General features: G+C 34.1%; 1 long non-coding RNA gene and 1 other non-coding gene across 3 annotated transcripts; both read right to left on the bottom strand.

Annotated features, from left to right (window-relative positions):
* Positions 1-25,991: 25,991 nt before the first annotated feature.
* On the bottom strand, positions 25,992-44,652 carry LOC120069267 (uncharacterized). 2 transcript variants are annotated; one of them, XR_016529486.1, is made up of 7 exons: positions 44,585-44,652; positions 44,414-44,478; positions 44,058-44,276; positions 43,213-43,277; positions 42,981-43,118; positions 32,274-32,443; positions 25,992-26,161 (listed from the first exon to the last, which is right to left on the bottom strand). It is a non-coding gene; the product is annotated as an uncharacterized LOC120069267 (long non-coding RNA). The 2 variants fall into 2 exon arrangements; XR_005479493.2 differs by lacking the exon at positions 44,585-44,652 and having other exon boundaries at positions 44,171-44,276; positions 44,414-44,550.
* LOC120069268 (U6atac minor spliceosomal RNA) lies at positions 44,500-44,627 on the bottom strand. The gene has a single exon (XR_005479495.2). It is a non-coding gene; the product is annotated as a U6atac minor spliceosomal RNA (small nuclear RNA).
* Positions 44,653-72,089: the final 27,437 nt, after the last annotated feature.

The raw sequence follows: 72,089 nt of genomic DNA, 5'->3' as shown, positions 1-72,089 counted from the left end.
TTATTCAATCTCCAGAAATGGATAGGGTTGCTTTAGCTTCATGTCCCAATCGTTTTTTCCCCTACGATTGATTAATTTGAGCGGTCTCTAGAACCTAAAATGAGGGATTACACTTACAAGAATTATTAAGTAGGTTATATATATTTTGCAAAAAAAAAAAAAAAAAAAAAAAAAAAAAAAAACCTTTTAAATCAATAATAACATGTAGTATAAGATTACTTGAGCTAATTCACACAAATCTAACGTATTTTAAAAACACTATGAGTAGAGGTGGTAAAAAATATTATATATCTTTTGTTGATGAATATTCTAGATATACAAAAATTTACCTTATAAAATCAAAGGATGAAGCTAATAGCATGTTTGTGAAATTCAAAGCTGAAGTAGAAAATCAATTTGATAGAAAAATAAAAAGAATTAGATCCGATAGGAGGTGAATATAGTGACAGTTTCCTTAAGGAATTCTGTGAATAAAACGGTATTATTTATGAAGTAATCGCTTCATATTCCCCTCAACAAAATGACATAGCAAAATGTAAAAATAGAACATTAAAAGAAATGATAAATATTATGTTATTAAGTTACGGACTGTCCGATAACATGTGGGGGGAAGCTGTGCTTTCTGCTTGTTTTATTCTTAACAAGGTTCCTCACAAAAAGTTGGATAAGACTTCCTACGAGTTGTGGAAGAGTTACCCACCTGACCTAGATTACTTAAGAGTGTGGGGGTACTTAGCTAAGATAACATATCCATAATTCAAGAAATTCATGGTAGGATCTAAAACCTTTTACTGTATTTTCATCGGTTATGTTAATATAGTGTTGCATATAGGTTTATGTGTTTAAGTGATAAATCAGTGTATGAATATATAGATGCAGTGTTTTTGTAGTATGTTTTTTTCATGAATAAAATTATTGATAAATCAGTAGATAATTCACTCACTTATCACATTGCTAGTACTTAAAGCATCGATCAAATGTCTGAACTCCCTCTTTCTATCCTTAATAACACATTTAAATTAGAGCATAGAAGAAGTAAAAGATAGAGGGTTAGTAAAGATTTTTTACCTGATTTTCTAACTACCTTCCTACTTGAAAATTTAGATAAAACAGACAATTAATTTGCTTGCATGTACTTATTAGATGAGGATCCAAAAACTTATCAAGAAGCTTTAAGCTCAGTTGATTCTAGTTTCTAGAAAGAGGTGTTCAATAGTGAATTAGATTCCTTAGTCATGAATCAAACAAGGGAATTAGCGGAACTACCTAACGAAAATAAACCCATTGGATGTAAATGGATCTTTAAGAAGAAAATGAGACCAGATGGTATAATAGATAAGTGTAAGGCTAAACTAGTGGTTGTGATACACACATAAAAGCAAGATACACATAAAACCAATGGATCTTCTAATGCATCAGATGGATGTAAAGATGACATTCCTCAAGGGAGACTTGGAAGAGGAAATATATACGGCACAACATGAAAGTTTTATTGTTGCTGGTAAGAAAATAAGGTATGTAAACTTCCTAAATCTCTTTATGGTCTAAAAGTTGACTGTGTGACTATATGTTTGTATGTTGATGATATGTTGATCTTTGGTACAAACATAGATATAATTAACGATACTAAGTTATTTTAGTCCTCACAATTTGAAATGAAAAATTTAGGTAAGGTTGACGTGATACTTGGTGTTAAGATAAGAAAAATCGAAAAATGATCTCTCTTTATGTCAATCCTACTATATTGAAAAATTGCTAAAGAGATTCGACAGTTTTGATGTTACACCTGTAAGAACACCCTATGATCCTAATATGAGTATTAAGAAGAAAAAGGGTGAAAGTGTCTCTCAGCCTGAATATGCAAAAAATATTGGTAGTGTTATATTTTTTTATGAATTATACTAGACCAGATATCACATATGTTGCAATTAGACTGAGTAGATATACACATAGTCTTTATAAAGATCATTGGACAACTCTTCATTGTTTGCTAAGGTACCTTAGAGGTACAATGAATTTTTGTCTACATTTCAAGAATTTTCCTGCAGTGTTAGAAGGATATTGTGACGCAAACTGGGTGATAGATAACAATAAAGTAAGTTCCACTAGTGGATATATATTTATACTAGTGGAGGAGCTATTTTATGAAAATCAGCTAAACAAACCAATAAAACATGATCCACCATTGGTCAGAGTTTATAGCACTTGAGCTAGCTGGACAAGAAGTAGATTGGCTAAGTATCTCTGCATTGTGATTTATAGGCTGCCATAGGTATTGCCAAGAATAGTGTGTATAATAGAAAAAGAAGGCATATTAGCCTACCTAAGACATGGAGTTGTGAGACAGCTGTTGAAAGAAGGAACTATCTCCTTGAAGTGTGTAAGGTCTGAGAGGAATTTAGCAGATCCTCTCACCGAAGGCCTAATAAGGAGAGTAATCCTAGATTCTTCAACTAGTATGAGACTCAAACCGTTAGTGCGATCCATAGCTGTTTACTTTGAGTGGGCTATTATGATAGACTTGATAAATAATTTGTGAGCGATCCATGGCCCTTTATGTTGGGTGGTCTATTGCGATAGATTTGATGGACAATCTCTAAAGTCTTCATAGCTTAGTTTTGAGTGGTCTATTGTGATAGACTTGATGAAGCATCTAACGTGAAAGTAATGGTGTGAGCTACCTTTTATGAAAGAGTTTGAGGGTCTCTTTCTAAAGCTTTCACGATGACCCAAAGTTTTATGTGAATAGCCCAAATAGCATATGATGCATAATTTTATCATGGAATCAAGAGAGAAATCAAAAGGATTAATTCGTATTGTGGGGGTCTCAACCAGAATTTACAAAAGTTCAAGAGGTAATTCACTTTGGTGAATTTAGTTGTTGCCTCACTTGACTATGCATCAATTCAAATCACAAGATATTGATGCTTAAGTTACCATCATTCCATTGCTTAGAATCGCTACTATCTTTTTAGTTTCTCAGTACTTGTAGGTCATTTGCGGGAGATTCTTGGGAATGACCCATATTTACCAAGGTCGAAGGCCCATAAGACAGTCATCCACCTTCTCTTGTCCCACATTGGAGAGTTAAGGAGTGACTAGAAGGTATAAATAGGAAAGCACCTCTAGTCACTTACAAAAGTAGATAGAGGGGTATTAGAGGGCCTTTTCCCACACACGCATGCCATCGTTGTCGAGCAATCGTGCTTGCGCAAAAAAGAAATAGTTTTATTTATTTATTTTTTCTTTCCAAACCCTTCGACCATTGAAACTTAATTGTTTTAAAATAAAAAAAGTTAGGGTTTTAATTGGGTAATTATTTCTAGATCTGGAATTTATTTTTCAAAAACATTCTTCCTATCTTCTCTAGTCTCTTGAAAAACCAGTTGTCCAGATCTGAAAATAGGACATTCTTGATATGTTTTCTTCATCTGCTTGCAACTCTTTTATTTCTTTTGATTCGAACCCTCCGTCTGACGAGTGCACGTCTGAAGGTGGGTATTGTGTAAACCTTGGGGAGCAACCGACAATAATGAATCACACCACGGTGGTTCTAGATCTGACAACTACTATCAAATTTTTCTATGATATAATGAGAATTTTGATTCACCCCTTCTGTTGATGTCGAACTCATGTGTATGAAAAAATATCAAGGTGTCAACAAAAATTTAATATCATGTTTGTTGTTCATTAAATGCATTTAATAAAGAATATTCTCTTCCATGTTTTTTTCCTAAATACATCAAGTCTAGGACTTATTCATGTAAAGGTAAACATTTATCAAAGAAAAAAGATTACCATACTTATTCAAGTTGAAGGTGTAGACTACAACATCTATTAATGTCTTAAGAAGTTAGAATTTGATAGAATTTGAAATTTTAGAGCAAAATGTGATACACCTTATGATGACAAAATAAGACAAAGATGAAGATGCCTTTTATTATTGTAAAAAAAAATGTTCTTTTATTTATTTATTATTTTTTTTAAAGTTCAAATTAGTTTATAGAAAAAAAATAGAAAAATAAGTCTCAAAGTTTGTTAACATTTCTAGATAAGATTTTAACCAAAACTCATAAACCCTTAAAATTAAAAGTACCATATCTGAAATAAAACAACCTGAATAGTATTTGTCTAAATCTTTATAAATAAGACATTAATATGAAATATATTTTATGTGATAGTAAAATTTGGATTTGTAATATAAATTTTAAAGCATTAATTAAATTAGATTAAAAAATAATTCGATCAAACTACATTTATATTTATTTTGACCCAAGATATAATTTTGTTTAGATCACATTAATAGATCTCGTTAGACCAATTTAGACATTACTCAATTCGTTAATATATATTTCATCAACCAAGAGATGAGACGTTCAAATAATCCTCTAACTCAAACTCAAATAAGTAAATAAAATAATAATTTTCTAATATTAATACAAGTAACTTTTTTCTTTTTTGACAATGTGTGGGTGAAATAATCAAATTTTTAATTTCGAAATTGATAATACAAATTTTTATGTCAATAGAGCTATGTTCATTTTAATCGAAAAAATTGTATTAATTCAATTTTATACAAGTTGATGTATAAATAAAATTGTCAATCATGATTTTATTTGTATTATTTTTCATGATGATTTGTTCATTCACCTAACCATTACAATATATAAATGTATTTTTCATAGGAAAAAAAAAAAAAAAAAGCAAACGTATCCTCAATTTTCTTTTTTTAAAAAAATAAAATGTAAAATGTTCAATAATTGGACTATTAAAGGATGAATTATTGTTCCTCTTCCTCGAACCCTTTTTCTTTTTTTCTTTTTTTCTTTTTTGAGTTGTCTATAAATCTGATTATGGAACAATTTTTTAATTTATTTTATGTTTATCCATTTTAATTTTTGCAACATGTACAAGGTCAACTAACTAAATTATACAAAAAAAAAAAAGAAAAATCAAGTCAACCAATTAAATTAAAATTTACGCAGACCGTAAGTTGATGATTCTAAAAGCCATATTATTCATTCATTTTCCGACGTGCAAATTTTAACCTTTTTTTTAATTATTATTAATTTCGAAAACCTAACTTTATTTCATTTCGATTAGTGACTAAAATATCAATGTCATTGTCGGTATCGAGATTTCAATTTTATAGATATATCAATATTATCAAATATTTCTGTAAATAAAGAAATTTATAAAAAAAAATTATTTAGTTTAATAATTGAATTGTTTTTACTTTCCAATTAAGTTATAAATCTTATTATCAACGTTTATATTTATATCGATTAATCGTTAATATCAATATCAAATTCTTTCAATTTATATATGTGTTAGACTAATATTTCAACTGTTGTTTTTTTTTTTTTTTTTTAAATTATTATTATTATTGACAGAAGGGTATAAAAATTATTAAACTTTGGACGTTGGATTCCATTAATCAAGCTTGACATTTTCTACTCTTCCACCAACTTCCCATTTATGAATTGGATTGGGATTCGAAATTTTTATTGATAATAAATGAAGACTTACGTAATGGTATTTTAAATTTATGTTGGCAATGACATACTTATAGATTTACTTCCTCATTCTATAAATATAAAACTATATTCAAAAGCAACAAAAATATATTTTATTAAATTAAAATGTTATTTTAGTTTCTTCATTTTGAAGGCTTTTCTATCTTAGTATATATATTTTCAAATGTCAATAAGACCTCGAAGTTTCAGTGAAACATGATTAAAATTTAGTTTCCACAATTTGAAGATAAAAACGTTGTTTTAAGAAATTCAATCTTTATCAATCTTCCCTTTTTGTTAAAATAAACTCTTTATATATAATTTTTTACAATATATAAAGTAGAAAAATCAATCCTCTAATCTTAACGTTGATAATATGCATTTTATGTCAATGGAGTATACTCATTTAACTCCATATACACATTTAAGAAACATATATTTACACGTTTTTTCTTTAATGAAACTTATTAGAAATTTTTTTTATCAAGTTAGATGATTAAAAGAATTATAATTTCAAAAAAAAAAATAATAATAATAACTTCAAACTAATTAACAATTAAAATCCTTCATGTCAAAATCTGATCTAGATAAATTTTACTTAATCTTCTACGTGTTTTAATAATAAATTTATAATTTGGAGAATAGGTGACCTCCAAAACAATGAAAATAGATTACAATACCATTATCAAAGAAGGATATAATTACGTAGGATGGAAAAATTATAATTAACTTCATAGCTATGTCATACCAAGTTATAATTGTATTTTGTAAAAAAGAGAGGGATGCCCGATTAAGATACGTGAGACTTTTCTACTTCTGAATAAGTTAAGAATGGTCGAGTTGATTTAATGAATATTATTAGATATCCTAGACTTATTTGAGTATGAGTTCACTCTCGAATCTGTTTTTTTTTTTTTTCTTTTTTTTTTTCTTTTTTTTTTTTCTTTTTTCTTTCTGGCATTTGGCCAATTTTGTAAGATCAATTTAAAGTTTATTGAAAGTAAGATAACTAAAAACAATGGCTAAAATTGAACGAGCCTCAAACTAGAAATTAAAATGGTATTTTAACCTCTTTATTTTCTTAAGAGATGTTTGACGTGCACATTTTTTTCTTTTTTTTTTTTTTTAAATTGAAAAATATTAAGGTAACGTTTTCTTTATCACATGTTTTGAAAATTAACACAAAAATGGTTCCTTATCTGTTTTCAAATTTAAAAAACTCGAATAAAAATGGATCTTTTTAAATATAAAAAAATATTTAAAAATATTTATACTTTATAGCAAAAAGTTTCAAAAAGTTCTAATTGGAACTTTTTTCTATAAAATGTAAATATTTTGAGGATTTTTATATTTATAAAAATTATAATAATTTTTCTTTATAAGAATTATCTATATTTTGTCATATTTCAATTATAAATTGTATAATAGATATTAAAATAATAAATATAACGTAATAATTTTGAACATTTTCTTCTTAAAAAATAGATTTCAAGTAGAATTTATTTTATTAAAAACTAAAACATAATAATTTTGAAGTTTTTCTTTTACAAATTTTGTTTCGAGTTCGAATATTATAATTTCTTTCTAATTTGAAAGAATAAAATAAGGAAAAAAAAAAAAGGAAATTTTTTTAAATGTAGTAATATAACCCTATGCTAAACTAAAAGACCTCATGTACAGAAGTTCCGTTAATTATTATTTCTTTTTAGCAGAAACCAAAATAGTCATTTTATACGTAAATCAAAGTATGAAAATTTTTAAAGCATAATGATTAAAATAAACTAAAGTTAGAGTTGATATTTTTTTGAAAAATAAACCACCCACTACTACATGATATGAATGAGAAGAAATTAATTGATAAATTAAAAGAAAACAAAAAAAACTATAAAATATAAAAATTTACGTGAAAATGGCCAAAACCAAAGAAAACCTACGTCCCACCAGAAATAAATCTACTTTATAAAAAAATTTTATAATCACACAAAATTCTTTCATTGATCTCAATTACAAGAGTATTATTTCAAATATTTTGTATTGTTCACATCATTTTCTCTCATTCTCAAACTAAAGTTAGCACAATCAAGGTTATAGTGTTTCTAATTAGGATTGTTCGAAACCAAAGTCCTAAACTGTTTTTACAGCGTTTGAAGCCTATCAATTCTCTAGACTAATTTTTTTGTTTAGAATAATTTCTCTTTTAATATTTTATCAAAACCTAACAATATTACCGTTATCAAAATAGATGTGTTGAAAGTACACCTACCAAATGAATAACAAAGATCAAGAGTATAGAAAACAAAATAGTTTTTGAAACATAGATATATACACTAGTAGATGATTTGAAAGTATTATGATGAATATGTTTATAGATTTAAAATTAAAGTCAATGGTACATATAGTTGATATCTAAACAAACTATTTATAAAGTGTATTAATAATAATTCTAAGAAAAAAAAATACCTATACAATTTCTAAATTTTGGATTTAATTCCTATTTGGTCACAAGTTTCAAAATATAATTATTCATTATTTTAAATTAATTAATAGTCATTAACACCTAAAGACTGAAATAAGTATTTAGTGAAAAATTGAGATTAAAAAATATAAATCTTGAAATTTATTGGATCAAATTGAAATAAAACTCAAATTTTAAGAGTAAATTTACAACATTTTAAAACCTAAAATTAAATTGAAATCAAACTTAAAACTTGATAATTAAACGTCTAACCTCTTGAAATTTAATGTAGAAATGGAAATTATAAATCTAATTCGTTTGTTTTTTTTTTCTTTTTTATAATTGTTGTCTTAAATTTTTGTTCATTTATTAAGAAAAACAAATAAACAACACTCATTATTGAATTTAATAAGAAAAAGAATTATCCTTCTGTTCTTGAATAGGCAGATAAGGAAGCATTTGAATTTGTTCCAAATAATTATTTATTTGTTAATCAACTTGACCATGAACATATATCTTCGTCAAACAATACCTACCCCCAAGATTTTTCTTTTATATAATTTTTTCCCCACTTTAGGTTTAAGATAATTAATTAAGAAAAAAATGTTCAAATAATTACTTCTTCAACAAGAAATGATTACTTCTTTCATGTTTCAAAAATTGAATATGGTTTCTTTGTTTTACAAATTTAACTACATCATTAAAAAACAATTAAATCAAATTAATAATAATCCAATCAAGAAAGCTATTTAGAGTTGTTGCACTACACCCATGTGTGATTCACCCCCGAAAAATTATTTAAAAGGTAAAAAAATGAAGTTGTCCAACATCATGGCAACACAGAGTGATAGATGTCCTTAATTTCTTAAAGATCTCTTTTCAGATGAGAGACTTGAATTCGCCACCAATCATTGTTGAGTGTGATTGGAAAAGAAGAATGATATTTATTTACAGTTGGGATGACGTACAATTACAATAGTACAACATTATCAATAATGTATGAAGCTGATAACTTGTTTGATTGTCTTGATAATGAATAAAATCAATCAGGGATGAGTTGAGATTAGAGGTTGGTTTAAGCACACTTTTCTATGAGATATAATTGTATAGTTTTATTTCAATAATTTCTGTGTACAATAGAGAAGTTGGAGAATTCGAACCACAAATTTTTTAATCGCTAATATATATTAGATGTAAAAATTGAACTATGCTAATTTTGGTACTTTGATAGAGAATGATTATGGTAAACATGTGTAATTATGTAAAATAATGGGTGACTCAAAGCATGTAATATGCTCATATTAAAATGTTCATAAGATATAATGAGTAGTGTGAAATCATAAAAAAAAAAAAAAAAAAGGTTTTTTAAATTAATTAATCAAAAAAAAAAAAAAAACTTAAAATAAGAAAAGGGAAGAAAAGTCTTTACCTACTATATGTCCCAATCATGTGAGAAACCCTAAAGTATAATGTTTTAAATTGAATATATAATACCTAAAGATTGATTATTAGTGGTTATAAGTAATTAATTAAGTAGAAGAATTGTGTTTGTGTGTGTTGGTGAATTAAATAAAGGAAATAGTCATAAAAAAAGATTATATTCATAATTAATCTCACTTCCTCTTATCTTAATTAATTTCAACTCGAATTTGCACCTTCTACGTGCATTCATCATTCTTCCATCTCTTCAAGCAAATGCCTTTAGATTTAGTCTCTTTTTTTTAGTTCTTTATTTTTTAATTATGTGTCACGATTTCTAATGATCGATTGATCCTTATTAATTAACTAAGTTTTCATCAACATGAGATACATAGTTCAATGTAAATGTCGTATACTTTTTATCAAAGATTCAAATCTTCATAATCTTGTTTCTGTTATACTAAAAAAGAGTTCGTTAGTTTATAACCCTCATGTTTTGGTCATATACCAAAATTTCATTGTCACATGTTTATCTTTTGTGAGAAATTTTAGCATTAACAAGATTAACAAAATGGCTTATTTTATTCCTTGTGCATTTTTTTTTCTATTTTTTCTTTTCTATTTTGAAGTTCGAAAATAGAGAAATAGTTTTCTTGAGAATAATCGGTCATTTTGCAATCGTTTTTATATATTTTTGGGTCTAATCTTTGTTAAGAGACATTTTTAAATATTTTCATCAATTTTTTTATTTAAAATATTTTCATTCAAATGCCTATTTTTGACACTTAAGACTAGGCCACATTAATCTTAATAGGATTGGGAGATTGATTAAGAGTGGACTTCTAAATCAATTAAAAGATAACTCTCTACCACCATGTGAATCTTGTCTTGAGAGTAAAATGATCAAAAGATCTTTTACAGGAAAATGTGTTACAACCAAAGAACCTTTAGAGCTAGTACATTTAGACCTTTGTGGTCCGATGAATATAAAGCGCAATGAGGGTATGAATATTTTATCAATTTTATATATGATTATTCTAGATATGGCTATATTTACCTTATGCATCATAAATCTAAAACACTTGAAAAGTTCAAGGAATATAAGGCGAAGTTAAGAACAAATTAGGTAAAAAGATTAAAACGCTTCGATCAAATCGAGGTGGTGAATATATGAACTTAAAATTCCAACACTATTTGATAGAACATGGAATTTCATTTCAACTCACAATACCTAGTACACCTCAATGAAATGGTGTAGCAGAAAGGAGAAATAGAACCCTGTTAGACATGGTTCGTTTGATAATGAGTTATGGTCAGTTACCAAATTCTTTTTGGGGACATGCAGTAAAGACTACTATTTATATTTTGTTGGGAATGTCTTAAAACCCATAGTTCATATTTTTAAACATATTCTATTTCGCAATAAAAGTATTATTAAGGCTTCATTCAATAAAAGTGTTATTGAAATTGCATTCTACTATAAAATCCAATAAACGAACCCATGGCTATAGCATGAAACTGAAACTTTATGTAGAGACATAAAAGAGGATCAAGTTTTAGTATATAGCCAAAAAGGTCTATAAGTATATGGATGAGGTTGGACACCTTATCTTGGGGACACCATGGATGAGGCCCACCTTGTATATTGAAACAAATGATGTGATCCCAAAATCGTTCATCTGGAGACATGCGAGTGGAGCCATCCTATGCAAAAGACATTTGCATAAGACCGAACCATGAAATAGTCACTTTTCTTTATAACAACAGTTTATTGTTAAAACTGACTATTTCAAATAGATGACCTAAGGTAACTCGATCTTAATCTTGAGCTAACTATGAACTCCTGTTTATTCGGGATTATCCTTTGATTTGCATAAGTGAGAGTGGTTCAATGTCACCGCTCAATAAGTCTCCTATTTTGGGGGTAAAATTGGATAAATAGCTAAGGACATAGTTCTGCAAGAAGGAATTCACTCTTACTCATCTTAGGGTTAGCAGATAGGTTGTTCCCTAAGTATTGATTCTTGCTCTTGAACAAAGTGGCTCCACCCTCTATTAGTAGAGAGGGATTTGGTTTATCAGTTGGACTATAAACCAATTGTTCAATAGAGGATCAGTGGAGACTTAAGGAATAAGATGTATTTACAGTGGTAAAACAGTAATTTTGACCTAACTGTAAATACGAACGACCGATGAGGGATCAACTTACTGATTATGGTTACATCAAGTAAACAGAAATCTATCTTCAGTGAGAAGAGCGCAACTACTGAGCTATAGTGGTATGTCTCGATAATTAACGAGTACTGATTATTTAGTTTAAAGAGTTTTGCCAATTAATCTCAAATTATTGGAGTTCATGATTTGTAGATTCATAAGGTCCATCTACTAGCTCATAAAAGATTAAACCTTGTATTAGAATATTGAGTGAATTTGAAATATTCAAATTCAATTTAGGGTATGGATAATTATATTCGATATAATTAACACTTAAATCTATTGAAATTAAGCGAATTTTGGAGAGTTCAATATATTTAAATAAAATTTAAATATTGATTACATGAATAGGGATTCATGTTTGAACTATGTATTTTATTAATTTAATATTTAATATTAAATTATCATTCTAATTTAATTAATAATTCAAAATTAAATCAATTTCAATTTTTAAATTCAATTTCAGAAATTGAATATACATTTAATTTAATTTTGTTTTAAATTAAATTATATTAAATAAAAAAATTGAAAATTAGTCTTGTAAGTGGATTTATCCTAAACTTTAAGTTTGAGTGGATTTTTCTTGAATTCTAACACCAAACCAACTAATTTAAGTGCTATTTGAAGTGTTAAATAACTTATTGAATTAGTGTTCGCATGTTTTAGTTGAATAAATACTTCAATTTTCTGAATTTGAAGAACATTCATTCTGAATTTTGAAAGAAAACTCCGCTGAAAATAGTTTTCACTCAAACCCTCTCCAAACCACTCAAAATTCCTTCTCAATTTGGAGAAGACACTCTTGGTGGTCTACAAAAGAAATTGAAGGTCAATTTCGTGGAGCTTGCAAGGAATGAGTGGAATTCTACAAAAGTTGTAAAACTAAAACCCTTTTATTTGAAATTTTGGTTTTTAGCATGTTTGTTACACAAATTAATGTAATTAGAGTGCTTAATGATTCTATTAGCTTCCGTGATTTGCATGTTTTCTCTATCAATTGGTATTAGAGCATGATTTAAACACTCAATTAACGTTAATTTGAGTATGGTGGGTGAATTTCATGAGATGCATGTTATGGTGACTAATATGGTTTTTTATCTAGCTTTGGCATTAGATTCTTCTTTGGTTATGTTGTTATAATTGTAATTGGCTCTTGATTGATGGGTCTTAATGTGTGCTTAAGGGTCTGTAATTTTATTAGAGTCCATAGAGTTGAAATTAGGTTATAATTGAAGATTGAAGCAAGCAAGGTTAACTGCATAAATTGGAAAATGAACTACTGCCTTCGCAACGTCGCAACACTGTTCTTAGAGCGTCACAACACTGTTCATCCTGAAGCCCGAGACTTGCAATGCTAAGATGGAGGGTTGCAACATTGCTCATCCCAGCCCAGAAACGTGCACATGAGGAGTTGGTTCGTGGGAGTGGTCCGGTTCGACTGATTTGGCTGCTTAGGGGTCCCGTTCAACCCGATTTGGTCTGTTTCAACATCTTTTGGAGCATTGGAGGGCTTCAACAAGAGTTGTTGATGAAACTGGTACTTCACATCCATCTCAAGAGATGAGAGTGACTCGATGTAGTGGGATGATTGTTCAACAGCCTGACCGGTACATGAATTTAATAGAAACTTAAGTTGTCATACCCGATGGTGATTTAGAGGATCCATTAACTTTTAAACAAGCAATGGAAGATGTGGATAGAGACCAACGGATAAAAACCATAGACCTCGAAATGGAGTCGATGTACTTCAATTCAATTTGGAACTTGTAGATCAACCAGAAAGGGTAAAACCTATTAGTTGCAAATGGATCTATAAGAGAAAATGAGACCAGACTGGTAAGGTATAGACATACAAAACTAGACTCGAGGCAAAAGGATTTACACAAAGAGATGGACTATGAAGAAACCTTTTCTCCGACTGCCGTGATTAAGTGTATTAGAATACTCTTATCCATTGCCACATTTTATGATTATGAAATATGGCAAATGGATGTCAAGACAGCTTTTCTAAATGGCTATCTTGAAGAGAGTATCTATATGTCTCAACCAGAAGGGTTTATAGAACAAGGTCAAGAACAAAAGATTTGAAAGCTTAAAAGATCCATTTATGGGTTGAAACAAGCATCATGATCCTGGAATATGAGATTTGACATTGCGATCAAACCTTATAGTTTTGAACAGAATGTTGGCGAACTTTGTGTTTACAAGAAGATTGTCAACATGACTGTGGCTTTTTTTTTTTTTAATTTTATATGTTGATGATATTCTACTCATTTGAAATGAAATAGAATTCCTACCTAATGTTAAGAGATGGCTAGCTACACAATTTCAAATGAAGGATTTGGGAGATGGACAGTATGCTCGTGGGATCTAAATAGTTTGGAACTGCAAGAACATAATGCTAGCATTATCATAGATATCTTATATAGACAAGATATTGTCTAGATATAACATGCAAAATTCCAAGAAAGGTATGTTCTTTTTCAGGCATGAAATTCATTTGTCAAAGGAACAATGTCCTAAGACACCTCAAGAGGTTGAAGTTATGAAATGAATTCCATATGCATCAGCAGTTGGAAGTTTGATGTATGTCATGTTATGTACATGCCCCGAAATATGCTATGTCATTGCAATTTTCAGCATATATTGGTCCAATCTTGGATATGATCATTGGACTGCCATTAAAAATTTCCTCAAGTACCTTTGGAAAACGAGAGACTATATGCTCGTGCATGGTACTAATGATCTGATCCTTACAGGATACACTGATTCTAATTTTCAGATCGACGTGGATTTTAGGAAATCAACTTCGGGATCAATATTCACTCTAAATGGAGGAGTTATAGTATGAAGGAGTATAAAGCAAAGTTATATTGTTGACTCCATCATGGAAGCAGAGTATGTAGCTGCATGTGAAGCAGCCAAAGAAGCAGTATGACTCAAAAAGTTCTTGACTGGTTTGGAAGTGGTTCCAGATATGCATCTGTCGACCACCCTTTATTATGATAACAATGAAGCAGTTGCTAATTCCAAAGAACCAAGAAGCCATAAGCGCGGAAAACACGTCGAGCGCAAGCACCATCTCACTAGGGAGATTGTACACCAAGGAGGGACATGATTGTTATGCAGATAGCCCCAAAAGACAACTTAGCCAATCCTTTTACGAAGACTCTCCCGGCTAAAGTGTTCAAGGGTCACCTAATGGGACTAGGACTACGAGATAGATAAATCTAGGGCAAGTGGGAGAAATATTGGGTATCTGATGCATTAGCTTATTGTATTTATTCTCTCGTACTCAACATTGTATATATTTGTATATATGTAAATTCACTAGAGTTTTAGTTTACGTGGGAGTTAAAATTGATGAAGTTAGCATGCAATTAGCGTAAGCAATCAAGATCATTAAGCACTCTAATTCATCACATTTAATATCCTTGTTTCTTTCACAAAATTTCACTTTTTAAAACCTGAGATATTATTATCCAAGAAACTTTAAAACCCATATGATATGGATTTTTTAATACCTATAAAAGTGTGGGATTTTTATGTCTTGGAGATAAACAGTTAAAATATAGCTTAATTAATTAATAAATTAATATCAAGTATTCATTACCATTAATTTTAATTAATTATTAAATATAAATGTATTATTTAGACTTAATAAATTTATACTAATATCTTTGTTATTAATATTTTATGCTATCTTAACTATTTAATATAAATTATTATTGTTAATTATTTTAATATAAATTATTATTGTTAATTATCAATATTCTAATTAATTAATTAATTAATTAAATTATTTTTAGCAATTAATTAACTTAAGTTTAATTAAAAAGTTTTGATTTATTTTCTTATTTTATTAATTAAATAATTAGTTAACATAATAAATAAATTAATTAATTTTTAATTGAATTGATCTCTTATATTTAATTAAGTAATTAATTACTTTTAGTTTATATCTACAACTTATTGAATTGAACACAAATATTTAACTTCCAGACATTAATTATCTTGCATATCCAAACCCAGATATTAATTATCCTAGGCATTTAAAACCCAAATATTCAAATCCTAGATATTTAATATCTATACCCATGAAACAATATCTGCGATCAAATAGCCCTTTAAAGTTTAGAAAAATAGTTTATTTGATTTATTTAGGATTGTACCAAGCGATTAAAAAAAAGAAGGAAAGTGGCGAAAGATGCTCAGTTTGAAAGTTTAGGGTCCATTTGGTAGATAATCTCAAAACAAAATTTTGAAAACAAGTGATTCAAACAAACATAGTTGTATTTCATATTTTCAGATATGTGTTTTTGGTAGCAAATTCAAAAATTAAATTCTAGTTTAAAATATTTTTCAAAACATGTTTGATGATATATTTATAAACTATAAAACTAGTTGCAATTATTCACTAAATATTAGGTTGAATATGAACTTGTTTTATGTTAAAATTTTTGTACAATTATTATTTTGCAATATCATATAATTTATAATATATTATATAATACATATTTTAATTTTAAAAAAATAATTAAGTTATCAACATGAAATACTATATTTTTAATTGTTTATTTTTACCTTTTTCTAATATAATTCTGCATTTTAAATTTTTGAATTCAAAATCTGAATATAACGAAATCACAAAAATGTTATTTTCAAAAAATGTTGTTCGGATCATAGAATCATAAAATAATTTTCAAAATCAGAATCCAAACTCCGTACCAAACACATATTCTTTGAATTCGAAAATCTGAATTGCCTATCAAACGGATCTTAGAGATCTAATAATACTACTAAACTCAAATATCAATAGAAAAGTGTATTTATGTTGAGTTTGGCAAAATATAAGAAATGTTGTTGTCTCACATTGGAAAAGTTCAAGAAAGTTGTGAGCTCCTAGCACTATAAAAGCAGTTTATGTATTTATTCTTAAATTGTCCCAGTTAGAAATATTTTAAGCTTGAGTGTGCTAACTCAAATTAAATTTACTTTTTTATTCTCTAGTTTTAAAGTGGGTTCGTCAAAGGGCATGGACAGTATAAAAGTTTTAAGAGAATATTCTTATAATTGGGATCGAGAGAGAACTATTTTGTGTGATTATAATAAACTTTCACGAAGTGGATTTTTTCTAGTTTGCGATTTTTTCTCCGTTTTGGAGTTTTTCCTCATCAATTCTCATGTTCATAGTTTTATTGCTTTCATTTAATTTCTTTGTTGTTTTTTGCTTATTCTTGTAATAGTAGTAGGAGGTTGTTTTTCCATCAAGTGGTATCAAAGCTATTTGGTTAGTAGTTTCCTGAATTTCTAAGTATGTTCTGTGGTTGTAGCATAGTTTGAGCTTCCACATCATAAAAAAATTTGTGAAATGAACTATAATATTGTGAATAATGTGAGTTGTTCACTATTTTCAGATTTGGTCGGAGCGAGACAAATCTAGATGTGTCAAGCTTTATGCGCTCAGTGAAGTTTGAAGTAGAGAAATTTGATGAAAATGATCAACTTCGGTTTGTGGAAAGTGTAAGTCAAGGATATGTTAATACAATATGGGTTACACTACTGCAAGTTAAATGATGATGGTGGCCCAGCGAATTCTAGTAACGGTTCCAGCAAAGATTCTAAGAGGCAGATGATAAATAATTGGAAATTGAAAAACAGAGTAGATTCGTCAAAGAGCTCTAGACCGGTGCTGACATTGTCTTTTCTCATCAGGGGAGACCGTGACTTCCTCTAAAGAAGACAAAATCCATTCTTATGGTATGTCTATTTTACCATGATAGAGGATATGATTTTAGCAATTTCACAAGTTTTGGCTAAAGAACTTCCAAATGAGCCAAGTAAGTGGAAGTTCAATAATAAATTTCAGCAAAATTTATCAGCATGTGACGAAAAAGAAAATTTTGGAAGATGGTATTTTAAATTGTCTACTCTTTATGATGGAATGAGTTATAATTCTCCGAGTTGAGAGTTATGATTGTCGATGAAGACAATAGATGTAACAGAAGTTATGCATTCTCCGAATATATTGCCAAGGTCGCTTTAGGGTTAATAAGTGGTCATGCCCTTGACTTAGCCATGTCGATAGAATCGTCAAATTCTAAATAGAGATGTAGTAGAGCCTCGAGAGTAGTCAAGGTGATCTGTGATTGAACTCTATTAGATAGGTAGTATGCTCTTGTGAAGAAAAGTTAGCCTAGATAAGAGTCAGACACATGGATGACTATTTGAAGTAAGGCTCAGTGATCCTTTGTTCAATAGGAGGATTGATGCAAATGCCACCAAAGTCCCACATTTTTTAGATAAAGAGATGATCTTGGATGTATAAGTGAAGACAACTAGGGATGATCATGGATGTATAAGAGAATAGAACTATCTTCATTGGTATGATGCCTTTTGAAGTAAAATCAAAAACAAAATCATGAAGTTTTATGTCCAAAGTAAACAATATCATACCATTATGGAGATAGTGGTGGGTGGTTGTCCCTAACCATTTTACCCTCATTCTTAAAAGTCAAATTGCATATAGAGGATAATTTTTCGTAGATGTGGCCACTATGATCCAACAAATTTATTCATATAATACTTAAACTTTCAAAGATGTCTAATTCGTCTTTGAACTTTCAATTATATATGTTTTATGTCCCTAATTTTTTTTATTTTATATCTTATAGATCCCTAGACTTTGAATTTAAGTCCTTCATATATTCAAATATTTTTTAAATAAATTAATTGAAATTTGATTTTAAAAATGTAAATTTAAATTTTATATATAGTGGAACAATAAAAACTTCAATTTTATATTTTAGATATGTGAATTTATAAAAAATATATGTTAAATAGGTCACAAATCTATTAGACACACTATAAAAAAATCTCGGAGATTAATATTAGACACAAAATTTATAATTTAATTTAAGGATCTATTAAAAAAAATTTAAAATTCATAAATATCTTATTGGACATAAAATTAAAAATTTAGGACATATTTAGTAACCATTTAGTTTTTGAAAATTAAATCTAAATGGTTACTATCCCCTCTCAATTTATGTTTTATTACATCTTTTTTAAGTGAAAGTTGAATTCTTAGCCAAATTACAAAAACAAAAACAAAATTTTAAAAACGAGGATCTCTTTTGGTAAACTATTTCACTTTGGTTTTTAGTCATTTCTGAGAAGTAAACATATTTTATCTCAATTTCTTACAATCATTTGTATTTTACTTAAGTATAAGAGTTGTATTCTTAGCCAAATTTCAAATAAAAAAAATTAAGTTTATCATAAATTACTTTTTTAGTTTTCAAAATTTAGCTTCATTTTTTAAAACATTTGTAAAAAGTAAATTACAAAGAAAATCACGAAATTAAGAGGCAGAAAGAGTGTTTATAGGCTTAATTTTTAAAAATTAAAAACAAAAAAATTTAATGGTTATCAAACGGGACTTTAAAATTCTATTTAGAAATTTGTAAAGTTTATGAACTTATTGGATACAAATAAAAAGTTTAAAGACCAAATATTACATTTTAAAAGACCCAGCAAAGGTTTAGAAATTAAAAAAAATATAGTTTTAAGAAAATAACTTTTCTTTTTAGAATTTCTGGAATTTGATTAAAAATTTAATTCATTTACAAACTATTATTAAAAAAATTTGAGATAAAATAAACTTAATTTTTAAAACTAAATGGTTACCCAAATACATCATAAGGATTAAAGCTTAAAATTATGGAAATATAGATATATTATGTTATTGTACAAATGGAAGGTAAAAAAGAAAAGAGAGGAAAATTTGATTAATGACAAATGTTTGTATATAGAGGAATTTAATGTGAGAGGTTACAATAATAATTACAAAATACAAAGATTTGAAATGTCCATTATTAAAAGTCAGTTGCCAAAGTTTTGTATGTGATATATATATATATATGTGTGTCATTATTATATATGTCAGCAAAATTAGGGAGATGATGACACTTGGAGGACTACATGCATTAACAGCATTATCAAAATTCAAAATTCAAAATTCAACCCTCATATTTTGGCTGTTTTTTTTCTTCTTTTCCTTTAATGAACAACTAACACAAGAGTACAAATAAAGGGAATATCAAGAAATAATGTTCAAAGATATAGGAGGGATTTTTCTTTAAAAAAAAAAAAAAAAGAATTTTGGTTTTTAAAAATATATTTTAAATTAGATTAGAATTATTTTCCCAAGATTAAAAATCACTTCTAACCCCTCAACTTTCATTAACGTAACAATTTAGTCACTGAATTTTTATTTGTAGTAATTTAATCCTCATACTTTTAATTTTGTAATAATTTAGTCTCTAAACTTTAGTATGTAACAATTTAGTTCTTATACATTCAAATTTATAATAATTTAGTCCTTAAACTTCAGTATATAACAATTTAGTCCTCGTACATTCTAATTTGTAATAATTTAGTCCCTGACGAAAATTCATTAAAATTTGATGATAATGTTTATTATGTTATGATATAGATTTTGTATTCTATAAAAAAATATTGAGTTTCTAATTAGTTTATCGATTTATTTATGCAAGAAATCTCATTAAATCTTAACAATAATTTCTACAATTGAAAATAAATCGTTATAAATTTTAAAGTACAAGAACTTAGTTGTTATATAGTAAAGTTCAAGAACTAAATTGTTATAAAATTAAAATTATATGGACTAAATCGTTATAAACTGAAGTTCATAGACTAAATTGACCTTTTTATGAAAGTTTAGGGATTCATAATCACCTTTCCACAAAGCTTGAGTGAGGGCTAAACAAGGTATAACTTCTGAATAAGATTTAAGATATGATACATTGTATTATGAAATAGATAATAAAAAATTAATAATAATAAGAAAATAAAAAATAAACAAAATTAAGGGTGTGTTTTGGTGAGTCGTCTGCAAATAAAAATTTGAATACGAACAATTCTATGAAAATATTAAAGTTGTATTTCATATTTGTAGTGTTTTAAAGCAAATTTAGAATTTGAAACTTGTTTTAAGATTATTATTGTTCAAAATCTATTTAATAAAAACGCATTTTAACATGAAATACTTTATTTATCTAAAAAAATTGTATCTAATATAATGACAAAATTAGGGTTGAAAAGAAAATAATGACAAAAATAAGGTTAAAGATGTTAGACGTATTTAAATAATAATAGGTTCAATTAAAGTATGAGTTATGTATGTGGATTAATAATTTATCATATTGGGTTATTTTATCAAATTGAGCGCTATTATGTGATCTAATAATTAAGAGCCTAATTCCTAATTGAGTATGAACTTAATGGATAGAAACTCATTCCTAGTTAATTAGAGTTTAATTGGAACTCTGATTGAACGGTATATAAAGAGACCTCAGGGTTATGATCTCCAAATACCAAAACATAAGCACCTAGTCTCTCTTTAATCCCATCTAGAGAGACATCCCACGTAGGCCATTCAAAGTTTTGATTGAAAAAGATAATAGCCACCTTATAATTTTCGTTAATTTTGTCAATGAAATCCGGTATGTTATTCTTAACAATTTGGCATGAATGATCTTAAAGTTAATCTATTCAATATATTTAAAGTAATTATGCTGACAAAAGAATCATGAACCTGGCACATGATCATGAGAAAACATGTACTTGATCCATGAATATTTAAATGAATTGTGGACAAGTACACAGTTTAACCAAATTCGTGCACCTCATCCACGATTTAAGCTTCACATGGCTGCCATATTCGAGACTTTGCCACGTAATATGCCATGTTAGACATGGATGGGGTCCACGAGTTTCACATTGGAAATCGTGAAGTCTGTCCACGAGTTCTACATCGGAGATCGTGGCCCCGTCCACGAGTTTCATAAAAAATCTTCTCTACTTCACCTAGGGGTGAGCATTAGTCGAGCGGTATTAGTTTTGGACAAAAACCACCACTAACCACTGACGACTCGATTTCTATCAATCGGTTCTGGTGGTTTATGGAGACATTGAAGACGTCGGCCAGCCGATCACACCGGCGGGGCAAGTGGTTTTGTCAATCTGTACTTTTGGCGAAATGAAGAAAAAAGTGAAGAAAAGAGAAGAGAAGAAATAAAAAAAAAAAATATTGAAGATGGGAGATAATTCGACAAACTTAGAAAGAACAAAAAAACATGTGATTAAAAATAAGAGATCAAGAAGGAACAAAATAAAACAATAGAGATTTTACAAAAAGAATATGAGGGTTAACATGGAACTCGTGGAGACAACATGACATAGTACGTGACAGTCTCGAATGTAGCAGTCATATAAAGTTTAAAATTGTGGACCAGGTACACGATTTTGGCTAAACTATGTATTGGATCTACAGTTCATCTAAATACTTGTGGACTTAATCGTATACTGGGTCCACGATTCCTTAATCCTATTTTTATCATTACTTTTCCCTCCATCCTGTTTTTGTCATTATTTATTAAAATAATATTATTTTTAAAAAGAACTCCGAAACAAATGTTATATTTAGAATTTCCAATATATAGATCATAGAATGTTAAACAATTTTCAAAAACAAAATTTTCAAACAATATCCTCGAAAACTATTTGACCTACTAAAATCTAAAAATCATAAAATAGAATCTAAATTGCATAAAAAAAATGGCTAAAAATGAATAAATTGATAAGTCTACTTAATTAGGGGAATAATAAATTGTGGATTCAATAATCTTTTGCCCTATGATCAATTTTTAGTTAAGGGAAAGCAAGAGGGGTTAAATTAGTAATACTTTACACATGATTTTTGTTTAAGAACATTTCATGTTTTAACTTTTCAAACCCCTTTGAATTGGCTTGTTAACTAAGAATTGTGTAGTCCTAAAATATATGTTATTTTGAAATATCCCTATATCGAAAAAGATTCGAACCATAGATTTTTTTGATGAAATTAATTAGATTCTCTTTGATATATATCTTAGAAAACCTTAGTTATTGTCATTATTTAAAAAATGTCTTAAAAATGATAACTTAGAAAAGAAGAATTATTTTTTTTAACACAATCTGAAAACCATTTCTAGCTCACACTTTAAATATAGAAAATACAATAAAGATCAACTTGCAATTCAAATGGCATGTTATTGTGATGGCTCATCTTTCAAGTTTAGAGCTCAAAAGGGTAACCTAAAAGTTAATTTTAAAAAAACAACATATTTAAAAATTTAGTCGTTGAACTTAAAAAAATGTTGTGTCCATTTGGTTCTGAAGCTTTAAAATTAAAAATTTAATCTTTAAATTTTTGAATTTCCAAAATTCACAAATCTATTAGACAAAAATTGAAAGTTTGAAATTCCATCAGACATAAAATCTAAATGTATATATAATATAGGTCAATTAATTTTTAAACATTTCATTTTTAGAGATATATTATACATTAAATAAAAAATTTAGAGATTTATTAAATAAGTTAAAAAGTTCGGCGAACAAATAAACACAGACATCAAAGTTTATAAATAAAATTTAGACAAAAATTGAAAGTTCGGAATTCCATCCGACATAAAATTCAAACTTATATATAATATAGATCAATTAATTTTTAAGCATTTAATTCTTTAGAGATATATTAGACACTAATTAATGAATAAATAAAAACATCAAAGTTTGTGAACTAAATTTGTAATTAAAAAAAAAAATATATATATATATTAAAAAAAAAAAAAAAAAAAAAAAAAAAAAAAAAAACTTAGAAGAGTTGATCAAGCAACCCATTTTTCTAGCACAAGAATCAAATTAAATAAAATTCCATGAAGCCATCAAATTCACATTGGGACTTAGAAAGATTGCAATGGAAGAAGTAAACAAGATCCAAAAATTAAGGATATAAACAAAATCAATAGATATAACTTACAAAATTACAATTAGTAAACAGGGAAATCATGAAAAGTCATAATTAAATATAAGTCACCCAAATCTACAATCAAACTAAAAAATTAAACAAATTCCAAATCAAAAGCAACCAACATTCAAAATTACTTACATATATATATTATGATACATGATGTTCATTAAGAAAAAAAATCACTAAAAACATGATTTGCAAAAGCGTGTGTACCGACGGCACACATATATATAAGTTTAAATACTACTTCAATCCATGATACATTTGAATTTTATTCATTTTAGTCCTTGTATTTTTAAAATATTCATTTTGGGCCTTATACTTTCCACTTTTGTTCATTTTGTTTCCGATACTTTCAAAATGTTCAGCTATGTGGACATTGGTCTTTGTACTTTTGGTTTCGATTCAGTGTGATCCCTATACTTTTCTTTTGGTTCATTTTGGTCCCTGTATTTTTAAAATGTTCTTTTTGGTTCTTGTACTTTTAAAATGAACAAAGTGGATTATTTTAAAATTTTGTGAAAATGAAAAAGGGATAAATTTAGTATATGTAAATTAAATTCATAGCTACATCTATTTTATTTTTCAATGTCAAAACATTAAAAATGAATTCATGTTTCATTAACAAATCTAACACATAGAAGTTAAATTTATAGTTACTTCCATTTGATGAACTATGTTTGAATTTTTCAGAATTTATCAGGTAACTACTTGAATTATGTATAACATATGTTTCAATAGTTATTTTTTTATTTTATTTTATTTTAGTGAGAGTTACCAAAATATATAGCAACTTAGTTATTTCTTTATGAGGGGAATCTCATTCCATTTGGAATTTTTTTTCTTTCCTTTCTTTTTTGGATCTTAAGTTGAAAGCAAGTATCTTAAAATTCTGCTAGATTTGATAGTTTGAATTTATTGTTCTATCAGAATTTGGACGATCATTGTAATCTGCTTGCAATTCATGATGAGAAAATAATTATTTTTAAGGTAACAATTAATAAGCGTATCTCAACTACCTACTGACTTATTCACAAGATCTTAAAGTTTTGTTTGTTTGTAGTTATTGTAATTTATAACTTTTTTTTTTTATTTCATTTGGTTTATTTTCTTAGTATAAAAAGTGTTGTATATAGTGTCTGTATTTTTACGATGTAATTATTTGTATCTAATTAAGATATAATCAGTTTACCGGTGTTATTCAATTCTTATATACATCCTATTATTCCACCTTGATGCTAGGAGTATAATGAAGGAACTGCATAAGAAGATTGAGAAAGGCAACCACAAAAGATTATTAGACATGCATATTATAAAAGAAGTAAAAAAAAAATAGTATTCAACTTTTAACTTCATGTAAATTAATACTTATCAATTATTGTTTTGTTATGCTCACTGTAATACAAAATAAATAAATAAATAAAGAATAAAGTAAAGACTTAAAGAAAGAAGTCCATTAGTGAAGTTCTCGGAATCAAAGAGTCAATGGTGAATTTACCATAGGCACAATACGACTCGTGTCCCACCTCAACTTCAATACAATTCTATATTGATATAAAATAAAGTCATTTTAATTATCAAAATGGATATCTAACACAATGATAGGATGCTCAATCCCCCTAGTCATGCAACTCCTTTAAATTTTTTTCTACCATGACAAACACATTTTATGGTGTAGCAAATTAAGATGTGTCGAACAAAAAAAATATTCTTTAAGATTAAATTACAAGTTTAGTATTTAAATTTTAAATTTTGTATTTATTTAGTCCATAAACTTTAAAAAGTATAAACTTAAACTTTAATTTGTGTATCAAGTCCTAAACTTTCACTTGAGTCAAATAAATTTCTAAAATCTTGGTAACCATTTGGTTTTTAATTTTTTATTTTTAAAAATTAAGTCTATGCACATCATTTTTACCTCTATTTTTGTTTTGTTTTGTTATCTACTTTTTACTAATATTTTCAAAAAAAAAAAAAAAATTAATCAAGCCAAGTTTTGAGAACTAAAAAAAATAAGCTTTGGAATTTGAAATTTGACTAAGAATTGAACTTAGGCTAATATTTTTAAAATAAAATCAAATCAAATCAAACCGTTACTAAATTGGACCTAAATTTTTAATTGTGTTTAATAGAGTAATAACGCATTAGTTATTCGATATTTTTTATTTTTTATTTTTTTGAAAATCATGGATATACTAAACAATAAAGAGTTTGAATTTCATTAAACATAAATTCAATTTTGAATTTATGTCTAATAGATCGAGAACTACCAACAAAAGATGGATAGCCTTAATCATATATGTTCAACAGGGAATCCCAATAACAGTTTCGGACCTTGTATTTCTCAAAAAAGTGGATCGATGGATGGGATTTGATATGATACTTATGAAGGAAATTTAGAGTCCCCCAATTCTTCTAGAGAAATTAGAAAGAGAGATTCTTTTCGGGTGATGCCATAATTTCCTTAAAAACTAGAAAGAGATTCCAAATTTCACATGTTGCTGCTGACTTATTTAGACCAACAATCATTGTATTAATTTCTTTTTCTTAGTTTATAGGTTAGTCCAATCCCGAATCAATATTCTGAAAAAATGAAGTATGAAATGAGAGAAAGCTTATATGAACCTTTAAAGTCGATGAATTTGGGCCTACAAGAATTCGTCTTCTTTTAACAAATCGTTCCTGCATCATAATAAAGTTAGGGTCAAAGGCAAATTTCAAGGTTGATATCAAACAAACAATCATAAATGGAGGATGACAAAGATGCTAATTGACATGGAAAATAGTCTTAAAAAATCTTAAACAACAATCAAAACAATCATTCTATTGAAATAGGAAAAGAGGATAACACAAGGAGTTTACGTGGAAAACCCTAATTCAGGGAAGAAAAACCACGATAGAAAAGAACTTATTATTTTTATGTGTCTTTACAATAGACCCAACCCTAGATATAAATAGAATAATGTGAAACCCTAATTTAGCAAATATAGTAAAAAGACAAAAATGCCCTTAGGGCTAATTTAACATATTTCAACACTCCCCTCAAGTTGGGGCATAGATATCAGCAAGGCCCAACTTGCTAATACAAGCTTCAAACGTCTGTCTTGATAACCCTTTCGTAAAGACATCGGCGATCTGTTGGACTGAAGGTACATAGGGAATACAAATAGATCCGCGGTCTAACTTTTCTTTAATAAAGTGCCTATCAATTTCAACGTGTTTGGTTCTATCATGTTGTACGGGATTGTTTGCAATACTGATGGCAGCCTTATTATCACAATACAGCTTCATAGGCCCAGGACTACTCTCGTGAAGATCAGATAAAACTTTCTGCAACCAGATTTCTTCACACACTCCCAGATTCATAGCTCTGTACTCTACCTCAGCACTACTTCTGGCCACTACACCCTGTTTTTTACTCCGCCAAGTTACCAAGTTTCCCCATACAAAGGTACAGTACCCTGAGGTTGACCTTCTATCAGTCACAGATCCGGCCCAATCTGAGTCAGTATATGCCTCGATGCTTCGTGTGTCATGTTTCCTGAATACCAAGCCCTTCCCAGGAGTGGACTTTAAATATCTCAAAATTCGAGTCACAGCTTCCATGTGCTCCTCATATAGACTCTGCATGAACTGACTTACTACACTTACAACATAGGAGATGTCGGGTCTAGTATGAGACAAGTAAATCAGTTTTCCTACTAGACGTTGATACCTCTCCTTATTCACAGTGACTCCTTCCAAAACATTTTTCAGTTTGCTATTGACCTCAATAGGGGTGTCAATAGGTTTGCATCCGGTCATTCCTGTTTCTTTTAACAAGTCCATAGTGTACTTCCGCTGAGAAACAGATATTCCTGCTTTCGACCTTGCCACTTCCATCCCTAGAAAATACCTCAAACTACCAAGATCCTTAATTTCAAATTCACTCGCCATCCTTTGTTTTAGCTAAGTAATTTCTGCTGTATCATCCCCTGATAGGATGATGTCATCAACATACACTACCAACACAGCAATCTTTCCTAAGGGTGATTTTTTGGTAAACAAGGTATGATCAGAATGTCCCTGAACAAACCCTTGGGACTTAACAAACACGGTGAATCTGTCAAACCATGCCCTAGGAGACTGCTTCAACCCATATAAAGACTTCCTGAGTTTGCAAACATGATTCCCAAACTTAGCTTCAAACCCTGGAGGTGGACTCATATAAACTTCCTCTTCTAACTCACCATTTAGGAATGCGTTCTTTACATCTAGTTGATGTAGGGGCCAATCTTTATTCACAGCGACAGACAGAAGAACACGAATCGTGTTTAACTTAGCTACTGGAGAAAAAGTTTCTGAATAATCAATTCCATACGTCTGAGTGAATCCTTTAGCAACTAACCTGGCTTTATATCTCTCAAGTGTTCCGTCAGACTTATACTTCACTATGAACACCCATTTGCAACCAACTGTTTTGTGGCCTCTAGGGAGAGCTACCAACTCCCAAGTCTTATTTGCCTTAAGAGCTCTCATTTCCTCCATTACTGCTGCTTTCCATTCGGGAACTTCCATGGCCGCATGTACACTGGTAGGTATTGTTAGAGCATCTAGTTGAGTAGTAAAAGCCTTAAAAACAGGAGATAAGTTATTATAGGTCAAAAAACTATGCAAAGGATATTTTGTACATGACCTGGTTCCCTTTCTCAGAGCAATTGGCATATCCAGGGTGTTATCATAGTTGTCAGTTTTCGTCTGTCTCTCTTCAGTATCGAACTTTTGAGACAATTCTGCATCCTCTTGAGGATTATTAAGCATCTCATCCCTTCCTGACATTTCAACCTTCTCTGAGCTCATTTCGTCACTTTCTATGTTCCCAGACTTTTCTTCAAGACTCTCCTTTGAGACAACGGGATCTTGAACTTGTGCTGGTTCTAACGCTTGGACACTTTCCGATGGAACATCAGAGGTTTCCTGAATTTCCTTTCTGAGATTCCTCCTATAATACGTTATCCAGGGCACTTGTTTAGTAGGAAGAACCGACACTGGAACAACAGGAGCCGAATTAGGTTCAAGACTAGGTAGACTAGGTCCAGGAATATTGGGACTAAGCTCAGATGCAGGAATATCCGGACTAGGCTCAAGGTTGAGGCTAATGGGTATGGAATACATGGAATTGTTAGTCTCTTCATTCGTGGTCTCCCCCTGAAGATGTCTAACGGGAAAGAATGGTTTGTCTTCAAGGAACGTGACATCCATAGTAACAAAATATTTTCTGGAAGATGGATGGAAGCATTTATAGCCTCGCTGATGAAGTAGATACCCGACAAACACACATATTTTAGCTCGTGGAGCAAACTTAGTCCGATGTGGACCATGAGTATGGACAAAGGCTGTACACCCAAACACACGAAGAGGAACCTCAGGAATAAGACGGGACTGATAGGACTCTTTGAAGCACTCAAGAGGGGTTTGAAACTTTAGGACTCGGGAAGGCATTCTATTAATTAGATGAGCTGCGGTAAGAATCGCATCTCCACACAGGTACGAAGGAAGAGATGCTGGAATTATCAAGGAACGAGCCACTTCAATAAGATGGCGATTTTTCCGTTCTGCTACCCCATTTTGTTGTGGAGTATATGCACACGAGTTTTGATGTATGATCCCTTTTGACACTAGGAATTCCTGGAAGGTGTGGTTGACAAACTCATGACCATTGTCACTTCGGAGAATGGCAATCTTTGTGTTAAACTGTGTTAATACAGTGGTATAGAACTGTTTGAAGGTAGATAAAACCTCGGACTTATCAGCAAGAAGATATACCCATGTAAGTCGGGTATGATCATCAATGAAAGTTACAAACCACCGTTTACCAGACAGGGTATTGATGTTCGAGGGACCCCAGACATCACTGTGAACCAGGTGGAAAGGTTGGGTAGGCTTATAGGGCTGAGAAATAAATGACACGCGATGTTGTTTAGCACGTATACAGACATCACAAGATAATGAAGAGACATTCACATTATGGAATAAATGAGGAAACAAATATCGCATATATTGAAAACTAGGATGTCCAAGACGAAAATGCCATAATAAATAATCTGTTTTAGATATAGCAAAAGAAGATAACAGGCTAGTCCTAAACAAGCTTCTGGAGGAAGCATCCGTAGAAAGGAAATATAGGCCTCTGTCATATCGGGCAGTGCTAATCGTCCTCCCCGAGCTCAAGTCCTGAAACAAAGCAGTATCTGGTGAGAAGACAACTCTACAGTTCAAATCTTTTGTTATTTTGCTTATTGATAATAAATTGTAAGAGATTTTGGGCACATGTAAGACATTTTGCAGGGGTTAATCCATGAAATGGTGATAGTCTGCCTTTTCCAGCAACAGGAGCGAAGGACCCATTCGCAATTCGAATCCTCTCATTTCCAGCACTTGGATAGTATGAGAGAAATCGGTCGGATGAGCCAGTCAAGTGATCGGTTGCTCCTGAATCTAGAATCCATAACTCATTCCCCTCAGCAAGGAAACTCAAGGATTGAGGATTATCTGATTGAGCAACTGTTCCGATTCCTACGGTACCTGAATCCCCATGATTAGTCACTGGAAACTGTGTTTGAGGTTGTGCAGTCCCCTCAACTGATTCACCCATTAGAGCACGCCCAGATCTCGACTTGTCATTCGGAGGGCGACGTTTACCATTTGGAGGGTGACCATGCAATTTCCAGCACTGATCCTTCGTATGCCACTGTTTTTTACAATGCTCACAAACTGGGGGTGTTTTACTATTCTGCTTGTCACCATCAGCTCCAGTGGACTTTACCCTGAAGGCAGCCGACTCTGTAGTGATAACACTTGGCCCATTCATTGCACTTGATCTATCTTCTTCCAATCTAACTTCTGAACATACCTCCATGAGAGACGGAATTGGTTTCTGCCCTAGTATTCTACTCCGAACTGTATCAAATTTGGGGTGTAGCCCGGCAAGAAAATCATACACACGCTCAACCTCTTCTATCTTGGAGTACTGAATTCCATCTTGTGGACAGGTCCAGATGATCTCCCGACATAGATCCATTTCTTGCCATAACAACGACAACTTGCTGAAGTATGATGTTACATCCATGCTCCCCTGTTTGCATTCGTGAACCTGTTTACGTAGAGTATACATGCGGGATGCGTTCTGATGCCTCGAATATAACCTTTGGACTGCATCCCAAATATCCCGGGCAGTGGCTGAATAGAGTAAGGGTTTCCCGATTTGTGGTTCCATACCACTAATTAACATTGAGCGGAGTAAAGAATCCTCTGCCTTCCAGACACGCTCTTGGGGATCACCAGGATTCGGTCGTGGTATCTCTCCAGTTAAATATCCAAACTTATGGCGTCCCTCAAGAACCATTTTAATGGTTTGGGACCAAGAGAAGTAATTTTGCCCATTCAACTTCTCTCCCGTGATCATTCCTGCAGAATTTCCAATTGTTCCAGATAAAAGATTAGAAGTTGGATTAGGAAACAGTGATACCGGATTTTCTGAATACATCGGGGAAGAATCATGGCCATTCAACCGGGCTCCCAGGGCGACCATCGGTTGCTGAAGACTAGCTAATTGTTGTTGGAGTTCCCCATGAGATTCAGATCTGGAATTTTTCTGTCTAAATGCCATGGGATTTTCTTCAATGGATTCACCCATTCGAAACTGGGGCTGAACCGGATATACCTGAGGAAGAAACTGTCCACCATGATGCTGTGACGACGCTACTGCCGGAAGTCCACCAGCAGCAGAGCTCGGCAACCCGAGACCAGCGCTGCTCCCAGACTGCTGTGATGGTGGGTAACGGATGAACGGCTCGGCGATCTGCTGTGCAGCGGAAGAAGTCGCGTCGATCTGACCCGACCCGGCAGCTGGAGCACGCCCATGAGAGGAGATCGTGCCGATCTGACTCGACCCGGCAACTGAAACATACCCATAATCGTCTGGTGAGGACGCGATTCTGTGCGACGCCGAGATACCTACCGGCTGTAGACCGATTGCGTGCGCCGGCTGGAGAACATTTGAGGTTGAGATGGTTGTGAGCGACGCTGAGGATCCGATTGGTTGTGACCCGATTGCGTGCGTCGGCTGTTCGGCTGGAAGATTCCGATCGATGGTGTTTAGCTGGAACGGCTGAGACTGGAGGCTAATCGGCGAGCCAGTAGGAGCAATTCCACCACCTGGAATGATAGATCGGAGATATCGGTCAACTGCTGCTTGAATCACAGTCTCATTATTCAGCGTACCTTCACCTACTAAGTCTGACGACTGAGTTTCTTCTATCGGGGCTAGGGTTTCATCACCTTGCTCTGATACCATATTGAAATAGGAAAAGAGGATAACAGAAGGAGTTTACGTGGAAAACCCTAATTCAGGGAAGAAAAACCACGATAGAAAAGAACTTATTATTTTTATGTGTCTTTACAATAGACCCAACCCTAGATATAAATAAAATAATGTGAAACCCTAATTTAGCAAATATAGTAAAAAGACAAAAATGCCCTTAGGGCTAATTTAACATATTTCAACACATTCAATATGGTTATAAACTTTCAATTTTATCTACTAAGAGTTTATGGGCTCTAACCAAATTCAGTGTACAAGCAATGCTAAACTCTTTCAAGCAAACTTCAGAACACAGAATAAACAAAATCAAATACCAGAATGGTGTTCTAGCTTGTTCCAACATTGAGATAGATGGTTCCAATGCAGATTGTTACAACATATAAATCACAACATAACTTGGCAGTGGATAAAACTAGATAGTAGAAGACTTACAAATTTTGACATCTCCTCAACTTTTTCTAATGCCGCATAACAATGATGTGATGAACGATAGAACCTTTGAGAGTGGCCTTTTCTTTATCAAAGTCTGAATTGATGCATTTAAGAAAATGGTCAGAAGGATTCCTCAAAGCAGGGCAGAGAAAGCCAGCTTGAGCAAAGAACTGCACAAATCAACAATCCACAGAGCCAAAACTCAGCTCTATAACCCGCTCAATTCTGAAACATGGCAAAATCCAACAACTATGGCATTTGAACACCAAGAATGAAACTAATCCAATTCTTTAATGACAAGTTGTGCTCGTTATTCTCAATCTTCTTGCTTACTCACTTTCACTTTCCTTTTTTCGGGGCAGGGAGCGAAGAGAGACCAGAAGAATGATTCATTTGTTATCTACATATATTGCTACAATTTCTAGGATGTTTAAGTGGATATCACAAAAACAAAGCAACAACTAATGATCCTTTGTGTTTCAGGAGAATCTCATATACAATTAAATTTTTCTTTTTTTTTTTTTAATAAGAAACTATTTCATTGATTGATGAAATATTCAAAGGTATACAAAAGAGACCCAATTAAATGGAACACAAAAGATGTTTCACATTTGTAATAAGGTAAGAGAAATTATGGCTCTTAATGGTCGATAGATCTTTACACCAAAACAGAAAAAAAAAAGTTGAAAATAGCAGAGTCCAAGACTTCTTTGGGAGACTTCGCTTTGTCTTGGAAGATTTTGACATTCATTTCATCCCAAGTTTTCAACAAAACAGCAATGATGATAACACAAATGAATTCTTTAATAGCTTTGAAGGGATGTTCCATAAGCAGAAGGTTAATCCAGCTCCGAGAATCATTGGGAGGAATCAGGGTCCACTGGAATGCATCAAGAATTTCAGACCATATGACAGCCACAGAGGTGCAGTTGGTAAACACAGTGGTTGTGAGACTCATTTTCTCAATGGCAAAGGCAGCACCATGATGGAGAAAGACAGACAGACCCATGGGCAGCGTTTTTGAAGTCTATCCATAGTATTGAGGCATGAATGAGAGAGCTCCCATATAAGGAATCTGATTCTTCTTGGACATGAAGGCTTCCACAAATCTTTTCATAAAGATTATGAGTAGCCATGGGTTGTAGTGCAGTGAGCTGAGAATAAAGAGATTTTGTGGAGAAAATGCCACTGTTTCCATGTTTCCATACCCATATGTCAGCTCGATGAGTTAATAACACATTAGGAATGAGATGAATTAGTGAGGCCCATTCCACAGTTTCCTCAATCTTGAGATTTCTACTAAAATTCAGTGACCATAATTCATTCTCAGCAATCCAAACTTCAGGAATGGATACATTTTTGGAAGCAGTAATAGCATAAAGCTTTGGATAAACTTCTTTTAAGGTCACCAAACCAAATATCTGTCCAAAGAGCAGTAGATTCACCATTTCTCAGCTTGGAACACTGCTATGTATGAGATCTTTATGTTCGTTATATACTTCCAAGGGCTTTTTATGGAGACTTTGCTGGAATCATCCACCTTTAAATCAAAGCGCATGGAGCTATATTTAGCTTTTATAAGTTTCCTCCATAGAGCATCTTTTTCCAAACCAACCGCCAACTCCACTTTGCTAGAAGAGCTCGATTCTGTTGTTTGATGTCCACAATGCCCAAATCACCCCCTGCACAAGGCTGTTTTAAGATGTTCCATTTGAGTAGATGACTAGTGTTACTGCCTCTATTGCCAGTCCAGAGAATTTCTGAAAAGCCTTTCAATTTGTTCAACCATTGTAGTAGGTGAAGGGTAAATAGTAAGTGGGTAAATTGGATAAAGAGGCATTAATGAGGGTTAGTCTGCCTCCTTTTGAGAGAAAATTATGCTGCCAGGAGAGTAACTGCTTGGTAATCTTGTCCAAAATGGGCTGCCAGAAGGTTATAGTTGTGGGTTTTCCATATAGGGGGAATCCAAAATAGGTAGCCGGCCAAACACTCACCTTGCAATCATGCTTTCTAGCGATGTAATCTGTTGAAATTATATTTTAGCCCTAAGGGCATGTTTGTCTTTTATCAGTCTAGGGTTTCTCATTGTTTGGTTATTTATACATGTTCTTGTATTGTGTACTGTGTATCTGAATTAAAAATAAAAACTCTTATCGTGGTTTTTTCTCCCTGGTCTAGGGTTTTCCACGTAACTCTAGTGTTTTTTTTTCCCCCTAACTTTTCAAGTTGGTATCAGAACATGGTGATGAGAACGTCGTTGGAGTAGAAGAGATTCAATCATCGACTCTAGTAGAGGATGGAACTCCAAGAGAAAACTCTAACAGTGCTGAAATTAAGGCTACCGTCGATCAATACCTACGATCATTACTTGGACCGATTCAGATTCAACCAGCCTTAATCGATCCAGCCTGCCGTCACTGCCGTCGGAGGACCCCCGCCATTGCCGACAACGACTTCAACCACACTGCCGCCGTTGCCGTCGAGACTCGACCATTCACCATCAGCCCAGCCCAGATACGAGCGTCCGCCGTCGACTGCCTATGTTTTCCAACCACCGGGTTTTACAGTCGCTGATTCCGCTCCAGATCCCGCCGATGGAAGGGTTTCAGGTCAGTCGTTCTCCCTTCCGACGTTACCTAGTTCTGTCTACCCATCGAATCTTCCATCTTCAAGTCTTCCTTCATTATCGAGTTTTCCATATTCGAATCTTCCAAGCCCTCTGAATGTGCCCGATATATCGGTCTACCAAAACCCACAACGTCATTTGCACCACCCGGTCCAACCGAACCCGGTCCAACCAAACCCGATTCAACCAAACCCGGTCCAGTCGAACCCTTTACAGCAACTTCTTGTCTCCCACTATTTTTCCTCTGGTCCGCCAGCTCCTCCTGTTAGTTTTCCCACAACGACAGAAACGATATCTTCAGGGGTTTATGGGCAGAAACAACTTTCAACGATTCATGGTGGGACTGTTAGTGTTCAACAGCAACTGGCAAACCTTCAACACCAAATTTCTGCACTTGGAGCAGCTGTTAGATCTTCGGCCAATCCTTCAACAGATTTTCTACCAGATACATACCTGGGGGTTCCGTTATGTTCAGAAACTCCAGTAACTACTTACCCTACTTTGCCTTTCACAAACATTATGTCTGGGTCTGTAGACAATTATGCAGGAATTTCCATTGGCGAAAAACTTAATGGACAAAATTATTTTTCTTGGTTACAATCTGTGAGGATGGTTCTCGAGGGGTGGCACAAGTTCGGGTATCTAACAGGGGAAATACCTAGACCAAACCCCGGGGATCCTCAGGAACGGATATGGAAGGGAAAGGATTCTCTCCTTCGCTCAATTTTAATAAATAGTATGGAGCCTCAGATCGGTAAGCCTCTTCTTTACTCAGCTTCTGCTCGGGATATCTGGGAAGCTGTCCAGAAACTTTACTCGAAGAGGCAGAATGCTTCACGCCTTTATACCTTGAGAAAACAAGTGCATGAGTGCAAGCAAGGGACACTCGACGTAACATCCTATTTCAATAAATTATCACTGTTGTGGCAGGAGATGGATCTATGTCGAGAAATAGTTTGGAATTGCTGACGGGGTTCAGTATTCGAAGATTGAGGAGGCTGACCGTGTCTATGATTTTCTGGCTGGCTTAAACTCGAAGTTTGATGGTGTTCGAAGCCAAATTTTAGGACAAAGACCAATGCCGTCCCTGATGGAAGTTTACTCCGAGGTCAGATTGGAAGAAGATCGAACCAGCGCTATGAATGGTACAACGCCTAATACCCTGGACTCTGCTGCGTTTGGAGTCAAGTCATCGAGTTCAGAAAATGACAAACAGAATGGAAAGAACCCTCCAATTTGTGAGCATTGCAAGAAACCATGGCATACGAAAGATCAATGCTGGAAATTACAAGCCAGGTGGATCCAGGTACGGTCGGAATCGATAGTATTGCACAGTCAGGTACTCCCCATTCCTTTAGTTTCTTTGCTGAGGGAAATGAATCCTGGATTCTTGATTCTGGAGCAACGGACCATCTAACTAGATCGTCTGACCAATTCCTCTCCTATTATCCGAGTGCTGGAAATGAGAGAATAGGAATTGCAGATGGGTCATTTGCCCCCGTTGCAGGAAAAGGCCACTTATCCCCACTTCAAGGACTGATTTTGCATAATGTCTTACATGTGCCAAAAATATCCTATAATTTGCTATCAATCAGTAAGTTAACCAGAGATTTGAACTGCAAAGTTGTGTTCTCACCATATACTGTTTTGTTTCAAGACCTGAGCTCGGGGAAGATGATTGGCACTGCCCAACACAATAGGGGGCTCTATTTTCTTTTCGACAATGCTTTGTTTAGGAGTTTATCTAGCACTTGTTTACTGTCTTCTCTTACTATTTCTGAAACTGATTTCTTATTATGGCATTTTCGTCTTGGACATCCAAATTTTCATTATATGAAATATCTATTTCCCCATTTATTTCGTAATGTGAATGTGTCATCTTTGTCGTGTGATGTTTGTATCCGTGCTAAGCAGCCTAGGGCGTCTTTTACCTCAAACCCTACAAACCTTCCCGGCCCTTCCACCTGATACATAGTGACGTTTGGGGCCCTTCGAATGTCTCAACGGTATCAGGTAAACGGTGGTTCGTTACCTTCATTGATAATCACACTCGTCTTACATGGGTGTTTCTTCTTACAGACAAGTCTGAAGTGACGACGGTCTTTCAACAGTTTTACATTACCGTCGAAACCCAGTTCAATACCAAAATCGTCGTTCTTTGAAGTGACAATGGGCGTGAATTTGTTAATCAGACCCTTCGTGAGTTCTTAAACTCGAAAGGAATTGTCCACCAAAATTCCTGTGCCCATACACCTCAGCAAAATGGGGTGGCCGAACGGAAAAATCGCCACCTCATTAAAGTAGCCCGATCCCTCATGATACCTGCATCCTTACCCTCGTATCTATGGGGGGATGCTGTTCTTACTACAGCTCATCTCATAAATCGGATGCCCTCCCGTGTGCTCAAATTCCAAACCCCCTTAGAACATTTTAAAGAATCCATCTCGTCCACTCGCCTTTTCCCTGATGTTCCTCTTAGAGTTTTTGGGTGCACCGTGTTCGTCCATAATCATGGTCCTCACCAAAGTAAATTTGCTCCTAGGGCCGAAAAATGCGTCTTTGTTGGTTATCCGCTCCATCAACGGGGCTACAAGTGCTTTCAGCCTTCCTCTCGAAAGTATTTTGTCACCATGGATGTCACATTTCTAGAGTACAAGCCATTCTTTCCCGTTAGTCCTCTTCAGGGGGAGACTTCGAGTGAAGAGGCTAACACTTCCACCTACTTTGTTCCCTTAGACTTGTTTCCCGAACCTATCCCTGAAACAGAAACAAATGAACCTATCCTTCCTACAAAACAAGTGCCTTGGATAACCTACTATCGAAAGCATCTCCGAAAGGAAATGGTTCCCGAAATTGTTTCCCTTGTTGCTCAGCCAAAAGGTGTTCAAGAGTCAGAACCGGAACCGGCTCAGGGTCAAGGTACCCCTAGTCATAATGACAATGAGTATGTTGAAGGTGATATAGGGGACTCAGGTGAAGTCAAAGATGATGACAGTGCAGTCAGGGATGATGGCAATAATGAAGCACCCAGTGGTGCTCAAGGGACTGAAAATGAACAACAGTTGGGTACAGATTAACAGGTTGACAAGACCAATGAGATTGAGGTTGATGCTACCTTGGATTTGCCGATAGCTCTGCGAAAAGGTACTAGGTTGTGCACCAAACACTCTATGACAAGCTTTTTGTCTTATAGTAACCTGTCTATGAGATTTAGAGCTTTCACTACCAGCCTGGATAATGTGATAATTCCGGACAATGTGCACAAGGCTCTGAAAATTCTTGAATGGTGAGGTGCAATCATGGAGGAAATGCGGGCCCTTGAGACTAACAAAACATGGAATTTGGTTAGTCTTCCGAGAGGGCACAAAACTGTAGGGTGCAAGTGGGTGTTTACTGTCAAATACAAGTCAAATGGAACTCTCGACAGATATAAGGCCAGATTGGTTGCAAAAGGATTCACTCAGACGTATGGAGTGGATTACTCAGAAACCTTCTCACCTGTGGCAAAACTTAACACTATTCGTGTCCTCCTTTCTGTGGTTGTTAATCAAGACTGGCCTCTCCATCAGTTGGATGTAAAAAATGTGTTCCTGAATGGTGAACTGGGAGAAGAGATTTATATGAACCCACCTACAGGTTTTGAAGCCCAGTTTGGCAATCAAGTGTGCAAATTGAAAAAATCCTTGTATGGACTGAAGCAGTCCCCTAGAGCTTGGTTCGATCGATTCACCACCTTTGTTAAATTTCAGGGGTTTGTTCAAAGGCATTCAGATCACACCTTGTTCACTAAAAAGTCAGCACCAGGAAAAATAGCAGTATTGATTGTCTATGTTGATGATATTATACTATCAGGAGATGATTCAGCAGAAATTGACAGGTTGAAACGATGAATGGCAGATGAGTTTGAGATAAAAGATCTCGGTACCTTGATATTTTCTAGGAATGGAGGTAGCAAGATCAATAGAAGGGATCTCAGTGTCTCAGAGGAAATACACACTCGATTTGTTGAAAGAAACTGGAATGACAGGGTGTAAACTTGTAGATACACCTGTAGAAGCCAACCTCAATCTGATAGAGTCAGCAGATGATGTTCCTGTAAACAAAGAAAGATATCAACGGCTTGTGGGGAAACTGATATATCTGTCACATACCAGACTTGATATATCATATGCAATTAGTTTGGTCAGTCAAGTTCATGCAGGCTCCGTGTGAAAGACACATGGAGGCAGTCACACGGATCTTGAGGTATCTGAAGTCTTCTCCTGGAAAAGGCTTGGTTTTCAGAAAGCATGATGAAAGGTGTATCAAGGCCTACACAGATTCTGACTGGGCCGATTCTATTACAGATAGGAAATCTACCTCAGGATATTGTACCTTTGTGTGGGGAAACTTAGTTACCTGGAGAAGTAAGAAGCAAGGCGTCGTGGCTAGAAGCAGTGCCGAAGCCGAATATAGGGCTATGAGCTTGGGTATATGCGAAGAGATTTGGTTGAAGAAGGTTTTGGTAGATCTACATCAAGAAAGTCATGACCCGATGAGACTTTACTGCGATAACAAGGCTGTCATTAATATTGCACACAATCTGGTTCAACATGACAGAACCAAACACGTTGAGATTGACCGACACTTCATCAAAGAAAAATTGGATAACGGTAGCATTTACATTCCTTATGTTCCGTCCAGCCAACAAGTTGCGGATGTTCTCACCAAAGGGTTACCCAGACAAACTTTTGACACCTGTGTTAGCAAGTTGGGTCTCATTGACATTTACGCCCCAACTTGAGGAGGAGTGTTGAAATTATATTTTAGCCCTAAGGGCGTGTTTGTCTTTTATCAGTCTAAGGTTTCTCATTGTTTGGTTATTTATACATGTTCTTGTATTGTGTACTGTGTATCTGAATTAAAAATAAAAACTCTTATCGTGGTTTTTTTCTCCCTGGTCTAGGGTTTTCCACGTAACTCTAGTGCATTTTCTTTTTCCCCTAACTTTTCAAGATAATCAATTCAAACATCATCACAATTGATGTCCATAAATTCAGATTTGCTTCTATTGATATTCAAACCGGAGGCTTGCTCAAAGAGAATGAACAAATTCGGTAAATTATCAATATCTTCTTCCTTATTAGTTGAGAAGAGGATAGAATCATCCACAAAGGTGATGGATATAGTGTTACTTGCATCTTTGTATGCATGAATGAAGCTGGTGGTATTCGCTAGAGATAACATTTGGCTAAGTGAATCCATGACAATGATGAAAAGGAAGGGGGAAAGAGGATCCTCTTACCTTAATCCTCTAGTAGCTCCAAGTTTCTCTCTTGACTTGCGATTGATAATGATAGAGAAGTTTATGGTGGCCTCTAATCCGTGCCAAATCCTTCAACTCTCAAAAATTCATCGAGGAAATCCCAATCAACTTTGTAAAATGCTTTCTCCACATCCAAACCCCCGAAACGCTTTCTATGCCATTCGTCAATGATTTCGTTGGCACTAAGAGAAGAATCAAGGATTTGTCTACCCTCCACAAATGCTGATTGGAAATCCATGATGGTGGTTGGAAGAACCTTCTTGAGATGACTAGGAAGAACTCGGGCTATAATTTTGTAGAGACAAGTGGTGAGACTAATTGGTCTAGTCACCTACTTTCCTAGCATCAATTTTCTTGGGTATGAGGCAAATGTAGGTTTCATTGACATTGTTGTTAATGACATCCTTATAAAAATCTTGGAACACAAAAAATGTCGGGCTTTAGGATGTTCCAAGATCTCTTAAAGAATTTGATGTAAGTTCATCTGGCCCCAGTGATCTGTTTGTGTCCAAAGCCTTGACTGCCAACCAAATCTCTTCCTCAGTGAAAGGAGCCTCCAGAAAGTTGCACTGGTCAGTACTAATGGGAGCCCCTTCAACAGGGTATGGGAGGAACCTCACTCCAGACTTTTTAAGTGAAGAGCTTTTTGTAAAAGGAAATAAATTCTTTTTCAATCTCAGAATCATGAAGAGACTATTCTGTTCTGTAAGCGCCTCTGTAATGTATTCTTTCCTCTTTTCGGCCGCTGCATATCTGTGGAAAAAGAGGTGTTTTCATCTCCTTTAATGAACCAATTTGTCTTACATTTTTGCCTCCACCTAATCTCTTCATTGGCATTGATAGAGAGAGTATCTTGCTTAATATTCAGCAATGATGAAGTGCCTCATTGATAATTCCTTCAAGTTCAGCTTCATAATCAATGTCAGACAATTCCTTCAAGAGACTGTTTTTTCTTGATCTGTTGATCCCAAAGGTGGATTTATTCCAGGCTTTGATAGCAAACTTCAATTCTTTTAAATTGTTAATGAAGCCATGGCATGGCCATCAATTCAGAGAGTGTTTCTTCCACCAATCCTCAACAAAGCAGAAGAAATTATTGTGAGAGAGCCCCATATTTTCGAACTTGAAAGGTGTAGGTCAGCAACTCTGTCCAGCAAGGGTCAGCAAAAGGGAGAAGTGGTCAGATGTGGGGCGGTCCAGCCTCATTATGGAGACATCAATAAACTTCGTTAAGACTAATTCAGTGCAAAGAAAACCGTCAATTTGAGTATGAGTAGGGTTGTTCTGAAATCACTCCACGTGAATCTGCCAATTGTTAGAGAAATATCAATCAGCCCCCTCAGTTCAATGAAAGAGTTGAAGCTATTCATGGCTTGGTTAGGGCGACAGCCATTAGAATTCTCATGAGGCCAGCGAATGATGTTAAAGTCTCCACCAACAAGCCAATTATCATCAACCAAACAACAAAGGTCATTAAGCTCTTGTATGAGGTGAGGCTTGTCTGTATCATTAGAAGGTCCATAGAAACCTATGATCCATATGTTGTAGCCATCAGCTAATGAAAAAAATATGGTTAGAGAGTATGGATATTTTGTGATAAAGGAGGAGGAGAAGGAAGCCGAATTCCACATGATTAAAATGTCCCTGGAGCATCTGTTAGAATCCAGATAGGTCCATGTGATGCCCCTTGAGCTCCATAGAGACTTAATGAGTAATAGATCTCTGGACATTTGGTCTCTTTAAAAGGGTAGTTGGCTGATTCTAATGGGGATTGTGGTTTCAGAGTTATAAAAGGTGGTAAGGTCAATGAAAGCCTTCCATCCATTTCTTTGCTCTAAATGCGGTTTTTACCCCCATTGTAATCTAGTTTAACAAGTTCCACATAGAGCCTCTCTTGCTTGTAATTTTTTCTAACCATACCACTTGATCATCAACCCTTGTTTCTTTGAAGAATTTTTGGTTAAGTGGCATAGTGAGGAGGGCTTTGATAGATTTTGTCACCCGACGGAGAGTGCTCCAATGAATTGAAAGGGAGAAGGATTTGTCTCTAGCACTCTCTGTAATTTTGACTCTCTTGCCTCTGGAGTGTGCGTCAAAGTCGATAGAGAAGATCTTCCTTTCAACCGTTATCTTCCTGGGTGGCTCTGGTCTGTTCATGGTGGCTTGTATCAGAGGAACTAATAGAGAAGAACATGGTTGATGGTTCTGGCGGGGAGGTTGGGCAAAGATGTGTGATAGAGAGGAGGATAGGAGGGTGAGAGGTGAGGAGAGAGAGAGAGAGTGTCAATCTTTTCAGGCCATTCTCTGGTTATGTATCATTTTAGCCCTTTAGATAAATGAAAATAGAAAATGAGTTTGTTTGAAATGCACAACTAATACCAGTACATTCAAGAACAAGAAAGGATGAAAGTTCAAAAACTATTTTGAAACAAAGTTAAGAACACAAAATACATAAGAAATTAAATAAAAAACTTGTACAACAAAGTGAAAACAATCAACATAAAATGAACTAAATTCCCTACTAAACAAACCCAACATTAAAAAGATTTTTGGGAATGGTTTCTTACCACGGGGCCTGCTTTCATGCTCTTTTTCATCACAAATATATATAGAGAGAGTGAAACAATATACTAGCTAAAATTCCTACAAACAGATGTTGCAATTTATTGAAAAAAACAATCACTCTTTCATAGGCAAAGGAAGCAACTAAGCAAATAAAACTAAGACCATATTGCAAACAAAATAACCAAATAACTTGAAAATTAAATTTCAGTACCTATTTCTCAATTTTGCTATGATTGAGTAGTATGATGAAAATTATTCCAACATCCTCTAGTTCTTTGTTGCGGGCACATTTTTGCTCTCTTCTATTAAAACGTTTTTACACAAACTAAAGCAAACCCATTTTCATTTTCTGCCACCACAATAAATTTAAATGCATTTAAATCAAACACTAACACAAATAACCGTAAACCCCTGCAGCCAACACCACAATACAAGAATGTTACCTTGCTACATCAATTGATATCTTTAGGTCCTTCCAACTCCCTTTCTACACTTCCACAGAGGATACCTAAAAAACATCCAACAAACATTAGCTTGTGATATGGAGAAGGCAGACAAAAAGCATCCTACATTGATCTCTCTTCGGCATGCCAATTGATTAGAAGTTTGTAAAAATCAGAAGAGTGAGAGACTTGTGCATTTCTGAAAATATTACTAGCTTGAGATGCCTATATTTACAATCTATTACAGTTACCGTGGTGGAGTTGATAGTGAGGGTTGCCCTATTATGGTTGTTATGGTAGCACATTTTCTACTGTGTCGTCTTGATCTTACATAAGATTAAACAGAGAATAAAAATTAAACATGAGCCACACCTCCTTGAGTTCTAAGAAGTTCATCAATATCATATCACCAGGTCCATATCAATGTTTCGAAAATGGGTGATTAATTTTGTTTTTTTTGTACATATCTATAGTCATGCTTCTTAGGAGTCTTTAAGATATAAAAAATCTAACATGAGAAACAAGTGCATAGTATTCAAGATTAAATTATATTACTTTTACAACATAGATCACAACTCACTCGCAGTAGAAAATGTTCTCCCACAAGACCATAATAGGGCGACCCTCACTATCAACTCCACCGTGGTAACTGCAATAGATTGTAAATATAGGCATCTTAAGCCAGTGATATTTTCAGAAATTTACAAGTCTCTCACTCTTTTGACTTTTACTAGCCCCTAATCAATTGGCCTGCCGAAGAGAGACATGAACTTGAACTCAGTATATTTCATAATGGGAAACAACATGACATTTCTCATATTTGTCCTTATTTATGTCCACCTCACCTGTTGACTGTGTGGGTGGAGGATAGCAGACCACTATATATATATAAAGACATGAAAACAAACAAGAAATTTGAAGGAGGTCCAGCAAGGTCACCAAATCCAAGCAAATCTACCATAATTCCGTCCAGTCTGCGCCCATTGTTCCTTGCGTCTTTGATCTGGATCATTGATTAAAGCCTGAAAGCAGGATTCAAGTATGAATCCAAATATGATGAGTTCCTAAAAATACCAAGCACGATTAGTCAAGTTGAAAAATACCTTTAACAGAAGCAACATGGATTTTTACACTATTTATTGTACGGAGGAGAATACGAATTGAAAAAGCAACAGTATGTGAAAAGCGCTGGGTTTCTTACCTACTACGATCTCATTGCTTCATTCGTTGGCCTCTTACCTTCTTCTCGCCATCTCCATTATTAACCTACAAAAGAAAAAAAGAAAAAAAAAAATTGGGTTAGATCCACCTATAAGAGGTGGGTAGCCTTAACCGTATGTGTTAACAGGGAAGCCCGAAGGCTGTTCCCGACCCTGTCAGGGGAGATGCCAACCATCTCTCCTTTAATCGAACACGATCGCCGAAACTTTTGTGTTATTTTATATATGTGATTTTGTTTTCGAAATCATTCGATGTGGGACTGTATTGTTGTTTAAATCTTTTACCTTTGTTCTAATGTTTCAAATATATCTTTCTTTATTTGAATATATTTATGACAAAATAGAAAATACTTTAAATGTATTATAATAGTTGTTCTGAAGGTTAAATATGCATCTTATCTCACAACCCAACTAAAATTTACAATATATATATATATACATACATTTAATGTTGGACATGAGGCATGAATGTATGTGAGACATGTAGTTTGTGAAAAATTGGAAGTGTATGGAGGATGTGAGAATTGATGAAATAATAGAAATGATGAAAGTCTAAAAAATTAATGTGAGTTTAAAATATTCGTTGAAAATAATAAAGGAAATAAATAATGAAGATAACCGTGATTGAAAATGTTGAAAATTAAAAATTCAAGAAAACTTTTATGAAACTTAGAATAATGGTAATTCAGAGAGGAAGAAATTAGAGAAAATAAGAACATTTTATTGAAATTTACCAAGTACAAGTTATTTCTTTTCTTAAAGCAAAGTACTAAAAAAATTTATATAAAAACTCACGCCTCTAGCTAAAAACTAAGCTCTCTTAATATAGATTTAGGAAGTTTTACACTAGACGTATATTAAAACAAGATATGTCATAATTTGCACAATGAGTTGGAAGATAACTTATTACAAAAGATGACACCTAAAAATTTAAATGACACCCATACATGATGATCTTGATAATTTTGTCTCTACAAAGCACTTCAAATGTCAATTCCTCCTTTTTTTAAGGCAAATTTAATATAGCTTAATTGATTAAGACACATACTATCAATTATAGATCAAAGGTCAAAATCCCTACACTCCATTTATTGTTGAACTTAAAAAAATTGTTGGTTCAAATCTTGACCTCTTAATTCCAAACGTCTTATTTATTGCTAATATATTTACTCCATTGAGATTAATAATAATAAATAAATAAATAAATAATTACTTTTATTTACTTTTAATCCTAGTTAATTTACTTTTAATAACAACGCCAAAGAGTATATTTACTTTTAATCCTAGTTAATTTGTTCGGTGAGGGTTATAGATGGTATCGGGGAAAGATTGGAGTTCTAGCTAGAGTCGTTACTCCCTTTTTTCCTCCCTTTCATGTTTTAATAATATCTCATGCATTTATTGATAAGATCTTATGGTATTTAATTTTTGTTGGGTTCTTTTTTGTTTAATCTAAATTATTTTTTAAAAGTTTTAATCTACACCTTTATGACATTTTTGTGTCCGTTGTATGTTATTACCCTTCACATCCCATGTTTATTTAGAGGTAATAGCCACAAAGAAGAAAAAGTGGAATCCCTAATTATTGTGTCGGGCAAATTTGTAACTATCTGAAAATTTTAACATTAATTGTGTGACATTGGTTTGTTATAGGAGTCCAAAGATAATTCTATGTTGTTATGCAAATGTTACTAATGAAATATTATATTTATCATAACAAAATGAATCCAACGGCTATTACTTTTTGTTGGAGATTTCATTTGATTGACTTTATATTTTTTTTAAGGCATTGATTTCTGCATTTGTCTCAAACAAAGTCTTAACATCAGTTAGTGACAACGGAGCTTATCCCTACATAATATTTTTCTTATCTGGAAATATCTGGGTGTAACATTTTGTCCGATATTTTCCTTTTTTAAAGCACGGTCTTTCTTTTCCAAATGGGGATTTGTTTCCTTTCTTGGATTCGATTATTAAAGGAGAATTATGTTGATCTTTGGGGTTTCGTTTTTGTTAATTAAGCAAGATGTTTTCTGCTCTATGACCATTGTTGTGCATCGTTGTGTTCTTGCTTGTTGTTCACCATTCTATTGTGCAGTCCTTCATTCGTTGGAGTGCAACACTTTGAAGTAAATAGGTCTTAGGGGGAGCCTAAGCCATTACTGCCAGAGAAGGTATTCTCAGTCCTAGGGGAGCCTAAGATTCAGCTTCAAGGAAGAGTTTTCCATCCTAGGAAGATCCTAAGATTCATCAGTGAAAGGAGTTCGCTAACTTGAGGAAAGATAACATCATGAGAGGAAGTCTTACTCATTGTCGGAAGCTAAGGTAATCAACAATAAAATTGTCTAATTTAAGGGGAGCCTGTGTCACTTGAGAGGGAATCTCACATCTAGGAGAGCTTAGATCCGTGAGTTATGCTCTACATGAGTCACTATAATGGTCGTGTATTACATATAAGTACTGCATTGTAAACTGCTCAACTCTTTAATATTAGTGGATTATCTTTCCTGGGCACACTGCCCCCCAGACGTAGGTGGTTCATCACCGAATTGGGTTACTAACTTCTGTGTGTCTCTACTTATTTATTTACTGTTAGTATTTCTGTTGTTTCAATGGTTGCAGTGCTTTTCATTTAACATCCATATATTGAGTGACAAGTCATCCTATCACTTTTTCAATTGGCATCAGAGTGCGTCACCTTTACCTCAAGTGTGATCATGGATGGGATCAAAGAAGGTGTCTCTGCCACTCATCCTCCGGTCCTAGATGGAACAAACTTTTCGTATTAGAAAGCTCGAATGACCGCCTTTTTTAAGTCAATTGATAGCAAATCATGGAAGGCTGTTGTAACTAGTTGGTCTCATCCCACCATCAAGTCTGGCGATGGAAAAAAAATCTTGAAGCCAGAGTCCCAATGATCTGCTGAAAAAGATGAGGCTTCATTGGAAAATTCCCGTGCCTTGAACGCAATATTTAATGGTGTAGACCACAACATATTCAGGCTAATTAATACTTGCATCTCTGCTAAGGAAGCATGGGACATCTTATCAGTTGCTCATGAAAGATCTAAAGTCAAGATGTCAAGGTTACAGTTGTTGACATCGAAGTTTGAGAGCCTTAGAATGCATGATGAAGAATTCATTACTAAGTTCAACGTTTGGCTGTTATATATTGAAAAGGAGTCATTTTCTCTTGGAATTTTTTTTTTTTGAAGAAAAACTTGTTCAAAAGATGCTTAGGTCACTATCTAAGAGATTTTATATGAAAGTTACTACCATTGAGGATGCTCAAGACATAACAAAGTTGAAAGTAGATGAACTATTTAGCTTCTTCCTTACATTTGAGATGTCCATAAATGGAAAGACCGAGAAGAAGATTAAAGGTATTGCTCTCCAATCCTCAATTAAAGAGGACCTTGTTGATCCTGATAGAGAGATATATGATTCTTTTGTTGAATCTATATCGTTACTTTCAAAACAGTTTAATCGTGTTCTCAAAAGGTTTGGTAAGGGATTTGCCACTTATAACAACTATAAGTCTGGTGGTTCGCCTCCCCCCAAACAAAACATACCTCAGAATAACAAGAAGGAAACCGACAAGTCAAGTGCTTTCATGCCTTAAAAAGAAAAGTATATCAAATGCAAAAAGTGTGATAGTTATGGACACATTCAGACTGAATGCCAGTTTTCTAAAAAATATAGTAAATGTTAAGTTTTAACTCTGTTTAATGTTGAATCTGAAGATAGCAATGACTCAAAAGAAGATGTCAAAGCATTTGTTAGTAACATTTCTTCTGACACCTCTTCATGTGAGATTTCTGAGTATGAAGTGTATATAGAAAAGACTCACGATACTGCAAGTCGTGAGTCTACAGATTTTTCTTATCATACCTGTTTCTTAAATTGCAAGATGATCAGAAAGCTCTTAATGTGAAAAAAGAAAGAACTGAAACTTTTTTATAGCTGAAAATCACAGACTTATGTCTACTATTGCAGAATTAAAGCGTGGACTTTTGCAAGTTAAAGATGAGAAAGAGTCAGTGTGTAAAAATGTCAGAATGTTGAATATTGGTACAATCTCTAGAAAAAAAAATTGACAAAAGGAAAGACAGCTGGTGACAATTCTGGGTTTGGTTTTTTCAAAAGAGGAAAATTAGCATAACAATCAGTCTAAAGGTAAGCAAAAGTTCGAGTTTGTTAGAGCTCAAGAACCAGAGTCCTATGGTTTTACCGGTACTTTCTCCAGCAATTCTATTAGGAAAGGAAATCGTACATTCAGATAAAGATGGATTTGTCACTGTTGTGGGAAACTAGGATATAAACGTCATTTTCGTTATCAATTATTGAAAGTTCTTCACAGACTTATTTATCCCACAAGGGCTCCCAACTTCTCTAAGAATTACTGATAAAGAAAGATAAAAGTAAAACACGTGTGGAGAGAGAATAACGTTCAAAGCAGATGCAATGTTGCTTTGACCTCCCCTAGATCTTCTGCTAAAGGAGATTGGTACTTTGATAATGAGAGTTCTTGTCATATGATTGGTGAAAAACAGTTGTTTGTTTGATATCAGGTCTGTCAATTCAGGAAAGGTCACCTTCGATGATGGAGCGTGTGATAAGATCATTGGGAAAGGAAAGCTAAACTACCTGAGTCTTCCACAATTGAATGATGTAATGCTGGTTGAAGAGCTTACAACCAATCTGATTAGCATCAGTCAGCTATATGCCCAAGGGCTAAATGTGGGTTTTACCAGAGACAAATGTGTTGTTATAGATGATGTCAAAGTTAAAGAAACTCGTATGAGGAGAACCTTGAGTGAAAGCAGATCGACCAAATTTCGTTAATTATCGAATACAAAGTTTATAGTAAACATACAAATAGATGTGCATTTAAATTAAAATTTCAGCATGCTTTTACAAGAAAAGAGTTCAGGAAATATTACCTTTTAAACTTTTTCTTCGTGAATTTCCCTCGAACAGTCATGTACAACTTGAAGACATTCTTCAAGATAGATCTCAAACCAAAATCCGAACACTACCACATTGTTACCTTGGTATTCTCAGGGTGAGAACCCAGGAGTAGTGGACTCTGACTATTTTGGTTTAGAGGGGTAGATTAATATGGAGGAGAAAGATTGAGAGCTTTTTCACACAAAACACTCAAAGATAAAGAACTCTTCTGTCTTTCTCTCAATCGTTCAACAACAACGTTCAAAAGCGTAGAGGAAAAAGAAAAATCATTTTTTCTTTTATTCCTTTTGCCATAAAAGATAACCACCTATACTAAAGTGGGTGGAGAGAAGAGATAAAGAAGGAAGTTGACTCCCTTCCTTATTATTCAAATAATAATATAGTATAAATAAATATGATAATTAACTTATCATATTATTTTTATATTAAATTATATGTTATATAAAATATAACATATAACTTATAGTTTTAATCTTGCATTACATACAATATAAACTGTAGTTTCTTTTCTATATTATATGAAATTTAATTTAAATCATATTTATATTAAATTTAATAACTATGAATCTAATTCATAGAAAATATATTTGAATCTCATTCAAATATTTATTTTCTCCTATTAAGCTATAATCTATAATGTATCAAATATATTATGACAATTATATCATATATAATTGAAATAATTAAATCCCTATATTAGTTTGAACAATTCAAATTAATCCAAAAACTGATTCTCAAATAAATCCTTTTGAGCTACTAAGGGGACCTCATAGACCTGTAGCTTGAACCTCCAATGTACATGAATAATTAATTAGACTCTTTAATTACATTATTCACCATCTGTTAACTGTTAAACACTCCACTAAAAACCGGCAGTTACACTCTTCGCATTACAAATATATTTCTGTATCCATTGGATATAACCAATGAACAGTACGATGACCTTCACAAATTGCTCATAAGTACAGCTAGGCCAAAATACCATTTTGCCCCTGTAGTTACATCTAACTCCTTAAGTACCACTGATCTCTCTAATGAACAATAAGTCATAGTCCCACTATGACCAAGTCCCTCTCGGGCCAGAAGAGGGTCTGGCCACTATGTTCAAGACCCAAAATCAGCCTTTAAGGGAGCAATTTATGTACTTGCCCCTGCATCGGGAAATGAGTGAATTCCATATTGTGTAGCTATATTCCCAGCTCTCCAGTCAGATGAATCCCTAAAATGGTAGGCTTGTTGAGTTGACAATCTAGTCACTTTTACCCATACAAATCAAAGGACCACCTTCATGAGCAGGAGTTCACAACTCACTCAGGATTCAGGTCATGTTACCTATGGTCATCCTAGTGAAACGTAAGTCTATATTATTAACGATATTATATAAAGAGATGAATCATTTCTAAAGGAAATCAGATTCGCGAGATTTTCATGAGCAGCAGAAGAATGATAATTCCAAATCATAATCATGAATGAACATATATTTACAGTCGATTTCAAACAAGCGGTTATACAATTCATACAGAGAAATTACAGCATGAAAAACTACAATGCATAGAAAGCAAACTCTACGCACATATGAAGATGCGTCTCCACGCTCCATTACGTGACCGCTCGAATAATCAGCAACCTCGAACGCTCGATCTACACGACCGTAACTCGTCCTCAACAATCGCCTCGGCCACGAACTCCTTAGCAATACGAATGGCCTCCACAGCACCACGAACGACCTCCACAGAACCTCGACGGTGTCAAGTTGAGTATGACACCACCAACAAGGCTACCTTGGTATTCTCGGTGTGAGAATCAAGAGGGTAGGCTCTGTTGGACTTGGTATGAGGCAGATGGAGGAGGAAACACTGATCATGTACTCGACTGGGCAAGTGGGAGATGGAAGAGACCTAGCGTATAGATCGATGCCCAATCGTTTAGATAAAGTAAAGCGATCGTCTAACAGCTATGCGATCGTTTAGCTCATCGTTTATCTCGGTCCGTCGCCTACAGACAATACATGATCGTTTACTTAGGGTAAGTGATCGTCTAGCAAAACTATGCGATCGTTTAGTAAATACTGCACGATCGTTTAGCTCGCCACTGCACGATCGTTTAGCTTGCCCAACCGTCGTTTAGTAAATCTGTATTTACTTGACGACCCCGTGAGTTTCTTTTACGCGGAGAGAAAACTCAAAACTCTTTCAATCTTTTGTAAAAACTCCTTTTTAAAATATGAAAACCATTTTCCTTTTAAACTCACAGTTACCATGATTCCAATAACCACCCATTCACTTGGTTATTAAAGAAAAAGAATTAATCATCCAATAATTAATATTATTATAAATATAAATGATAACCAACTTATCATACTATATTTATAACCTATAGTTTTAAAATTTCATCTCATGAAACATATAAACCATAGTTCTTTTTCTATTCCATGGTACTTATTGTAAATCTCATTTACATCAATCTTCCACTAAATGTATCTCATACATCATACCAATTATATCATATATAATCAAAATACCTCTTGTCAATTTGAACATTTCAAATCAACACCAAGAACTGATCCTCAACTGAATATATTGAGCTACTAAAGGGACCTCATGGACCTGTAGCTCAAAGATCCAATGGTACGTGAATAACTGATAACTTGTAGAAATACAAGTTATTTATACCGCTGTATTTAGATATTGTGGTTAAAAGAGAGTAAAGTTGCGTCAATTGTATGAAAATTGGCTAAGAAATACAATAATTATAAATTTTCGTCACCATATGCATTCATGGCTCAAGAGAATATCCAATCATCGTATGCGTTCATGGCTCAAGAGAAAGAGATTAACACATCTACGTCGCATTGCGCCCATCATTTAGGAAGAAATAGGCAATCAATGCAATGACGGTGCATGCGACAATCGATCTAGAACGGAACTTCAACTGCATGCGGTAATAAAAAAAAACACCACATGCGGGAACATGATCGAAGAGGCAAATGAGCAGTGCAATCACGAAGGATTTTGACACGTGTACAATTAACTGTTGTGCATTTTCGATGGACTGATTACATAACAGAAGGAATGTTTATTCCACCATTTCCGAAATTTCTATCACAATAAAGTAGGGACCACAAGTCAGAGAGTTAAAGCTTTCACTTATAAATACCCTCAAAGAATTCACTGTAAGATATACTTGATACGGGGGATAATTGATACGAGGCTATTTAGAGAGAGGCTGATCTGAGCACTGATTGGAGAAGATCCGGAAAGAGAAGAGACAAGGCTGAAACGTGAGTCTCAGGGCGAATCATTCTAAATCCCCACCGTGAAGCTCTGTACCTTGATCAACTCTACCAGTTGAGCAAGCCTGAGAGGGAAGCTCATCCTTTCATTCACTCCATCTACGACTGGCAAGCAATCTTTCCATCCAGATCGGTGTCAAGTCATTGGCACTCTTCTGTATCTGTTTCTAACTCTTATTCATCACTTGTATTTCATCTTCTTAGTCTAAATCATTCACAACCATGTGTCAGATGCTTGATTTTATAATTAAATGTCATGATCAATATCATTTCCATATTTCTGTCTATTTCTATTCTTCCATTAATCGCTTTGTCCACGATGTTTTCCTAATCCCTTGGTGATTAATATGAATTAAACAAGTAACTTAACCTGTTCTAAAGAAATAAAGATGTTTAGCTAAAGCATGCTAGACGGTATCTTCACCTGTGAGAGCAGAAGTGAAGATGCCATTCTGATCTGTCGAGAGAAGGTTAGAAGAATGCGTTAACTAAAGAAAGAAGTACTTCTAGAGATGGAAGCAACATTGCGTTCATTATGTTAGTCCTTGTTTCACCACAGAGATGTGGGAAACGCAGCCGATCATCGAGAGGTGTACTCCAAAGGAAAGCGGAACCGTACTTATATCTTTAGCGCAATTAAGAAACTTGCGCTGTTTATATTAATTATCCATTCTCTTTCTGTTCGCACATAAGCCTTGCCACCGCATAACACAATCTTTGTATATTCTTCACAGTCAGTCTCAACCTCGGTGTCTTGTATCATGTAACCTGTATCTTGTATCATCATAGATTAGGTTTATTTTATCGCACTTTACTTTCATCGCAACTTACTTTATTACCGCATTTTTATCGCTTATCTTTACTTTATCGCATTTTTAAATACTTGTACAAACAAAACTTTTATTAAATTGAAAAACCCCTGGTCGCATATATCACAAATATAACACAATTAAACTAAAAAAAATCCCTGTGTTCAACCTCGGATCTCACCGAAAAACTTGCGGTGAAATTATACTTGGTTTCAATGCAAGGAAACTTGTGACAATGCACAACATACTACAAGAACATTCATTAATAACGCATATCTAGAAGTAGTATCGCATATCATTGCAATCATCCATGCGTTGACTTGTAGCTTAGATTAAAAATTATGTCATCAATAACTAACTAAACTCTTTAGTCACGGGATCCACAATCTGTTAACTTCCAGGCATTCCACTAAAGACCGACAGGTGAACTCTTCTTACCACAGATATATTATGTGCCCATCTTAACCAATAAGTAGTGCGACAACCTTTCACAAATCGCTCGTAAGTACAGCTGGGCCAATAACTGTTATGCCCCTGTAATTACATCTATCTCCTTAAGTACCACTGATCCCTCTAATGAACATAAGTTATAGTCCTACTATGACTGAGTCTTCTCTTTCAAAGAGAAGTTGTGGCTACTATGTTCAAACCCCGGAATCAACCCTTAAGGGAGCAATCTCTCTACTTATCCCTGCTTCGAGAAAGGAGTGAATTCCATATTGTGGATTGAGTTCCCAGCTCCCAATTAGACAAGTCCCCAAAAAGGTAGGCATGTTGAGCTCACAATCTGGCCACTCTCACCCATACTAATTAAAGGACCGCCTTCAAAGGAAGAAGTTCCCAAAACACTCAGGATTGAGGTCGTGTCACCTATGGTTCTTTAGGTGAGATACAAGTCTCAAGTATCAACGATGTTGTATACAGAGTCTAGGCATCTCGTGGTCCAGGTCTTATACAAACTCTTTGTATATGACACACCTGCTCGCACGTCTCCATATGAATGGTCAGGATCTACCATCTATAGTAGTTTACAACACTTGCAAACCTTTACAAAGCGGGCCGTATCCGTAGTGTCACAAGGATCAAGTATCCTACCTTAATCCTTATACTACAGACCTATTTAGGTTATCACTTAAGGTATGATCCATTTGTATATCACATATACATGCTTAAGTTTACAAAAGATAACCAATGAACTTTGTTTATTGGATGTGAATAAATGCCAGAATTAAATAACATTTATTTTATTCATTAAACAATGTGTATCTTTACAAAACAACGAGACTCTGAGAGAATTAGGACACCAATCCCAACAATTTCATGGTTCGATCTTATACAAACACTTAGTATAGGATACCCCCGCTTGCATGTCTCCATATGAATGATCAGGATCAGATCATTTGTAGCACTTTACAACACTTGTAATACCTATAAAGCGGGTTGTATCTGTAGTGTCACCAGGATAAGGTACCCACCCTTATCCATCTACTAAAAACCATTTAGGTTATTATTTAAACAAGATCTACTTGTATGTCTCTACATACTTGTTTAAATTACATGAAATAACCTCGGATCTTAGTTTATTGGATTGAGTATATACTTATAAAATAGAGACAATTGCAAATATAGACATCAGACCCAAAGTATTAGTAAATATAACATAATGTAAAAATTTTTGCAAATATGGCCAAATTTAAATAGTCTATCAGTGATAGAGCATATCACTGGTAAGAGTCTATCAACGATAGAAATCTATCACTGATAGACTCGAGAGTCTATCAACGATAGAAGTCTATCGCTGATAGATTTGTCTATATTTGTAATTTTCTTAAAGGATGTTATGCACTTGGTTCTTATTCCTAAAAGTGTTACCAGTTGTAATTACTCTATAAAATAACATTTATTTTATTAACAATAATATGTTTATACAATGTTTACAAACTATGAGATTACAAGGAGATTTAGGATACCATTCCCAACAATCTCTCACTTGTCCTAAAGCTTAGGGAGACTAATGTACAATACAAATAACAAAAATACAATAAACTAGGGCATACACTATACCCTAGTAACATCTCCCACTTGTCCTAGACAATGTGCCGCATATCCCGTAGACCCAAACTTTCTAGATGACCCTCGAACACTTTAGTCGTGAGAGCCTTTGTAAATGGATAAGCAGCGTTGTGCTCTGAAGCAATCTTTGTGACAATCACATCACCTCGATGCACAATCTCTCGAATCAAATGATATTCCGTTCTATGTGCTTGCCTCTTCCGTGACTCCTAGGTTCCTTAGAATTTGCCGCAACACCACTGTTATCACAATAAAGTGTGATGGACAAAGACATATTTGGAACAACTTCCAAATCAGTAAGGAACTTCTTAAGCCAAACAGTCTCTTTAGCGCTTCACAAGTAGCTACGTATTCGGCTTCCATAGTGAAGTTTGCGATGCATCCTTGCTTGATGCTTCGTCATACTATAGCTCTTCCATTTAGAGTAAACATTGACCCTGATGTGGATTTTAGAGAATCCCGATCAGTCTGAAAGTCAGAGTCTGTGTATCCTGTAAGGATCAAATCGTTATCTCCATACACGAGTATATAGTCCCTCATTCTCCGAAGATACTTGAGGATTGTTTTGACCGTCGTCCAATGATCTAATCCTAGATTGGACTGACATCGACTGATAATCCCTACTGCATAGCAAATGTCAGGTCTAGTACATAACATTGCATACATAAGGCTACCAATAGCCGATGCATAGGGAATTCGTCTCATTTCTCCAACCCCTTAAGGAGTCTTAGGACACTATTTCTTAGACAATAAAATTACATGTCTGAAAGGTAATAAACCCTTCTTGGAATTATGCATTGAATATCTGACAAGCATCTTGTCAATATACTATGCCTGAGATAAGGCCAACCTTTTGTTCTTACGATCCCTTATAATCTGGATCCCTAGAACAAACTACACCTCTCCCAAATCTTTCATTTAGAATTAGGTGGCTAGCCATTTCTTTACATCAGTCAGAAAACCTACATCATTCCCAATGAGTAGGATATCATCCACATATAATACAAGGAAAGCTACTGAGCTGTTGATGATTTCCTTGTAAACACAAGGCTCATCAACATTCTGATCAAAGCCATAAGATTTGATCGCAATATCAAATCTTATATTCCAAGATTGATATGCTTACTTCAGTCCATAAATGGACTGATTAAGCTTGCAAACCTTTTACTCTTGATCTTGTTCAATGAATCCATCTGGTTGATTCATGTCGATGGTCTCTTTAAGATTACTATTCAAAATGGTAGTCTTGACGTCCATTTTCCATATCTCATAGTCATAATATATGACTATGGACAAGAGAATCCTGGTAGAATTTAACATGACAACAGGTGAGAAAGTTTCTTCATAGTCCACTCCCTCAACCTGGGTATAACCCTTTACTATATGTCTAGCTTTAAAGGTCTGTACCTTTCCAACTACACTTCTTTTCCTCTTGTAGATCCATTTACAACTTATAGGTTTTACCCCATCAGGTTGATTTACAAGCTCCTAGATAGAATTGAAATACATGGACTCCAATTCTTGATTCATGTCTTTAATCCATTCATCCTTGTCAGCATCTTCCATTGCTTGCTTATAAGACAATGAATCCTCAACACCATCATCGATTATGATGTTTTGGGCTTTTGTTAAACCCATGTGGCGTACATGTGGGTTCATAACCATCCCACTACGTCGAGGCAATCTCAACTCTTGAGATGGATGACTAAATGAACGGACATCAACAACCCTTGTTGATCTATCAGTCTATTCAACAACTCTTGCTGAAGTCTCAGTAGTCTCATTAGAAATCTCATTTAAAACAAGTTTACTTCGTGGTTTATGATCCCTCATGTGGTCTTCTTCCAAGAAGGTAGCATTTTTCGACACAAACACTTTATCTCACTTAGATCATAGAAGTATCCACCTCTCGTTTCCTTGGGATAACCTACAAAAAGGCACACTTTTGAATGATATTCCAACTTTTTGGGGTTTGCCATAAAGACATGGGCTGGACATCCCCAAATCCTAAAGTGGTGTAAACTACCTTTACGACTCTCCATAACTCAAAAGGTGTTTCAGAAACACTCATTGAGGGAACATTGTTCAAAATATAAACTGCAGTCTACTGTATATCCTCAAAACAAGTCAGGATGATAAACATAACTCATCATAGATTGAACCATGTCCAACAGGGTTCTGTTTCTCCATTATGATACACCATTTTGCTGAGGTGTACCTGGGTCTGAGAGTTGGGACGTGATTCCATGTTCTATCATATAGTTTTGGAATCTTAAATCTATATACTCTCCACCACGATTAGATCGTAGTGTTTTTATCTTTTTACCTAACAAGTTTTCAACTTCAGTCTTATACTCCTTGAACTTTTCAAGAGCTTCAGACTTATGTTGCATTAGGTATAGATACCCAAATCTCGAATAATCTTCTATGAAAGAGATGAAATATTCATACCCACCTCGTGCATTTTCATTCATCAGACCACAGAGGTCTGAATATATATGCTCCAAGGTTTCTTTGGCTCTATAACCTTTTCCAGTAAAAGGTCGTCTGGTCATTTTGCCTTCAAGGCATGTCTCACATACTGGTAAAAAGTTTTCTTCAAAACCATTTAGAAGTCCACTTTTCACCAACTTCTCAATCCTATTGAGATTGATGTGACCTAATCTTAGACGCTAAATATGGGCATTTTCTTTAGAAGAAATTCTCGGTCTTTTTACAATTGTTGCTGTTTTGAATATTTCAGTATTGAGCATAGCTTTTATGACTAACGACCTTAGTACATACAAGTTATTTTCCATTGAACCAAAACCTAACTCCATTCCATTCTTAAAAATAAACACTGTATTCTCAGAGAATGATATGGAATAATTTTGTTCAATCAGACAGGAAACAGAAATTAGGTTCCTCTTTATATGAGGAACTACATATAAATTATCTAATAACATTTCTTGTCCAAAAATAACTTGAGCTTTCCTACAACAACAGCTAAAACGACCTCACCAGTACCAACTCTAAGAGTCATCTCTCCAACTTCCAACTGTTTCCAGGAACTAAATCATCGATGGGAAGAACACATGTGGTTAGTAGCTCATAAATCAACTATCCAGGTAGAATCATCATTCTTTACTAAGCATGTCTCCAAGATAAATAAATCATATTTATTGTCTTTGGAGTTCTTCCTTTTCTGGAGAGTAGTGGGATCAGCTCCATAACCCAAATTATAAACTCCAAGTTTCATTTCAGAGGACAATCCTCGTCGACGAACTTCATCAGAGTTAGCAACAATTGCTTTCTCTGTTAGTCCCTTGACATTCAATATAGACCGGAGATTATCTTGGAAACTGACACTACTAGTTTTAATGCCATCAATTCTGCTTTGCTTGAATAGTGAGAACTTACGTTTAAACAATTCTCGCATTGATTCCATGATCTCATGTGCAATGACCATGTTCTCAAACCTTTTGGCAACGCATCAGGTATGCTTGCTAAATGTGAACTCGGGCTCTCGAATTAGCCTCCATCCATACCTCATATGCATTACAAACATTTTGTGGTGCATCAAGGGTTAAGACTTGAGGACAATCCTCATTCATGACAACTTCGAGGTTGTTTACCACAAAAAATGTTTTAATGGATTCTTTCCACGTCATGTAATTAAAATCAGTCAAACTAGAAAAGACAACTAACAGAAAATCACTATTTGACATTTTGCTAAAAAAACAAACATATCGATCTACATTAGATTTTAGCATAACTCTTAGAATATTCAATCAGTTTTAGCAAAATCTAAATGAACCTCATTTAACATATAATTTTGCAATGATGCTTTAGTGATTTAGGACAAAAGCCACCGAAGGGTAGTCAGTTTCTCCGTTCACTGAATTTAGACACTCTCAACTAATCATTACACCAGAATAACTCTTATTCCTATAATGATCAATCATCATTTATTTGGTCAAGAAATCATTAACTTGCTTAATAATTTCCCGTGATTGTGATTCTTCATTTTAGATCCTAGAGTTCCGCCTCAATGAGCAAACCGAATGGGAAAAACCAATTGGGGCAAAAACTAAAGCGATCTTATCCATTTCTGGAGTTCGCCTTGATATTGACCAACTGCATAAACCATCTGAAGGGGAATGCTCCCAAGATGTTTCGAGGCCGTGCAAGAAGGTCTCACGGTGTAAACCAATGAAAGAGACCATAGAACATGTTGACACACATCCCTTTCATACTTACTACACACATCCCTTTCATACTTACTATAAATACTCTCTTCATTCACCTTGATATTTACCCATGCAAACATCATCTGAAAAGGGACGCTCCAAAGGCGCCTCAAGGCCAAGCATGAGTCTCACGGTGTGAATATTAAGGTAGAAATGTGAGTGGAAAAATGGTGTATCATAAACATCTTTTCCTCCCACTAAGTACTTTAACAACTTAGGATTTAGGAAAAATACAGCTAATTATTTTTACTAAGTGATTGTTTAAGTTTACCCAAAAGTAATACTTACTTTAGAAAGTTAAACAATTTTTATTAACATTCATTAAACACTTTAATAAATATTAATCAACAATTGCATGCATGTAGCAAATCTATCTAATTCATCTTTTCAGGTAGGTTCCCAAGTAGGGGTGTTCTATTTCCGTCAGTTTAAATACCCCCAGCTTAACCAGAACTTGCCTTAGACAAAAGGTCCCTTATAGATATATTTGCTGCAAACTTAATCTTTTATTGAAATCAATTTAATCCTATTAAACCAATTAAAGAAGATTAAACTAATTTCTAATCTCATTAAAAATTTGTGAACTTAAGTCTATCTCAATCATATTTTAAAAGTATTTTAAAACATGATTTTACCTAACTTTGCACGCAACTCTTGGTTATGGATTTTAATTTCTAATTTTATTTATTTATAACTCTTATAAAGTAAATGAAACAAATTAAAACCGACATTGCAAGCATTGACATACTTTATAAAATTATAACGTTTATAAGATTACCTAAAGTAATGTCATGCATCATGCAATGTTCATTCATTACTAATATATAACATTTATATAACTAAGTAATGAACCATGCTATAGCATACATTCCATACAACCATTCAACCTTATATTATAACATATAAATGATGCATGGATATGCTATAATGCATGCATACATATACTATCTCTTATATTATATGATGCATGAGCATGATTTTTGTAATTTAAATCATGCATATTCAAAGATAATAACACTTATAATATAAAATGATGCATGAAAATAAATGCATAACCTATGGTGGGTTTTAAACTATATGACATACATTATGACATATAATATAAAACATACATCATATGTATATTTATTCTAGAAGTTGATGGATAGGGATAGAAACTCTCTAAAAAGAAAACAAAAAGACTAACTATTACAAGATTTAAGTCAACCAGTTCGAAACAAGTGAACTAGGTCTTGAACCGCTCGAGCCGAACCGCTCCTCAAAGAACACCTTGCAGCTGATTGCGTAGCAAATGCACCATGCATCAAGCAGCTGTGCGTCGAGTATGCGACACTATGCAATCGCATAGTTAATGACTATGCGATGGGCATGATAGTCTACGCTATCAAGTAGCACGCAAACATATGTCGAGTATCCAATATCGCACGATTATTCACAAAGCGAGGGCCTATTGGATCTTGTAGCAAATTCCACACGATCGTGTAGCAATCTCTACATGATTGCGTAGCATTAGCTAAGCAATCGTTTAGCAAATGCTACACTATCGTGTAACAAATTCTACACGATGGCATAACAAAAGCTACCCGATCGTTTAGCTCTAGCTACACGATTCGGAACCTCTGTTTCATCTTTTCCATCAAAGCTACGAATAGAACCCTTCTTTGAAGCCTTCGAAACACAACGAACGACTCAAAACTAATAAATTTACAGACTCGATTGCAATAATAATGCCTAAAAATGCAGGGGGCCCTTTACAAACCAACTTTGTAAATTTAAAGGAAGCCTTAAATTGAGATTTCTATCCCGAAACATCCATCAACAAAGCCATCCACAAACATTTATCACATAAACAGAATGCAGATTATAAAACCCACCAGTGCTTTAAACGATTCAATGCAAGAATGGAATTTGGAATAAGAAACCAATAATCTGGCTCTAAAATCAACTAAAGGAACTCGTATGAGGAGAACCTTGAGTGGAAGCGGATCGACCAAATTATATTAATTATCGAATAGAAAGTTTACAGTAAACATACAATAAGATATGCATTTAAATTAAAATTACAGCATGCTTTTACAAGAAAAGAGTTCAGGAAATATTACCTTTTAAGAACCTTTTCTTTGTGAATTTTCCTCGAACAGTCACGTACAACTTGAAGACTTTCTTCAAGATAGATCTCGAATCAAAATCCGAACACTACCACAGTGTTACCTTGGTATTCTTAGGGTGAGAACCCAGGAGTAGTGGGCTCTGACTATTTTTGTTTAGAGGGGAAGATTAATATGGAGGAGAAAGATTGAGAGCTTTTTCACATAAAACACTCAAAGATACACAACTCTTATGTCTTTCTCTCAATCGTTCAACAACAACGTTAAAAAACATAGAGGAAAAAGAAAAACCAATTTTTCTTTTATTTCTTTTGCAATAAAAAATAACCACGTCAACTAAAGTGGGTGGAGAGAAGAGATGAGGAAGGGAGTTGACTCCCTTCCTTATTATTCAAATAATAATATAATATAAATAAATATGATAACTAAATTATCATATTATATTTATATTAAATTATATGTTATATCAAATATAACATATAATCTATAGTTTTAATATTGTATTACATACAATATAAACTTTAGTTTCTTTTCTCTATCATATGGCATTTAATATAAATCATATTTATATTAAATTTAATAACTATGAATCCAATTCATAGAAAATATATTCTAATCTCATTCAAATATTTATTTCCTCCCATTAAGCTATAATGTATCAAATACATTATGACAATTATATCACATATAATTGAAATAATTTAATTATATCATATATAATCAAATCATTTTATTAATTTGAATAATTCAAATTAATCCAAACACTGATTCCCAAGTAAATCCTTTTGAGTTACCAAGGAGACCTCATGGACCTATAGCTTGAAGCTCCAACAGTACATGAATAATTAATTAAACTCTTTAATTACATTATTCACCATCTGTTAACTGTCGGACACTCCACTAAAGGCCGACAGTTGCACTCTTCGCAATACAAATATATTTATGTGTCCATTGGATATAACCACTGATTTCTCTAATGAACAATAAGTCATAGTCCCACTATGACCAAGTCCCTCTTGAGCCAGGAGAGGGTGTGACCACTATGTTCAAGACCCAGAGTTAGCCTTTAAGAGAGCAATTTATGTACTTGCCCCTGCATTGGGGAATAAGTGAATTCCGTCTTGTGTAGCTGTGTTCCCAGCTCTCCAGTAAGACGAATCCCTAAAATGGTAGGCTTGTTGAGTTGGTAATTTGGTTACTCTCACCCATACAGATCAAAGGACCGCCTTCATGAGCAGGAGTTCACAATTCACTCAGGATTCAGGTCATGTCACCTATGGTCGTCCTAGTGAAATGTAATTCTCTATTATTAACGGCATTATATAAAGAGATGAATCATTTCGTGGTCCAGTCTTATACAAACACTTAGTATATGATACCCCTGCTCGCATGTCTCCACATGAATGATCAGGATCAGATCATTTGTAGCACTTTACAACACTTGTAACACCTATAAAGCCGGCCGTATCCGTAGTGTCACTAAGATAAGGTACCCAACCTTATCCATTTACTAAAGACCATTTAGGTTATTATTTAAACAAGATCTACTTGTATGTCTCTACATACTTGTTTAAATTACATGAAATAACCTCGGATCTTAGTTTATTGGATTGAGTATATACTTATAAAATAACACTTATTTTATTAATGACAATATGTTTATACAATGTTTAAAAACTATGAGATTACAAGGAGATTTAGGACATCATTCCCAACAAAAGCTCTTGTCATGACAGGTACACGCTCTTCTGATAACTGTTATATATGGAGTTCTGATAATTCTTCGCATGTTTTCCATCTCTCTAGGCAAGATGGAGCTAGCTTATGGCACAAACACCTTTGGCATGTGAGCATGAAAACTATTCAGAAGGCTCTTAACAAAAATATTATATCTGGACTTTCCTCTTTACCAGCTTCACTGGAATTATATGTGGTGATTGTCAATTAGAAAAACAAACTCATACTCCACACAAGCAGATAGATCACTCTGGTTTATCTCGCGTACTGGAACTTCTTCATATGGATCTTATGGGTTCTATGCAATCAGAAAGTTTGAGAGGCAAACGATATGTTTTAGTTGTCATTGATGACTTCTCCAAATATAGGGGTTTGTTTTCTACGTGATAAATCATATGCTTTTTCTGTATTTCAAGCTCTCCATCTTCAATTACAACGTGAAAAGGATTTGAATGTGATACGAATTTGAAGTGATCGTAGTAAGCAGTTTGAGAACTTTCAATCTACAGAATTATGTCGGTCAACTGGAATTCACCATGAATTCTCAGCCCCCTTCACTTCCTAGCAGAACGGAGTTGTGAAAAGCAAGAATCAAACTCTTCAAAAGATGGCTCGCGCTATGCTGCATGCCAAACATATACCTTTCCTATTTTGGGTAGAAGCCTTGAACATAGCATGTTATATACACAACTGAGTTGTTTTGCAATAAGGAACCTCTAGTATAATTTATGAAATATGGAGAGGGAAGAAACTGATTGCGAAATATTTTCACATTTTTTGAAATACTTGCTACATTTTTATTAACAGAGAGGCTAGACAAAAATGAGACTCCAAGTTGGATGAAGGGTTTTTTTGTAAGAAGCTATGAAAAGGTGTGAAAAAAATAGGAGGTACTTTGAAATTTAATTTCTCTTTCACTGAAAACTTAAAATTTAACTTTTCTCCCTTGTGCATTGAAGTCTCTCTCCCTTCCTTAGCTATGACTAACTTCCTTCTTATTCCTCATTTTCGTTTTCTATTTCCTTACAAACATTTCATTTTCCATTTCCTCACAAACATCTCATTTTTTCCTTTAACTTTCTTTCTTTTCCACAGAAATGGCGAAGATTGATTTATCTCTTCTCTTCTTCCCCATGCTTTCAATTTTGTAGCATAATAACAATCGACGATCCCACAAATTTTGCTTTCCCCCATCTGATTTCCTTCAACAAGGCCAGCTTCCCTTTCCTCCCCATATGGTAACTTCTAACCTAAATTTTTCTCTCTCTCTTGTTCTTCTCCCTGCAAATGTTTCATCATTTACACATTCATCACTTCATTTCTTATATGCAATTCTATTTGTGCTGTGTAATTTTTTTGTTTTGACAAAACCCTTCTCAGAGTCTTGTGGAAAATGGAGGAAGAAGAAAAGGGGTTCACAAATTGACCACAAAAACAACTACGCTAATAGTAACAACAACAACACCAACAAGCATAAAGATGAGTATGAATATGAAGACTTTGCCGCTACTGAAAATGAGGAAATGGAACGAGATTTTGAGGACCCTCATCTTAGATTAGCCTTCAGCCACGTTGAATTCCAACATTCTGAAAGGACCCTTAGATCTTCTCGTCATCCGTGCTTCTTCTAAAAGTAAATGTGAGTCTAATTCCTCCAAATCTGTCTCTTATATACTGTTATAAAAGAACCCTAAGAACTCTAATCAATCTACTTTAGTGAAATCATTGTTTCTTTTCATTTTGTGGTGTTTATTTCTCCTGTTGGTTGTGGTTTGTGCTTATGTTCTTCTAAAAGGGAGTCAACAATTATAGGCGTCATAGTGGCTCACAATAGTTTTCCTGCCCTTAAGAATAACGTGTGGGAAAGGGAACCTTACATCACTTCAAGCAGTAAAAATTCTCTCAGGTTTGATTTTAAAAAACCAAGCCCAAGAACTGGTTATTTTCACTACAAGAAATAACAAATATGATAGCTAACGAAAAAAGCTATGATAAACCTTTTATAGCTTTTGTCGAAGGTCTTGACAGCCCATGTTATTAAAAGTCTAGGACTTTTTATAACGTTTTTGTATGGCTATATCAAATGCTATAATAGAGTAAGAAGATATAGCATATATACCATGATATGAAAACATTTTATAGCTTTAGTTATTGAGGTTATCTTTAATGGTATAATAGCTTATTCTTAATCCTATCTTTACCTTATAATAACATTTTCTTCATGCTGTCTTTGCCATATAATAACTTTTTATATTGTTATCTTTAACATAAAATAACTTTTTCTTAGCTATTATATATATATATATATATATATATATATATATATATATTATATATGTTGGAATTGGTGTCCTAATTCTCCCGGAGTCTCGTTGTTTGTAATATACACATTGTCATGAATAAAATACGAGTTATTTCATTTTGGTATTTACCCATATCCAATAAACAAAGCTTCATGGTTATTGTATGTAAACTTAAACATGTATATAAGATATATAAGTGGATCATGCCTTAAGTGATAACCTAAATAGATCTGTAGTATAAGGATTAAGGTGGGATACATGATCCTAGTGACACTACAGATACGACTCGCTTTGTAGAGGTTTGCAAGTGTTGTGAACTACTACGATGGTAGATCCTAACCATTCATGTGGAGACATGCAAGCGAGAGTGTCCTATACAAAGAGTTTGTATAAGACTGGACCACGAGATAATTCGTCTCTGTATATAACGTCGTTGATACTAGAGGTTTACATCTCACCTAAACAACCATAGGTGACATGACCTCAATCCTGAGTATTTTGGAAACTCCTGCCTTTGAGAGCGATCCTTTGATTAGTATGGGTGAGAATAGCCAGATTGCCAACTCAACATGCCTACCTTTTTAGGTACTTATCTGATTTGGGAGCTAGGAACTCAGTTACACAAAATGGAATTCACTCTTTCCCCGAAGCAGGGGTAAGTAGATAGATTGCTCCCTTAAGCTCTAATTCCAAGGCTTGAACATAGTGGCCACAACTTCTCTTTGGAAGAGAGGACTTAGTCATAGTAGGACTATGACTTATGTTCATTAGAGGGATCAGTGGTACTTAAGGAGTTAGATGTAACTACAGAAGCATAACGATTATTGGCCGAGCTATACTTACGAGCGATATGTGAAAGGTTATTGCACTGTTAATTGGTTAAGATGGACATATAATATATCTATAGCAAGAAGAGTTTAGTTGTTGGTCTTTAGTGAAATGTCTGGCAGTTAACGGATGGTGGATCTCGTGACTAAAAAGTTTAGTCAATTATTGATGTACTGTTGGAGCTTCGAGCTACAGGTCCATAAGGTCCCCTTGGTAGCTCAATGGATTCATGTTGAGGATCAGTTCTTGATATTTATTTGAAATGTTCAAATTGACAAGAGGTAATTTGATTATATATGATATGATCGGTATGATGTATGAGATACATCTAGTGGAAAAGTTCTCACGGAAAAGTTGTCAAGTAAACATGATTTACTAAATGACAACTTGGAGAGACTAGACGAATGTGGAGTGTTTCTATATGATAGACACTCAGCTGGCTGATGAGCTAAACGATCATGCAACTTTAGCTAGACGATCGCATAGTTTTTGTTAAACGATTGGGCATTGTTTATATGATAAACATCTACCATCTCCCACTTGCTTAATCGTTTACACGATTGTTCTCCTCCGGTCATTACCTCTAACCAAGTCCACACAGAGCCCACAGTTATGGATTCTCACACCAAGAATACCAAGGTAACCTTTTTGGTGGTGTCATACTCAACTTGACACCGCCGAGGTTCCGTGGAGGCCATTCATTGCGTTCGCTGTGTTCGTGACCTTGGTGATCGCTTTGTTCGAGTTTTCTGTGATCGTGTAGTGTAGCAGTCGTGGTGTACAAGCATTCAAGTGTTACAGTCTTGTAGGTTGATCGAGCGTTCGTGATTAAGGGGTCTTGAAGATGAGTCTTTAAAGGTATGTGAATTCTTTCCTTGGTCGTGTAGTAAAACATGCTGTAATTTCTGTTTTGCAAATAGCCTGTTGTTTCAATTTGTGATTGTAATTGTATTGTTCATATACAATTGAAATTTGGAATGATCCTTCCACTGCTCATGGAAATCCTCATGTCCGATTTTCTTCAATTGGTATCAGAGAGTTGTTCTGATATTCCAAATTTCACTTTTGTTTTGAACTTCTGATATTCCAAATTTCACTTTTGTTTTGAACTTCTTTTACAGTTGTGATGGGTTTTCTGCATTACGTTTAATTGTTAAATGCGTTCGTGGATGGCGTTGATGAATGTTTACAAGTTTAATTGCCTCTGTTTTAAGATTTCTTTAAATTACAAAGTGTTAATTTGTAAGGACCCCTGTGTTTTTGGGCGTAATTAACATATTATCGAGTCTGTAATTCAAAGTGTTTGAGTTAGTCGAGTCGTTCGTGATGAAGTTTCAAAGCATGGTGATTCGGTTCTCAGCAAAGAAGATTACCATGGGTTGGTCGTGTCATGTAGCCTCCGATAAACGACCGTTGGGATTTAACTAAACGCTCGTGTAGATTTTTCTATACAATCATGTAGTATTTACTAAACGTTCATTTAACTAATGCTAAATGATGGGGTAAATCGTTTACTCTATCGCATAACATTGGTTGTCCGATCGCGTAGACGCTGAAGGTAGACGATCGTAGTGGTTGCATTTGATGCTCATCGTTTAGAAAAGGCGTGCGCTAAACGATCACGTAGTTAGCATGCTCATCGCATAGTCACTAACTACACGATCACGCGATATACGGTACGAAGGCGCCCGATCAGTGATCGTTTAGACGATCATGCTTCATCGCATCGTATTCGTTTAGATGATCGTATAAGGCTTGCATTGTAGAGCGCGTTACACGATCGTGTACCTCGTGCTTCATTGCATAGTAAAAGGTACACGATTGTTGCTAAACGATCGTTTAGCTCTTGAAGCGTAGGTAAACGATTGAGCAAAGTGTTTGTTCTTTTGTATACGATCACGAGGTGTTTGGTGCACAATCAGCCGAGACATGCAGACTTCGATCAGACAGTTCAAGACCCGGTTCACTTTTTTGAACCAGAGACTCATTGGTTTTGTAATAGTTAGCTTGTTTTTTTTTAGGATTTTGAGGCAATTTTACCTGGTTCATCAACATTTGTTTATTATACATGTGATGTATGTGGTTTATATGGCAAAGTGTTTGACATATAGATTTAAAACCCACCTTCGGTTGTGCAATTATTCATAAATCATGTGTTAAGTGTTATAATCTAGCATGAAGAAATTATATGAAAGCATGCGCATGCATCATGAAATATATGAGTTATATTTTTGCATGCAGTAAGCATATTCATGCATCATTCTTTTATTATAAGTGTTATAGTAAAAGGGTGTATGGAAGCATGTTTTTGCTTGGTTCGTTGCTTGTTTGTATAAGCGTTAGATAAAACAATAGCAATGAATGAACAATGCATTGAGCATGACACTTAGGTTGTTTATAAACGTTATGAATGCCTTTCATGTGTTTAGCTTTGCGTTGTGGTTGGTTTTGGTTGTTTCCGTTATAAGTGTTATAAAGGAAATTAGAACTAAATCGATAAGAAAGAGTTGCATGCGGACTTAGGGTGAACTCATGTTTTAAAAGGGTTTTAAAATTGGATTATGATAGACCTAAATTCAAAGGTTCTAATGAGATTAGTAACCTAGCTTTTTTTTAATTCGGTTTAAGAGGATTAAATTGATTGGTATAAAAGATTAAAATTGTATTCGATCTATCTATAAGGGACCTTTGGTCTAAGGCAGGTTCTGTCTAGGCTGGGGTTCTTAAGCTGACGGAAACGGAACAACCCAACCTGGGAACTTACCTAGAAAGATGAATTAGATAGATTTTCTGCAAGCATGCGACAGTTGGTCAAAGACTCCGTTAAAGAGTTTAATGGATGATGATCAAAAGTTGTTTCAACTATCCAAGGTAAAAGTTACTCTTGGGCAAACCTAAAAAATCACTTAGTTAAAATTATTAGCCGTGTTTTTTCTAAGTAAACTAAACCCTAGGTTATAAAATACTCAGTGGGAGGAAGAGATGTAACTGATATGTCAATGATTCCACTCACGTTTCTCCCTGAATGTTCACACTGTGAGATTCATGCTTGGCCGCGTGGTGCCCTGGGAGCATCCCCATTCGGATGGTGTTTGCATGAGTCAATATCAAGGTGGACAGAGAGAGTATTTATAGTAAGTGGGTGAAGGGTGTGTGTCAACACGTCCTACGATCTCTGTCATTGGATCACACCACGAGATCATTCTCTACTCCCTCATGGCGTCTTCGGTGCGTCCCCCTTCGGATGGGTTTTGTGCAGTTGGTCAAGATCAAGGTGAACTCTAGAAATGGATAGGGTCGTTTTAGGTTTTTCTCCAATCAGATTTTCCCTTCGGCTTGGCTGCTTGGGGCGGATCTCTAGGGCCTAAAATGACAGGTCACACTTACGGGAGATTGTTAAGTAAGTTAATGATCTTTTGACCAAATCAATGATGGCTAGTCATTATAGGAGCAAGAGATGTTCTGGTATTAATGACTGATTAAGAATTTCTCAATTCAGAGGAGGGATAATCGACCTCCCTTCGGCAGCTTTTGTCCTAAACCTTTGAAGCGTCATTGCGAAACTAGATGTCACACGGGGTTCATGTTAGTTTTGCTAAACCTTATTGGATGTTGTTTTTTTTTCAATGGGTATTTGTTTAAAACCTAACGTAGGTCAATGTATTTTTGTTTTCAACAACTTGTTAGTATTTCCGTTTAATGCCTCTAATTTGACCGATTAGATACAATGGAAAGAGTTTTCTAAAACGTATTTCATGGTAAATGACCTCAAATTTGTCATAGTTGAGGAATGTCCTCAAGTCCCGACCCATGATGCACCGTGAAGTATTCGTAATGCATATGAGGTGTGGATAAAGGCTAATTCATTGGCCCGATTTCACATTTTGGCTAGCATACTTGGTGTTTTGGCCAAAAGAGTTGAGAACATGGTCATTGCATGTGAGATCATGGACTTGTTGCAAGATTTGTTTGAACGTTAGTTCTTATATTTCGAGCACAAAGGGATGGATGACAAAACTAGTAGTGTCAGTTCCCAAGTTAAACCCCAGGAAGAGGAAGCAAGTGTTGGTAATTCTGTTGAGGTTCATGGAAGAAAAATGTTCTCTGAAATGAAACTTGGAGCTTATTTAAGTTCTACACTGATCCCATTACTCTCCAAAAGGGGAGGATGTCTAAAGACAGTAAATCTGATTTATTGATTTTGGAGACATGTTTGGTAGAGAATGATGATTCTATCTGGATCTTTTATTCGTGTGCTACCAACCATGTTAGTTCCTCTTACCAAGGATTCAGTTCCTGGAAAATGTTGCCACAGGGAAAGATGACTCTTCGAGTCAGTACTGGTGAGGTTGTTTTAGCTGTTTCTGTAGGTAGGCGGAAGTTATTTTTAAACAAGAAACATTATCTGTTATTGGATCATGTTTTCGTAATTTCTCATAATAAGAGGAACTTAATCTCAGTTTCTTGTCTCATTGAACAAGGGTATACTGTCTATTTTTCTAAGAATAAAATGTTTATTTTCAAGAATGGAATAGAGATTGGTTTTGGTTCAATGGAAAGTAACTTATATGTACTAAGGCCGTTAGTCATAAAAGCCTTGTTTAATACTAAAATGTTCAGAACAACAACAACAGCTAAAAGACCAAAGGTTTCTCCTAAGGAAAACGCCCATATTTGGCATCTAAAGTTAGGTCACATCAACCTCAATAGGATTGAGCAATTGGTGAAATGTGGACTTCTAAAGAGTTTAAAAGAAAACTCCTTGCCGGTGTGTGAATCATGCCTCGAAGACAAGATGACCAAACGACCTTTTACTGGAAAAGGTTACAGAGCCAAGGAAACCTTAAAGCTTGTACATTTAGACCTCTATGGTCCGATGAGTGTTAGGGCTTAAGGTGGGCATGAATATTTCATCTCTTTCATAGATGTTTATTCAAGGTACGGGTATCTCTACCTAATGTAACGTAAGTCTTAAGCCCTTGACAAGTTCAAGGAGTATAAGGCTGAAGTTGAAAACTTGTTAGGTAAAAAACACTACAATCTGATTGTGGTAGAGAGTATATGGACCTCCAATTCCAAATCTATATGATAGAACATGAGATTGCATCCCAACTCTCGGCCCCAGGTACACCTCAATAGAATGGTGTATCAGAAAGGAGAAACAGAACCTTGTTGGATATGGTTCGGTCTATGATGAGTTATGCTCATCTTTTAAACTCGTTTTGGGATTTTGTAGTGGAGACTGCTTGCTATATTCTGAACAATGTTCCCTCAAAAAGTATTTCTGAAACACCTTTTGAGTTGTGGA

This window comes from Benincasa hispida, chromosome 5, assembly GCF_027475165.1.
Source record: "Benincasa hispida cultivar pf3 chromosome 5, pf3_genome.v1.1, whole genome shotgun sequence".
Classification (NCBI taxonomy): Eukaryota; Viridiplantae; Streptophyta; class Magnoliopsida; order Cucurbitales; family Cucurbitaceae; genus Benincasa; species Benincasa hispida.
The sequence above is the reverse complement of the archived record's forward strand: the minus strand, read 5'-3'. Positions and strand labels throughout refer to the sequence as shown.